This window comes from Lissotriton helveticus, chromosome 1_1 (genome assembly GCF_964261635.1).
Source record: "Lissotriton helveticus chromosome 1_1, aLisHel1.1, whole genome shotgun sequence".
NCBI lineage: Eukaryota > Metazoa > Chordata > Amphibia > Caudata > Salamandridae > Lissotriton > Lissotriton helveticus.
In genome coordinates this window covers 93,809,577-93,881,665 of record NC_136057.1, presented here as the reverse complement: position 1 = coordinate 93,881,665, position 72,089 = coordinate 93,809,577, and the positions used below count along the sequence as shown (strand labels likewise).

The 72,089-nt window shown below is 45.1% G+C and overlaps 2 protein-coding genes across 3 annotated transcripts; both read left to right on the top strand.

Moving 5' to 3' along the window:
• Positions 1-33,278: 33,278 nt before the first annotated feature.
• Positions 33,279-56,629, top strand: LOC144755688 (uncharacterized). 2 transcript variants are annotated; one of them, XM_078644901.1, is made up of 3 exons: positions 33,279-33,406; positions 45,926-47,215; positions 55,619-56,629. In XM_078644901.1, the coding sequence occupies exons 2-3, from the start codon at positions 45,958-45,960 to the stop codon at positions 56,620-56,622; spliced, it is 2,262 nt and encodes a 753-aa protein (XP_078501027.1). In that variant the 5' UTR covers positions 33,279-33,406; positions 45,926-45,957; the 3' UTR covers positions 56,623-56,629. The 2 variants fall into 2 exon arrangements, with proteins under 2 accessions (XP_078501027.1, XP_078501109.1); XM_078644983.1 differs by having other exon boundaries at positions 33,286-33,401.
• Positions 56,630-57,249: 620 nt separating this feature from the next.
• On the top strand, positions 57,250-71,596 carry LOC144755805 (uncharacterized). The gene is made up of 3 exons (XM_078645114.1): positions 57,250-57,377; positions 59,774-61,063; positions 68,889-71,596. Exons 2-3 carry the CDS (start codon positions 59,806-59,808, stop codon positions 69,890-69,892), a joined length of 2,262 nt encoding a protein of 753 aa, XP_078501240.1. The 5' UTR covers positions 57,250-57,377; positions 59,774-59,805; the 3' UTR covers positions 69,893-71,596.
• The last annotated feature ends 493 nt before the right edge of the window (positions 71,597-72,089 follow it).

Genomic DNA, 72,089 nt, shown 5'->3' with positions numbered 1-72,089 from the left:
GGGTCTTGATAAGAGTGCTATCGATTATCACTTAGAGGCTTTTAGCTGTGGGTTTAGGCTCCGGTAACAATCTCATTTTTGCTGGAGGGTAAAGTTGGCTCCAAACGTTGGTCTTATTCTTTCAAATTACAATCTCAGTTTGGTCAATATTCAGTTTTAGCTGATTGAACCTCACGAAGTAATCATCAAATTGCATCATATTTTGAGACTGCAGTGGTGAGGCTGACATTCCATTGATGAGAATTATCTGAGAGCTGGTGTATTCATAAAGCCTGGAACCTCTTGAAGATAGTTCTCTGACCAATGGTTTTTGCAGGTTAAGGGAGCAGAGGTATTGCCCTATAATTCTTTGTTATATCCGGGACTTCTCCCTGGTTTTTCAGTATCGTGAGCTCTACAACATTATTAAACGCGCTTGGAGCGACAGCTTCAGCTGCTGAATTGATGAAAACGCTCTGCAGGGGACTGCTCAAGGCCTCGCTTTTCGACGGAGACGCAGCACCCTCAGCGCCCAAATACCCTTGAGGTACGCTTTATAAATGCTGATTGATTGATTGATGTCAGAGATTCTATGACTGCTAGAGGGCAAGGGTCAGTTGGTGACCCGAATTTGACCTTGATCATAAATTCATGAAGCCTGTTTATTTCTTCAAACAAGGATAAGGAGAGTGGAGTTATTTTCAGACTCAACTTCAGAATTATTGCTGCTGTATTTGTTTATACTATCTTTAAAGAATGTTTTTGTTAAGTATTTAGATTGTCACAGAATGCCTCGATAGGAGTCAGGGAAGTTCCCATTTCATCTGGGGGCGACTAATCATTCAGGATATCAAAAAACAATTTTCATTTGCTGCTAAGATTTTTTTTGCCTATTAAGAGGACTTTGCATGGAACGGGTTTGCCTTTATATTCCTCAAGCTCAATTTAAAATGTGATTTTGCTCTCTTCATCATTCCTTTCCCGCCAGTGTCGACGCAATGCAGGTTTCGCCTCCTTTAACTCTGGCTTGTACCATGGAACTGGTCTGGTGCAGTTTATAACACGCTGTTGGATTTGAGGGGTGTAGGTCACTAGCATGTCTGAGCCACAGAGTGGATTATTGACTTTGGAGAGAATGTCTTCAATTGATGGAAAGAGGGGGGAGGGGTTTGAAAGTGTTGTTAACACTGGCTCTGTATTAATGTATTGCCATGTGTGTATGGTTTCACTTCTTGCTTGTGGATAAAGTTAGAAAAATCTACCGGAATACAACGCTGATCAAATACTGATTGGACCATATGCAAGGAAGGATTGTGGAAAAGTAAATCTTGCCATGTTATATGTGCCTACGTGTTCCCCATCCTATGCTATATGTGCATGATTGATATGCATGTATCCCCCTATGATCGATTAAAGACGCAATTATAGTTGTGTCCAACTCTAGTATGCCAGTTTCCAGTCCTCGTGAAAGCAACGAGTATTAGGCCTATGTTGCCACGTTTTACAGTGTGCACGTTAATTCATTGAATTGTCCCCGTTCCTAGGCCTCAAAAGGGCCCGGACACCAGATTCAAGCTCCAGTCTCCTGAAACCTCTCCGAGGAGCGATGCAGCCCCCACCTGCATCCCTGACCCTTCACTTACTTCCTACCGCGCAGTGCCCGGCCCGGCCTGGCTCTGCCTGCCTGTCTGCCAAGAGTATGTTATGCTTCTAGTTATCAGTCCAGCCCTCCTTCTCTGCATTCCTAAGCTACTGAATCGCATCAATAGTTTCAGCCATGGTCTAGCCTTTCTGTCTCCATGTAAGAGAAATACTGTATTAATATTCATAGAATATTCCTCGCACACGCAATACATGTAGAATAATGCATGCACCAGTCTTAGTGCCAAGTAGCCTTTGCCCTGATAACTTTTGGATTCTATCAACATGTACTCCAAACACCAGATACCAGATATGATATAGGTACATGTCGTCCTGACACCGCAGACTTTAGTCTCCTCTTCTAGCGCAGAAGTCATAGCCCCCAGTTCTCCCTGGTAACACGTCATTGCCCGTTTGCGCGCACCACTAGGTTAAAGGTCCCAGCTGCTCGAGTAGCCCCCTCCATGTTTCCGCCCCATTCATGACACTTCTGTGACGTTTATACCACATGTCTCAGTGCACGCCTTCTTTCTCCACCCATTCACTCTTATCTTACGTTTGTCATAAGTTACGCCTACTGTATGCAATGTAATGTAATGTATTACTATATATATGCTGCACTGTCGATGAAACATTGCAGCTGCCTTCCTTCTTATTTTATTTCAGGCGTTCCCGTTCCAGTCCCTTCCTTTTTGCCTGAATAAATCCTTTTGACTCAGACACATCGGATCCTGCCTCTTATTTTATTGAGCTATCTGTTATTGTTAATATAGTCAAAAATAGTCCCGGTATTATTTATTTATATATCACATAATGGCGCCCGAATAGGGACGAGCCCCTTCCTCACGCGCTGGCGATGCCACGCAGGCCCCCTGACCCTTTACAGCCGTGACGGAACTCTACTGCGCACCGGCAGATATTTCTGCTTCAAGTCTCCCTCAGGCCCACGGAGGAAACGGAGGCTGCGGTCCAACATCCAGACGAAGCGGTGTGGAATGCGGTTCGTCCCGACCAGAGCCCAAGCCAAGAGTGCAAGGTCCGAAGTATCTGGAGGCCCACCTGTAACCGAAGTTTCCGAAGTTCGTAGTCCGACGTTGTAGCAGTCCAGTCCAGTCCGAGGCCTTCCAGTTTCTGCTTTCCCGGTGAGTACCGTCGCAGGGGAAGTATCTAGACAGGAGCATTAGTTTGTTTCTGGTCCGATGGGTTTGGGTACGCAGATCCAGTACGAAGTATTCACCTAGGTGGGTACGGGTACTGACGTGTCTCTTTATGGGACCGGTATGTTCTGTACTGTTTTAGCAGTGCATCCAGTAATTCTAGTAAGTTTCGTTCTCGAGAAAATTCATGTGTTCTGTTTTCAGTGTATCAGGTAGTATTTCTGTTCGAACTGTTATTCATGTATTTTTTATGTCGTGGTATGAGTGTTTTGTTTGCTATATTATTACTGTGAATATTGTGTATTGTGTTATTGTGTATTAGTGAAATGCCTCTGTTCTCGAAGTTACGTCAGTTAAAGACCAGAAAAGGGTTACTCGAAGAAGCAGTTCCTGTCCCTCCTAGGGACAGTCCAGGACATTATATGTATCACAAGCATGGCTTAGATGCCATAATATATCTAGACTTATGGGCGGACTATACTAAGGAACTAGAAGAGAAATATAGATGGCCCGTATCAGGTACATGGGATGCCGAGTGCATCATGCGAGTAGAAGAAGCATTATGGAAAAAGAAAGCCAGACAGTCCCAGAAAGATGCCATCGAGTTATGGCGCAAAGAATCTCACAAAAGAACCGAAAAAGAATACAGAAAGACAGAATTAAGTAGGGGATCCGCAGAAAAAGCCCAAGAAAGGGAATTAATCGAAGAAGGTGAACGAGTTAGAGCAGAACAGTCAGACAGACAGAGAAATGCCCTTATGAAGGGTATGTATCCTCTTCCTGCCGAGGGCTTGCCAAAAGCAACCCCGGAAACACCCTGTAATTTCCCGCCGCCATTGGTCCCGATTAAGCTACGTCATAAACCGACCGCAGCTGATATTTTTCTTTCGTCCTATTTGGACGACACAGTCCCGGAATATGCAAATCCTGTTCCGCCTGCTCCCGTTAATAATGTAATTCCTGCTCCTCCAGCCACTGGTCCCGTGGGTCCCGTTAATGTTACAGCACCTGTCACAGCACCCCCGGCCCAGCCCACAGTACATGTACCCGCTTTACCAGTCACTTTACCAGCACGTACAGTATATACCGACGACTCTAGTTTAGGAGCCGCGGGGGGAGATTCTCCTCGTACCCCGCCTCAACCCAGACGTCTGACGCTACATGAACTAGCGTTACAGCGTACGCCAAAAACGACTACATACGTAGATATCCAGCGAGCACTTACTGAATGTCGTTATGATCCAGTTCCAGGCGATGGCCACATGGTCATATATTCATTACGTTTAAGAAGGGTTGTCGGCTTTTTGGACACCCTGCCCGATATGAGAGACCATCTAGACAGAATATATTGTTTTATCCGTACAGGAGTGAATCCAGAAAGTATTCACGAAGCCATGGTTCAAAGAAAAGTCGAGACTCAGCTCATGCTTTTAAAGTTTTTGATTAACTGTTTAATAAGAGAGCAAGATTGTCCAGAAAAAGATCAAGAAGAAATGAAAGTCCTGACCAGGTGGAGTGACAATATAGCCGAGGGAAGACACAAGACACAAAATTGCATAGAGAGTATGTACAAGAAAATCCGTAGGGAAATCATAAAGATACACGAGAAACGAGAAGCAAAACAAGCAACCGAGAAAGAAGATGACTCTTCTACTGAAGAGGTAGACAACGAGAATCCATCCAGAATAGCGTATGTAGGTAGAACTAGACTTTCCGACCGACGTTCACGCCTAGATTACAAGAAAACTGTTCCTCCTCCAGCACCAGAACAGTGTTCTCTTGAGCAAGTATTCCAAGCTACCGATCACATTCTGAAATCGCGAATAGGTTATAGCGAGCTCAGTACCATGCATGAACAAGAACTAGCCCGATCAGCAGTCCGGTGGACTACTGATTCTACCACTTTTCCAGACGAAATAGTGGCCCAAATGTTTCTGAAACTGCCCCCAGCCGAGCAGCGACTGGTGGGTATGTATATGATCCAGCATCTCATTACCCTGTATGAGGATCAACATTCTGATCCAGGTCCTCTACATGATGTATTGAACGAGTTACTCCAGTACAGATGGAAAGGTCTAGGTATCGATTTAATTAGTGTCATTCTAGAACAGCGCCACAAATACCGAACATTTCTGAATCCACATTTTGTTCACGTCTCACCCCCAGAAAGTAAGTCCTTCTACATAGACAGACAGAATCCGTTACGAGAAGTACATCCAGTCAAGAAAGAGGGTGGTGGTCTAGAACGAGTATTTGTTTACACCCCTATCACAAAGATGGAACTCTTAGAAATGAAGAAGTTAATTCCCTGTCACGATAAAGATCCAGCAGGGTTCCACCGTGAATTAAAGGACATGCTCCGTATGGGAGAATACACGTATCCTGATATCATTAAAATGTTAAAGGTCCTGTTGCCTGCGGGCATATATGAAAAACTCAAAGAAAAAGAATGGGAGGTGGGAGAGAAAAAGATAGATTGGACAGCTCTAGAAGCTGAAGATAATTCACGAGTACCAGGTACCGGTCTTGGGGATAAAGCTAAAGAATTGCCCGAGTTATCGATACAAGTTTTGCCAAGATTATTAGCCACGAAAAAGGAAGATTGGGATGCCATCTCAGCCTGTAAACAGAAACAAGACGAAGATACTAGTGATTTCTATTCTAGATTTGAAAAATGTTTTATTATTAATAGTGGTCTGAAAACAAGTAGTGAATCATACCCTCATCTTTTTGTTACTAAACTAGTCGAGAATTCAAGACCACAAGTTAAAAATCGAGTCTTGAAAGTCGAAAGCACCTGGCAAGCTAATTCTCCGTCACAGATGCTTAAAATGCTCCAGTATCACCAGAACAGAATCAGGGAAGAGCAGGAACACGAAAGGAGACGTACGAAAGACACGAAAATGAAAGTATTAGTTGCACAATCTGTTCCACAAGACAGTCAGAAGAGGGGTCCGAATCAAGCCAGTCATCCTGCAGTTCCCGTTAAAGGGACATGCAATTACTGTAAACAGCCAGGTCATTTTATAAACGAGTGTGCAGTTCTGAAACACAACATAGCTACTGGTAAAACCAAAGAAAGACCACGTCCGCCTAGACAAGAACAAGTTTCACAGACTTCCCAGCCACCACAGAATGCACAACAACAGACAGTTACAGCACCGCAGCCTATCGCTGCAACACAGCATGTTACACAGCAGATGTACCAGTACGCACAGTCAGAGTATCCAGATTACCAGCCATATTCATGAAACAGCCTAGAGAGGGAGGTAGGCTTGCCTCTCCTCGAGATACCTGTAGATCAAGAGGGTCCCTATGTACACAGTCAAGTATTAGGAAAAGACAGAAAGTTTCTGATTGATACAGGGGCAAGTAGGACTACCATCAGTCATGACGAGGTACCAGGGGCTCCACTCTCAGGCTCTAGAAATGTATCCCTTGGATTTTCAGGAAAGCCTATTGTTAATGAAATATCGAAACCAGTTACTCTAGAGGTTGGTCCATTGTCCCGAACTACAGATTTGTTACTCACGAAATCTTGTCCAGAAAATGTGTTAGGCATTAAAACTTTAAAAGAATTAGGAGCAGTCATATGCTGCTCCCCAGAAGGGGTCCGCCTGTTCCTCCGAGATTTCAAAGGTCATTATGTATTACGTGATTTTGATCCAAGATTATTGAATGTACCACAGCATTTATGGGCGCAAGGTCCAACTGATGTAGGTTGTATGCATATCACACCCCATCGTGTGACTCTGAAGCAAGGTGTTGTTTTACCACGGATCAGACAGTATAAATTGCCACCTGAGGCTGTAGCAGCCTTATCCAAAATTATTGACGAGCTTATTGTTCAAGGAGTAGTTGTAGAAACTGACTCCAATGTATGTAATTCTCCTATCATTCCAGTCCTGAAACGTACTGATCCAAATGCACCTCCAGTTTATCGATTAGTGATTGACCTTCGAGAACTTAATAAATGTATTATACCACAGTACCCAGTGGTTCCAGATATTTCTTCCCTCTTGACAGCCATTGATTCTGAAGCTACGTTTTTCACAGTTATCGATCTCAAGAACGCATTTTTCAGTGTCCCCATTCATCCAGACAGCCAGTTCCTTTTCGGATTCTGTTTAAATGGAAGAAGCTATAAATTCACACGAGCACCTCAAGGTTTCACAGAAAGTCCTAGCATTTACAGTCAAGCACTTAAGAGACAACTAGACAATATTCACATGCCAACTGACACTGCCCTGCTCCAGTATGTCGATGATCTACTGATCACAGCCCGTTCTGAACGTGACTGCGAACGTGCGTCACTTACAGTCCTGTATTTTCTGGCCGAGATGGGGCACAAGGTGTCCCCTTCCAAATTGCAATTCTGTGTCCAGCAAGTGGTCTACTTGGGACACTTACTGTCCAAGAGGGGTAGGCAGTTGACACCTGACCGTATCCAGTTAATAGCACGTCTTCCACAGCCCAAGACACAGAAGGAGGTACGAGCTTTTATCGGCCTCACTTCATACTGCAGACAATGGATTCCTCAGTATGCATTTCTAGCCAAGCCACTGATACAGTTAACGACACAGGAGGCAGCCGTATCGACTGTCCTCCCTTGGACCCAGGAACATACACTTGTTTTTAATGAGTTAAAGAAAGCCTTATGCCAAGCACCTGTTCTAGCAACACCGAACTACAGTAAGCCTTTTACACTTTTTGTCACAGAACGTGATGGTACTGCATTATCTGTTCTTACACAAGATCAAGCAGGACAATACAAGCCCTGTGCTTATTTTTCGAGCACATTAGATCCAGTGGCCCAGGCGCTGCCTGCGTGCCTCAAGTCAGTTGCAGCCACAGCTCTAGCTATCAGACAAAGTGATTCCATAGTGTTAGGACACTCCCTGACAGTCCAAGTTCCACACTCCGTGGAAGTTCTTTTAAACCGAACACAGACTCAGCACTTGACAATTGCACGTTTAACAGGTTATGAACTGACACTGTTTCAGCCACACATAGAAATCAGGCGCTGCAACATTTTAAATCCAGCTACACTGTTACCGTCAGTTACTTCAAATCCTGCCACACATGACTGTGTGGAAGTTGTTAACACCATGACAAAGCCAAGACAAGACTTGACAGACATTGCATTACCTGATCCCGACCTGACACTTTATGTGGATGGTTCATGTATGAGAACAAGTACAGGAGAACTAGTAGCCGCGTATGCAGTGACTACTGAAACCGAAGTTATAGAAACACATCGTATTGACACCCTGTCTGCTCAAGCAGCAGAGCTAGTCGCTCTGACCCAAGCCTGCATACGTGCCAAGAACCTGAAAGTAAATATATACACAGATTCACGTTATGCATTCGGAGTCGTACACGACTTTGGAGTGCTCTGGCAGGAACAAGGTTTCATGACTTCTCATGGAACCAAGATTCAGCATGGTCTCCTCATTCAAGCTCTGTTAGATGCAATACATTTACCGACAGCTATCGCTATCATGAAGTGCAAGGCACATACGAAAGTCACTGACATCATTTCCCAAGGTAACGATCTAGCAGATCGAAAAGCCAAGCTCACAGCTCAGACTCCAGACATTCCAGTTAACACGACACTGACACACATTCCAGAACAGACTACTTGTATGACAGTTAAGGACCCTACACAAGATGTCATAGACATACAGTCACATGCTACTCCCGAAGAAATCAAGAAATGGTCCGAACAAGGAGGGGTCCAGACAGATCAAGGATGGTTGACGAAGGGAAAAGCCACATGGTTTCTCCCCGACTCTATGGTTCAAATCATTATTAACACCGCACATAGTCCAGCACATCTAGGAGAAAAAGCCATGTTAGACAGTATCCAGAACCTTTGGTTCAACAAGCATTTACGAGCAGCCGCCAAGCAGAAAGTCCGTACCTGTATGATATGTTGTCAGTTCAATCCAGGTAAAAGTGTCCCGGTGGAACAAGGTGGATTCCAACCTCCTGACCACCCTTTTGAGGTCCTCCAGATGGATTATATTCAGATGGAGCGATGTCGAGGTTTCAAGTATGTCCTCGTAGTTGTATGCGCTTTGTCCAGGTGGACAGAAGCATATCCAGTCCCAGATTACACAGTTGCGACCACTGCCAGGCAGTTGGTTCGTGAGTTCTTTCCACGCTATGGATTACCTAGGGTCGTATATTCAGATAACGGCCAGCCATTCTCATCCGAGCTCATGAAACAAGTTTCCCTTCTGTTAGGGTACCAGTGGAAGTTCCATTGTGTACGCCATCCTGAAGCAGCCGGTCTCGTAGAGAGACATAACCAGACCCTGAAAATCCGCATTGCGAAAGTGTGTGCAGAGAAAGGTGTAGATTGGATAGTAGCACTGCCAGTTGCCCTTTTTTATATGAGAATGGTAGCTCACTCCCGTTCAGGTCTATCTCCCTACGAGATAGTATTTGGCCGCCCACCTAATATGTGGGGTACACCTAGACCCCGTAGCATTACCGATATTGACAGTAATATGTTGACAGATTACCTTGCCTCCTTGATGTCTGCACTACAATCTTGTCGTTCACAGGTTGCCGCTGCATTTCCAGACAACACCGAGGTGAAACCGCATGACGTCGTTCTGGGGGATTTCGTTTTGGTCCGTAATTTTGATCGTTCAAGTCCGCTGGAGCCCCGCTGGAAGGAGCCCCGTCTGGTCCTCCTCACCACCCGGACGGCTGTGAAGGTCGAGAATCGTAAAGGGTGGCTACATATGAGCCACGTTAAGAAATTTCATGGACTCAGAACTAAGACATTTCTCAAGGACTGCCCCGCTCTTAAGAACTGTCCAGACTATGAATCTAAAATTCCCCTGTTAGAGAAAGCTCCGCAGCAGGAGTATAAAGCAAAATTGCGGTCTAGTAAAGTAAGTCAGCCAGTTTAATTGTCTAAGTCCCTCTCGGGTGAAACGGTTAGACAGGTTCCTGACATGTATGAGACAGACCCACACAGTGAGAGAGTTAGTGAAAACTCTAAGAGATGTATTATAGTTCTATTCTTTTTATTGTTCCTAAGTCTTATGGTTACGTGCATAAGTTATGCTTTACATTTATGTTTTCCTATTTCACATGTACATATGTTTTCTAATGTTATAGTAGAGCACACATTTAGTGATCTGCCTCCTCACGAGTTATCTTATCGTCCTGCTATGCGTAACAACACTTTTATCCGAATGTTGCACTATTCACACCAGACCAGCAATGCCACTAATTGTTGGGTGTGTGGTCGACTCCCCCCTTTCCAGACACCGAAGGGAGTTCTGCCACTTTTTCCTTATCCGTTTTCACATAATGGTTCGTGTGGAGCATGGTCCACGTTAACGTCATCCTCGACTGATATGTCCCTTCTGAATCGAACATGTTTCCCAGACAAGCAAGGTCTTTCCCATAGAACAGGGTTAGATCTAGAAAATGAAGTATATGATTTAGGTAATTATTCCTCGAATTTCATGGTCTTGAATGTTCAGTCCGATATTACTCCAGATTTGCCTGCTATTTCAGTACTACCAGTCAAAGGCGAATTATGTGTCAGAAAGAATGGTTCCGCACATGTAGGACATAGTGATTGTACTACTGTGGTCGAGTATAGTGACAGTGGGAAATCTATTTTCAAAGCCTCACGTCATTCTTATTTTGTTTGTGGTCAGACCGCATATGTCCGTCTGCCCCTTGATTGGGATGGAACATGTTATATTGCCTTCCTACTGCCACCAGTTTTCCTAGCCCCATCTGATTATCACAGAAACACACATCTAGTACACGTTAGACATAGAAGGGAGACTGAGTCCCCAACTGTCGATCAAACTGAAACTGCTCTAGAACAATATCAAGACTTCAATAAAGGTTTCTTTTTCTTTATAGGACCTGTCCAGAATAGTAAGTTAATACGTAGGTTAACCAGAACCCTTGAAGCAGTAGTGAATGAGACTACTTCCGCTCTAGGTAACTTAACTGAAGAGCAATCTGCTATGCGTTTTGTCGTGCTCCAAAATCGTCTCGTTCTTGACGTCATACTGGCCGATAGAGGTGGAGCTTGTAGAGTCATCGGATCTAGTTGCTGCATTTTTATTCCTAATAACGCGCCGTCTGTTTATTCAGCTATAACCAGACTTCATAAAATTGCCCATCAGTTACACCAGAATCCAGGCACCTGGACATGGTCCGGTTGGCTCTGGAGTTTCATATCTGCCTGGGGATGGAAAGTATTGTCATTCCTAGGTATAGCAGTAATGATCATATTCAGTTGCTGCCTCTGTTTACAATGTGGCCCTGCGATTTGCGGCATGTGTGCTACCTCTTGTATTCCTAGTCCCGTTCCAAGACAATTCGAGACGAGCAAATGATGCTATATGAACAGATAGATGGTATCATGAATATTGATGTTTCCTGATGGAAACGTAGGGCACAAGGAGGGAATGTGGAAAAGTAAATTTTGCCATGTTATATGTGCCTACGTGTTCCCCATCCTATGCTATATGTGCATGATTGATATGCATGTATCCCCCTATGATCGATTAAAGACGCAATTATAGTTGTGTCCAACTCTAGTATGCCAGTTTCCAGTCCTCGTGAAAGCAACGAGTATTAGGCCTATGTTGCCACGTTTTACAGTGTGCACGTTAATTCATTGAATTGTCCCCGTTCCTAGGCCTCAAAAGGGCCCGGACACCAGATTCAAGCTCCAGTCTCCTGAAACCTCTCCGAGGAGCGATGCAGCCCCCACCTGCATCCCTGACCCTTCACTTACTTCCTACCGCGCAGTGCCCGGCCCGGCCTGGCTCTGCCTGCCTGTCTGCCAAGAGTATGTTATGCTTCTAGTTATCAGTCCAGCCCTCCTTCTCTGCATTCCTAAGCTACTGAATCGCATCAATAGTTTCAGCCATGGTCTAGCCTTTCTGTCTCCATGTAAGAGAAATACTGTATTAATATTCATAGAATATTCCTCGCACACGCAATACATGTAGAATAATGCATGCACCAGTCTTAGTGCCAAGTAGCCTTTGCCCTGATAACTTTTGGATTCTATCAACATGTACTCCAAACACCAGATACCAGATATGATATAGGTACATGTCGTCCTGACACCGCAGACTTTAGTCTCCTCTTCTAGCGCAGAAGTCATAGCCCCCAGTTCTCCCTGGTAACACGTCATTGCCCGTTTGCGCGCACCACTAGGTTAAAGGTCCCAGCTGCTCGAGTAGCCCCCTCCATGTTTCCGCCCCATTCATGACACTTCTGTGACGTTTATACCACATGTCTCAGTGCACGCCTTCTTTCTCCACCCATTCACTCTTATCTTACGTTTGTCATAAGTTACGCCTACTGTATGCAATGTAATGTAATGTATTACTATATATATGCTGCACTGTCGATGAAACATTGCAGCTGCCTTCCTTCTTATTTTATTTCAGGCTGTCCCGTTCCAGTCCCTTCCTTTTTGCCTGAATAAATCCTTTTGACTCGGACACATCGGATCCTGCCTCTTATTTTATTGAGCTATCTGTTATTGTTAATATAGTCAAAAATAGTCCCGGTATTATTTATTTATATACCACAGGATGATTATATTCAGTCAATTCGAATTACACGCCCAGATCAGATCTAAGGGATTTCATTTTTTGTGATGTGTTGGTGTAAATTCAACATCATTAATTCAGCATATTCATTAACTTTAGGGACCGAGTTGTCGTCATCAATGCGAAACTTGAAAAAGGAAAGCAGATCTACCCCCTCGGTTTGAGTAATTTGTAAAAGAGAAGTGTGAATCCACTGGTGAATAATTGCTGCTATCTCACTCCTTTCTCTGAGCTCATGCTCTTTTGGTCATCTTCGGGTATGGCTTCTGAAGATCTGGAGTAGATTCCTCTGACAACCAGGTTTCAGTTAAGAACAGGATATCCGGCTTCGGAGATTCTAATAATTTGAGTATTTCCACTGTATCTTTGCCTAGGGAGGGCGGGTTTAGTAAAGCCGCTTTTAACGACTCCTCAATCTGAGGATGTAGAAGAGTTTTATTGTTTGTTGGCCCGCAGTGAGTGATGTTGAGTGCCAGATTACCCTATATGTGTGGCTGGCATACATGCCATTTGCTTCTAAAGTTGAGACAAGCATGGGGGGGATACTAAAATCTGTGTACCTGAAAGACTTTAGATCTTATGAAGAATATGAGAAATATGGAGTATACTATGTCATTCCTGGTCCCAGCGAATGCAGCCAGGTGTGCCTGGCAGCAGACAGGCTTGTCTTTGGCAAAATGCTTGCAGCATACACGCAAAATGTTCTGCAACAAACACGCACACAAAATAAATTGCTCTTTAAAAAGTCCATTCAATTGTGTACTCACAGATGGGACACAAACTCCAACTCTCACTCGTACAGCCTCACACATCATTTATAAATGGATTAATGTAACAAACCAGATATCTCTTAACCACATCTTCAATGCTGCACAATTACACTGGCATTGTGCTCTGCTGTGCAGACACACACATTTGAAACACAATTGATCTCCAGGCACAAAGACCTACACACTGGAAAGAAGTAATCAGATGGATCAGTCGCTTACACGCTCATATATAATGTATCCACCCAAGACGACCAATCACATACACACTGTCTCGCACACACAAATCACTTTCACACATTTTGTAGTGAAAGGTTAGACTTCGTCCAAGCCATTCACGGGCATCACCTACTCCCAGAGACCTACACACAGGGTGGGAACAGATCTGCACAATCACATGTAACACCTCAAAAATCACGGCTCACTCTCGACCACAAAGTTCCTGCCGTCTCTTCAACAGAGCTGTGACATCCCAGAGTCTCTGAGGCAACACCCAATGTGGAATGCTGCTGAGGGAGTTGGAAGGTGTCAGTATCTGAGGAGGAAGCAGATCTGTGGATGGAGCATTCTGTAAGAAATAAACACCTCCTTTCTATCACCACCATGGACACGCGATACTTCATATATTAGCGACGCGTGGAAATATGGAAAAATGTACAAGGCTTCAATATCGCATTGTGAGAGCACTGAGGGTCTGTGAATTTTATGTTAAAAGAAACCTTGAATAAGGTGATAACACGGAGAAACTTTGTCCCTTCTTCAAACACTCCACACATTGCATGTGTGCTGCACTTTACAGCACAAACACAACCTGCCCTGCACTTCAGAGCACAAACACAACCTACCCTGCACTTCACAGCACAAACACAACCTGCCATGCACTTTACAGCACAAACACAACCTGCCCTGCACTTTACAGCACAAACCCAACCTGCCCTGCACTTTACAGCACAAACCCAACCTGCCCTGCACTTCACAACACACACACAATCTGCCCTGCACTTTACAGCACAAACACAACCTGCCCTGCACTTTACAGCACAAGCACAACCTGTGCAGCACTTAACAGCACAAACACAAACTCTGGGGTGTTCAAGGATTACTCCATGTATAGGATGTTATACTGTAATGGTGTGTTTCCAGTACGAATCCTATGCTAGACAGCACACACACCTTTGGTGTAAAGGTTTTGTGTGGCCCTAGGTAGATTGTGTACTAGTGCAGGGGTAGTGAGCAGCAGCGTGCTGTATTTCATATATTTGGCTCAGCGCAGCTCTCTCCCCCTCGCACATCACATCGCTGCACCTAACTGCTGAACTATGTTGCACTAAAAAATAATAAATCTGCTCCGTAGTGTCAATGCGTGGTCTGCCCAGCCTCAACCCTCACATTCTCTTGTGCATGCGTGGTCTGCCCAGATTTAACCCTCACATTCTCTTGTGCACGTGTGGTGTACCCAGATTTAACCCTCACATTCTCTTGTGCATGCGTGGTCTGCCCAGCCTCAACCCTCACATTCTCTTGTGCACAGGTGGTGTGCCCAGATTTAACCCTCACATTCTCTTGTGCATGCGTGGTCTGCACAGCCTCAACCCTCACATTCTCTGGTGCACGCGTGGTGTGCCCAGATTTAACCCTCACATTCTCTTGTGCACGCGTGGTGTGCCCAGATTTAACCCTCACATTCTCCTGTGCATGCTTGGTTCGGCCAGCCTCAACCCTCACACTGTCTTGTGGATGCTTGGTCGGCCCAGTCTCAACCCTCACATTGTCTTGTGCATGCTTGGTCTGCCCATCCTCAACCCTCACATTCTCTTGTGCATGCTTGGTCTGCCCATCCTTAACCCTCATATTCTACGGTGCATGCGTGGTCTACCCAGCCTCACCTCAGAGTTGAGTTCTGTGTGATTATAAGATAAACCACGTCATCTGTAATTCTACGCGCTTGGTCACCAGCACTAATGATTGAATGTGTTTTACACCAAGCGCGTAGAATTACAGATCACGTGGTTTATATTATAATCACAGTGAACTTTCGCCAGCACTTATTTGGTTGGAAATGACAAGGTGCCGCACATGACGATGCGGAATTAATGCTTTTCGCAAAAGCACGTAAAAAACTCAAGAACAATGTTTAGTTTAACAACAATGACCTAATGTTTAATTTACATACTGCATGGTGATTTTAATGCAATGTCTCACGATGTATCTGCCAACATTGACTAAACAAGTCTGTTTTCCCAGCTCCGAGGACGTTCAAACACCTTGAATCTATTGTCACTGTCTATTACCTAGAGGTGTGTCACATGATATTGTATAAACACTGTGATTTGCATTGCACTCGTACTCGTGAACAAGGAGGTTGCCTCCGAAACGCACCGAGTAACTTGGCTTAAAATAAAAACTCGCTGAAAAGGAATACTTGTGGCCCTGGCATCGTTTGTGGGAAACCGGCGAAAAGATTGTTGTTGAGATTTGGGGTTCGCGACACCGCCAAGGCCCGCCACTGAAAGCAGCTCGGGTTTCTGCATGAACATTTAGCTGTAGGTTTAAACATATACAGAAGTTGAAATGTACAGGGGAAGAGAAATAAAGAGAAAGTTATTCGATTTTCACAAATGCGATAGCGAAAATCCTGAGATCCACTTGATCCTGCACCGCGCTAGCCAGAACAACCTCCAGCAACAACCACCTCAAATGCATCCTGCTCAACACCCGCTCCGTCCACAAACACGCCGTCGAACTCGGGGACCTCCTGGACAAAACAGCACCGGACGTCGCCTTCCTCGCGGAAACCTGGATGAATGCCACCATTCGCATCACGACCAACACCCAAGACACACTCACTTCCGCAGAGCACCTTCACTTCCAGATACACACCGACCCCAAGACCACCCTCAGAGGGACCCTCATCTACAGACCCCCGGGACCACGCCCACATTTCAGCGAAGCCATCGCAGACTTCATCAGCCCGCTCGCCCTCGTCTCCCCCGACTACATCCTCCTAGGAGACCTCAACTTCCACCTGGAGAACGACAAGGACAACAACACCACCACCCTACTAGACAACCTCGCCAACCTCGGACTCAAGCAACTGGTGAACACTCCCACCCACTATGCCGGCCACACATTCGACCCCGTCTTCTCCTCCAGCAACCACATCTCCTTCAGCCACACCACCGAGCTCCACTGGACCGATCACAGCCGCGTACATTTCAACTTCAGAAAAACAACGACCCACCACCGCCCGCAACAAACTCCCCGAAGATACTGGAGCAAGATCACCACCGACCAACTCACCACCTCTTTGAACCAAAACCCGCCCTCCAACACCACGGACCCCAACGAAGCAGCCCGCAACCTCAGACAATGGATCACCGACTGCGCGGATGCCCTTGCTCCACTTAAGAACCCTCCGACAGCAAGAAAGTCGCATGGTTCACCAACGATCTCAAAGACTCCAAGAAATCCTGCCGTGCCCTCGAGAAAGCCTGGCGCCACAACCAGTCATCGGAAAACATGAAAGCCCTCAAGATCGCCACCCGCAAACACCACCAGCTGATCCGCACCACCAAAAGGACAGCATTCAGAGAACGACTGGACAACAACACCCACAACAGCAAGGAACTCTTCAACATCGTGAACGAGCTCTCCAACCCCAATGCCAGCAACAAGGACATCACGCCATCGCAAGACCTCTGCAACTCTCTCGCCACGTTTTTCCACCATAACATCATCGACATACACGACAGCTTTGGCGCCCAGAACCCTCACCCTGCCACCGAACCTACGCCCCCCACCACTACCCTTGGCGCCTGGACCCAGGTCAGCACGGAAGACACCACCCACTCGATGAACTCCATCCACTCGGGCTCCCCTACCGACCCCTGCCCACACCACATCTTCAACAAGGCCAACTCCATCATCGCACCCAAACTCTGGGACATCATCAACAACTCCTTCGCATCCGCCACCTTCCTGGAGAGCTGGAAGCATGCAGAGATCAGCGCCCTCCTGAAGAAACCCACCTCAGACCCCACAGACCTCAAGAACTTCCGCCACATCTCGCTTCTCCCCTTCCCTGCTAAAGTCATCGAGAAAACCATCAACACACAGCTGACAGCCTTCCTCAAGACGACCGGCTCCCTCGACCCTTCGGAATCCGGATTCCGAGCGAACCACAGCACCGAGACCGCCCTTATCGCAGCCACCGACGACATCAGGACCCTGCTTGACAACGGAGAAACTGCCGCCCTCATCCTCCTCGACCTCTCGGTTGCTTTCGACACGGTCTGCCACAGCACCCTAGCAACGCGCCTCCACCACGCCAGGATCCAAGGAAAGACCCTGGATTGGATCACCTCTTTCCTCACCGACAGAACCCAAAGAGTCCGTCTCCTGCCCTACCTCGCAGAAGCCACCAAGATCATCTGCGGCTTACCGCAAGGCTCCTCGCTCAGCCCCACCCTCTTCAATGTCTACATGAGCCCCCTTGCAGCCATCGCACGCAAGCACAACCTCAACATCATCTCCTACCTACGCCGATGATACCCAGCTGATCCTCTCCCTCACCAACGACCCCGCCTCCGCCAAAGCCAGCTTTCAGGACGGCATGAAAGACATCGTGGACTGGATGAAGCTCAACCGTCTGAAACTGTACTCAGACAAGACGGAAGTCCTCATCCTCGGCCCGTCCACCTCTGCCTGGGACGACTCCTGGGGGCCCCCTGCCCTGGGCTCCCCACCGAAGCCCACGAACCACGCACGCAACCTCGGCTTCATCCTTGACTCCTCCCTCATGATGGCCAGACAAGTCAACGCTGTTACCTCCTTCTGCTTCAACACCCTCCGCATGCTCCGTAAGATCTTCCGCTGGATCCCCACTGGAACCAGGAAAACGGTCACCCAGGCCCTCGTCACCAGCCATCTGTACTACGGCAACGCCCTCTACGCTGGAACCACGGCCAAACTTCAGAAAAGACTCCAGCGCATCCAGAACGCTTCAGCTCGACTCGTCCTGGACATCCCCCGACACAGCCACATCTCCGCCCACCTGAGGGACCGGCACTGGCTCCGAGTCTGCAAGAGGATCACGTTCAGACTCCTCACCCACGCACACAAGGCTCTTCGCGACTTAGGCCCCGAGTACCTCAACAAACGCCTCACGTTCAACACGCCAACAGGCCAGCTCCGCTCCGCCAGCCTCGCACTCGCCACCGTCCCACGGATCCGCAGAGCCACCACCGGAGGAAGATCCTTCTCCTACTGTTCGGCAAAGACTTGGAATACCCCACCCACCTGCGACTCACCCAGGACCATCTCTCCTTCAGGAAGCTCCTCAAGACCTAGCTTTTCAAGCAGTAGCGCCCCCCCCTCCGATCCCCTTGAGACCCTAGTGGGTGAGTAGCGTGCCTTATAAATGTGATTGATTGATTGATTGATTGAGATCAGTGCTTGGAATTTCGCTGCTGCAGCAGGAATGTCCATGGTGAAAGGGGATTTATTTGTAATTACAAATATTCAGCAACTAAAGGTACACTTTCAAGTGGTTTATGTATAAGTCTTTTTATTGTAATGTTATGCACTAGTCCACTAAACTTAGAACACATAACCCATAATAGGATTTCCTGCAATGGGAGTAACAAGCTGACTGGACAGCCACATAAAACCTTTTTGCAAGAAAAAATATAGACTCAAACGCAAAAAGAAATATCTTTATTAATGTCTGTTCAAGCTTCTTTGATAGTACTTGGCTGGTGGACTCTAGTCAGCTTGGGCTTTTAGATGCTTTTGCCGGCCCCGGGTTCTGAAGGCTTAACACGATTAAATATTTTTGGGGTATCACACGGACTTCAATGACCCTAAAAGCTGTAATAAATTCAAATGTATTCCAAATAGGGAGCCCCAAATATGTGTTGCCCGGGCCCCACAAATTATTAGTATATCAATGAACTAGAAGTCAGCTTCATATGCTAGTTATGAATAAAACAACCACCTTACTTTATGGAACAAAGTCCGGATATCAAAGGGTTCAACGTACAGTACTGTGGACAAAGGTGCTTAATAAAGACATGCATTCTGAGAGAGAAACTAATACTGTTCTGTAAAAATATGCTTTTGTTTCCTCCTAGCATACCTCTTAATCCATTGCAGAGACAACCTCCCACTGAGTAAAAACATCAAAAAACAAGGTCTGAGCAGGTATTCATGAAAATGAGTAACAACTCCACACGGACCCATTCTGGACGAATGTATGACGTTACAACGCATACATTTACAACGCATGCACTTACAACTCAGTTTTTACATCACAACATCCACTACAACGTATTCCATTAGATCGCATGAAACTACATCGCATTTTAAAAAACTACCTTTACAATGCATTCCATTATATCGCATACTACCTTTACAACGCAAACCATTACAACGCATACCATTACATTGCATTTAAGGTAAGTATTGGATAGTATGGGGATACAAATTACTATTCTAACTCCAGGGGGTGCAACAGTAGGGTAAGTGTTGGACAGTGTAGTGGTAAACATTACTATTCTAACTCCGGGGGGGGGGGGGTGCAACAGTAGAGTAAGTGTTGGATAGTGTAGTGGTAAAAATATTATTCTAACTCCAATGGCATGCGTTGTAATGGTATGCGTTGTAATGCCTGCGTAATAGTGAATTGCGATGTAGTATCATGCGTTGTAATGCCTGCATAGTAGTGAATTGCGATGTAGTATCATGCGTTGTAATGCCTGCGTTGTAAGTGTAGTGCGATGTAATGGTTGCGTTGTAAAGGTTGTTTCCCATTGTGGATATAAAGGAGTTAAGACCACACACTGAGGCCACACTAAATCTTTGATGTATTATAACAAGGTCACAAAGTGACCCCCTTGTACAGTACACCTCAAGTCCTGAATTTCAGCAAGGATACATAGCATTCTGGGACATATAGCTTGGATCTAAACACTGTTAATATGGGTGTTTAAATATCATAATGCAATGTTCTTTAAAGAGCCATGGCTAAATGAAGGGATCATAGCTGTCAAGGTTTCAGATTGCTATGAGTGACGTTTTCATAATTTTAGTGAAATTTCAACGACAATGAGTGATACTTTTTCGGAAGCAAAATAATAATGCAATGAGGACTGGAAAGTCATGCATATCAGCAGTTACACAAAATCTGAGCAACAAGATACTCTAAGAACACCTCAAAACTGATGGAAAGCACCAGAACCTGAAGCACCTACCACCCTCCTAAACTCATTGTACTGTTAAAAATAAAAAAACAGACTCATATCTGCACCCCTCTCATTGACAGTGCACGCTGCACCACTACAAACAAAAGAACGTTTCTGTAAATTTCAGCAGTCAGTTATTGTAGTAGGGTGAGATTACCTGTTTTGAAAACCAGCGCAGTGTGCCTGCCACTTTTTCACCTCGAGTAAAGAAAATAAAATGACTGCAACGTTGGGGAAGGGGCGGGGGGCTCACTTGAGAGCACACATCATTCGCTGGGGTACTGAATATAAACGAGGTGCAGACTCCATTTACCCTATTTTTGTGTTCCGCTTTAGTTTCTTCTGCTGAGACAAACGGAAACAAAAGCTTTACCTAATTAATGGCTTTCTTGACTGCTCTCTGCCGCTTCCGAGGTGACCTCGGAGATGCCGCAGTGGTGCGAGAGGCAGCATGCTCGTCACCTCAACTACCCCGGCCGGACCTCTTGTTACAATCATCTGCTCCTGCAGTGCCTCTGCCATGACTAGGGCCACAAGACCGTCAGGTGTCATTTCTCTCCGTCGGCTGCCGTAATATTGAATAAAGCTGGGGAGAACTTGTATTAACTACAGTGATGAGAGGCGGTTGCCCGAGCCGGGGCGTGCTGTTGAAAAAGGGCTTTGAGCACTCCGGCAGGAGCCATGACTATTATATGCACCGCAAACTGCCCTTTAGCTCGCGAAATAAACTCCCCGCGCGCGCTCTGGCAGCAGGATGTGACGTCTCCTCCTAATGGCGTCATGCTGGTAGTGAGAGCCGCACGGATTGGAAGCACACGATACATTATAGCAGTTGAGTAAGCGCTGTCAGCAAACATAGCTCTACTGCGAGCCCAAGCCTGCTGCAGCAAGGGGAAGCCACGGGTGGCGTGCTGCCACAGACACAGTTTTATCAGCGATTTTAGTGACAGTCGACACAATTTTAGTTAGAGCTGACACACAGTGATATGCGTGACAATGCATTTCAGTGCGGTAATGCGGATTACCACCCCAAAATGCGCTAGTGTCACGCCTGATGCGTGACACTTGGCAGGCCTGAGGGATTCATATATAACAGTGGGCCATGTCGTCTCACAATTAAACATTACACATACACCTGCAGGCTGCATCCCCTGATGATGGTGTTGTTATATAGCTCCTATATATCCTTATATCGTGTTAAGTTAGCATAGGTACATTTGAGATTTAAACGCCATTTTTCCTTTCTTGCAACTTCTGCACACGACCCTTAATTGTTGACTTAGCTTTCAACCTAGTGGTTTGCCGTGGTGTATGTGAGAATAATATGTTATTGCTCTGATATCAGCTTTGTTTAATAAACCATGTCTGCACGGAGAGTGCTGAAGTTTCAGGAGCAACACGATATGGAATTGTTATGAGGTCTGATCTCCACGCCTTCATAGTCATAACACAAGTGCAGCCTTTGCCAACTTGGGCTTGAGGTGGGATTGATATTGCTTTGCACGAGAATTGTTAACACACTTGATGCGGTGCACATGCAGAGAGAGCTGGTGTATGCTGATGTGATCCCTTCATGCTAGGACACTAAGGTATGGGCCCGCCCTAAAACAACCCAAAGAGACCTTCTTAGCTAATAATATAATATATGTGTTAGGGAGGGTGAGATATAAGTGTTGTTAACTCTTATTCATTACAGCATGTTAACATGCTGTCACCATTCGCTTTTTATGTCTTAGTAACTATGCTGATAATTTTGCTACTGATAATAAGTATACTTGTATTATCTAAGATACTGCGCCTGAGAAGACGGCATTAGTAAATAAACATTTCAAATGCACATGTGTCTTCTTTACTCCATGTTCTGGTTTGTAATGATAATATAACGAAAGAGTGTTCATGAGTTCCACGTACCCTGAGGTACTGTAAGTTCATGTTCTGGTTTGTCTAAACATTGGGAGTTTGATATGTCCAATGAGACACTGTAGCTAGCTTGGTAAGGGGTGAGTTGGTTGCTAAGGTAAGTTTTGGGACACCCTAATTTGCCGAGGTTCCACTCCTCTGTGCACAGTTCTGTGTGAGTACAGAAACCCTGCGACATGGCGCCCAACGGTTTCGGTGGTCTTATTTCATGACACTCGAGTAGTTTATCGTTCATGCCTTAACCCCTTCACATCCGTTTCCGGAAAACGGGGTGTCGGTGAAACCTACCTATTTTTTGAAATAGGTCTTTATTCAAGCTTGATTAATTCTTAAACGGTTTCTTTGAATTACTACCCAGTTGTGCTACAAAGTATTCTTTGTGTTTTCTTGTTTCCAGTACTGTCATGGCGGCGGTGGCTATTGCGCAGCATAGTCGCGTAGCGGTACGCAATCATCTTCAGACGTACCAGGTCCCAGTAGATGGGATGGCTGTGATTTTCGTGGTATGTGCAGATCCGGCGTTTCCTTACGAGTTGTTTTACTCTTGGGTTACGTTTCCGGCTGTGGACGCTAATTCTGGTTTGTTCCACTCCTACACCGCCTCGGATGTCCCGGCTGAGTATACGCCGTACAGGGCATTGGAAATACCTATTGATCATTGGCAGCATCGAGTTTGGTTTGATGGCGCCCTCCCCCACTCTTTGTCCGCAGCGAGGTTAGGTCCACTCTCAATTCCAGGTACAAATTGGCCTGCGTTGGGTGGCTTTACCCCGCACCCGAATCACGGGGCTTGTACCCTTGCAGAAATTCGCAGGCTACATGTTGTTTCCATATCCGTGATTCGTGCTTTAGTGCAATACATCGGTCGCCACCTGCCTGGTGGTCCCCAGGGGGGTGCGGCCGTTCCCTTGGATCGAGGCGGAATGCGTCTCAATCCAGTGATGGTTAATTCGGTTTTTGGTGCGCGTCCTGTTGACAACGATGACTTCCCATTCTGGCTAGCAGAGAAGTTTGATCAACTGGAGGCGGTTTTTCCGAATTCTACTCCTGCTGATAAACATAGAATGTTAACGATTACTCTACCTAAGGATTTAACTCCTGAACTTGTTGACTGTGATAGCTGGGGAAAAACATTTGCGGCGGTTTATACTAGGTGCTTCGGCACCCCGTCTATGACCGCCCTGCCTGACATCATTAGACGTGTTCAGAATGATCACGGTCCAGAGGCAGCGGTTGAATTGGGTATGCGCCTGTGTGGTTCATTTGAGATTGTATGTGATCTCATAATCTCCAATGTTAAAGGAGATGCAGTTAACTTTCAGGTGTCGAATGCTTTGGCTGCTCTGCCCGATGCCGACAAACCCCGCCAGTTAGCAAAGATTGTAGTGGCCGCTTATAAGACAATTGGCCGCACAAGTAAAGGTCTGAAATATTTTCCAGTGAAGGAGAAAAAACAACCTCAGGGACAATCTGCAGTGACAGATGTCCAGCCCAAGTCCAAAAAACAGAATTGGCCTAAGAAACAGACACAGGGGAAGCAGACTAAGCAGACTCAGGATTCTTTTCCTGCAATACAGGCTCCTGCGCCAACCGAAAAAGTTTATGATTTGCGCGATCGCGCGATGATTAAATCACCTGATCGTTTTCAGGGTTCTGACCAACGCTCTCCTCGTTCCTTTCAGGAAACATCGGCCCCGAAGACCGGTGGAGGAGGAGTGGGTGGACGAGGACGTGGTGGCCAACAAGGACGTGGTCAGTCCCGCCAGAGGGACGGCGCAGTGAAGCAGGAGGATTCTACGCCTAAGCGTCCGCAGTTTGCGAAGAAGAAAGTCGCAGCCTTAACAGCGCATAGATATGCCACAGATAGTGAGAACGCGGCTTCGGAATCTGACGTGGGCTCTGACCTTGCTGGACAGCCCGGCGGAGATTACCATAGTCAGAGAGGCGCTCCGTCCACTACTGAGGGTGACAGCGACTGAAGTGTTCGTTGTGATAGAAACAGCCGATACGAGATTAGCTCCCCCTGAAAGACTTTTTGAAATTGTCCTGTTAATTGAAGGTGACATACAACGTACTGTCAGAGGGGTGTTTTGGGAGAACCTTTCGTCTACTTATGATATTTTGCTTTCGGAGGCTGACTGGCCCCCGCCTTTTGTGCTCGCAGCGCCGCGAGGGGAGGAGGTAATCCTGCCCAGTTTCGCGCACACAGTCTCGACTGAGCATGCGCAGCATTTTGCAGAAGAGTGGGCTCGGGCTCTTGCGCCGGCTCTGTACCGCAACCAATGTGGATGGGATAAATTGTCACCATGCCACGAAATTCCTTTGCGGTCTGAGCCACAGCCACAGCCTCAATATCCCATACGGCGTGAAGCTAAAGCAGCCGTCGCAGAAATCCTTGAACAATTGGAATATCAGGGAGTTATTGAAACGTGTGTGTCACCGATGAATAATCCCCTTTTTACTGTGACCAAACCTGACGGATCATATCGTTTGGTATTGGATTACCGGCATTTGAACTCGCATTGCCGTAACTGTGCAGTACAGAATACTCACGGCTCTGCCCTAGTGGATAGTCTAGTGCGTAAGCGTTTTAAGACAACGCTTGACATTTCCAATGGTTTTTATGCCCACAGACTGGATGAATTCAGCTCCCAATGGACAAGTTTTACGTCCGCTGGGGTGCAGAAACGCTTCCTGCGACTCCCAATGGGCTATAAAAATAGTCCAGGAGTCTTCACCTCCAGAATAGTAACACTATTGGAGGCTATCGATCCAGATGCATGTTCTTATGTGGATGACATTTATCTCACAGACGACGAGATTTGGATGCATCTGTGTCGAGTGAATTCCATAATTTGTACCTTTGCTGATATGGGTTACAAATTTAATTTTGCAAAATCGCACATTGCAGAACACACAGTGTTGTTCCTCGGCTATGAGCTGAACAATGAAGGTAGAGATTTGGCTCCTCACTTCTTGGAGAAATGCGCACAATTGCGCGCTCCTACAACACTGAAAAAATTACAGTCTTTGCTGGGCTTCTTGAATTTCGGCAGAACTTACATTCCGGAATATGCCCAGCGTATCAAGCCTTTGTATGCTTTGATACAACCAACTTTCTCAAAATCATGCTGGCTGCCTGAGCATTCAGCCATTTTGCAATCCTTGCAGGCTGATCTGCTCGCTTCTAAATATTTACTGACTCGTGATAACCGCACCAACCTGGTAATAAGAATAATTCCTGGGACGGTGGGTTTCACATACCTCACTTTTAATGAAGGTGACACAGTTCCTATTGCTTACAAGTCACACTTGTACACTTCGGCTGAATTGCGGTTTCCCACTGTGGAAAAGGTTTTAACTGCTGTACAGATGGCGATTCTTAAAGAACGAGCACTGTCGCAGGGGAAACGCATGTTAGTGGTAACACCCTGTCCTCATTTGGAGGCAGTCACGAAAGCCAGTGTACCAAATTCAAAAGCTTTGCACCCTCGGTGGATTCAGTGGGCTGCGTCATTGTCATCCACGGATGTCATGTTTATTTTTGACGCCTCCTTACGGTCGCAAGAGTACTTGCAGTATGAATTCGTTCATCCTGCTCCTCTGGCTATGCGACCTTTGGAGGAATTCCATTGCATCATTTACACTGATGGGTCGGCGCAGGTTGCGCATGGCTCTAAACATGCCTACGTTTCCGCATGCGCCATTGTGGTCGGTGCTATGTTGGATGATGAGTTCATTTCCAGGGAAGTACACACGTTGCCCCTGGGTGATTGCACCGCACAATTGGCAGAGCTTCGTGCTCTATTACTAGCGTTAGAGTACGCGGATCCTAGTGTTACTACTTTGATTGTAAGTGATTCTTACTACTGTGTCCAGTCTTACAATGAAAACTTGTTCTTTTGGATCCAAAATGATTTTCATGATTCAAAGGGTAGCACAATAAAACATAAAATGATCTGGGTTCGAGTGGCAGAGCTTAAGGCTAATTTGCCTCTCGTTTATGTAATTCATACTCTCGGTCATCAGCGCGTAGGAGTTCACGCTGTTGGCAACTCGCTTGCAGATGAAGCAGCGAAATCAGCAGTATCTACATACTTAGTTGCAGCAGTTACTAGGTCTAAAACCAAGATTGATAGCGACATCTTGGCAGCGATTGCTGCCTCTGAGAAGGGAAGTAAACATCCTGCGGGATTTCCTTCGAAGTATAAATACCACTTAAGTCCCGAAAAGGTTCCTTTTGTGACAATTCCTGATGTTGGGGAACGGCTGATTCCCAACTCGGATCGCAGAGCAGATTTGATTACAGCGGCTCATGAAGGTGTGGCGTCTGCGCATGCGGGCGTCTCGGCCACTGTAACTCAATTACAACAACGTTTCTGGTGGCGGGGACTGTACAAACAGACACGTGATTATGTCCTTCTTTGCGACATTTGCCAGCAGATTAAACCTTCAACTGCTACGCGTCCGCCACAGACTCAGTTGTACATTTCTAATAAACCGCTAGGTTGTGTTTATTTAGATCACTGCGGTCCTTTTTCATCTGATACTGCGTATAAGTACATCTTAGTAGCAGTTGACTCATGCACACGCTTTGTGTGGGTATGGCCACATCGCAGCGCTGATTCACGGACTGTCATTAGAGATTTGCGTATCTTTATAGGGATTTTTGCCTGTGGTACCTTCCATTCGGATCAGGGTCCGGCTTTCGCCTCTAAGGCGTATAAGGATGCCATGACTTCGATGGGGGTCCAAGTCAAGTTTTCGTCACCCTACAGACCTGAGGGTAATAGTGTAGTTGAGCGAATGAACCGTGATTTAAAGCAATCTTTGACAGCCCGGGTTATAGGCACTGGCAGAAACTGGCTGGCTCACCTCTATGGCGTGCAGCGTGCTCTTAATAATCTCCCTAGAAGGTCTCTGGGTGGGCGGACCCCATACGAAATGCTCTTTGGCATCAAGATGTACGTCCCTGACCTTGACGGTCTAGACTCGGTGGTTCGCGCCACTTCCTTTGACGCAGATGAACATTGCAATGTTTTACAGAATCTACAAAAGACCAGAGACAGTCTTGCAAAGGAACATTTGCCCTCCACATCGGATGATGCGTTGCAGATCCCGGTAGTTGGCTGGCTACCCCAGATTGGAGAACTGGTTCGAGAGAAGATCGACAACAAGAAAGAGTTTGGACCCTCCTATCGAGCTCCAGTGCCAGTGCTTGGTGTGAAGGGCACAAGAACAGTCATTTTACCACCACTTCCAGGTCGTAAGGAAAACAGGTTTATTTCTATTGACAATGTCAAGATACACAGAGTGGCCGATTCTTCTTAGCATGACACCAGCTGTTTCCTGTCCTTCCATTGTGAGAAATTCAGTTGTGCCCACTGCTTCTATTATTGAACCTGAAGTGGCCATCGAATTACCTGCTGTTTCCAGTCCTTTATTAACTAATTTACCAGGAACTAACATTGATGAGACAGACTATGCCTATCCCACTGATTTGTCCATACCTGACCTGCAAACACGTTTAGCCACAGAATCCAGATTTTCCTTTGACTCTGTTTCTCTGACCTCAACGAAACCCTCTCGTGTTGCGGTTTATGCAAGCCTGTTCAAAAAACATTTTTTGATACCACCTTGGACTTACATTTGGCTAGTCCTTATTTCGATTTACCTTTTTATGTCAATTGGTTTTGTGTTTTATTTTTTTCGAATCATCAATGGACATTATGTCGAGGAAAGAACATGCATCACACATTTAAATGGAACTTTGGCCCCTCTTTCCTCTTCACATTCTGCACACAGATTAAAAAGAGACTTGACTTTGGTTAACATCACAGCATGGCCTGTCCTGGATGGAATCGTGTGGGATGCAGTTCGTTTTCAGATTCATGGCCCAACGGAAGTCGTTAATGTTCCAAATGTACTTAGAGTAAATATGGGGGATGTAGTGAAACAAAACATTCGTTCTGATGATTGGGATGTTACTGCTGTGGAAAGTTTGTTTTCTGATTTAAAATACTATGCTGCTTTTGATGCTGAAGATTTATATTTGGAATCTGCTAATTATGGTGAATTGTTCTGTTACCAACATTATGGCAATCACTTCTTACACAAAACGTCATCCCGAAGGGAAACTGTTAATTTCACTCAGTGGGAACATTTCCCAGCACCTACACAAGGGAGTTCAGAGACGTTTCTGAAAAAATATACTTATTTCACTGACTTTAATCAGTCCAATCCCGAGTCCTTTTATTTTAAATTTCACAAACAGCCAATGTCCAAGGTTAGACTTACCGATACTAAATTGTTGTATTCGAAGGCCTTTCTAGATCAATTAGTTTCTGGAGGCTATGAGCTATGGAAGCAAACAATCGACCTTAAATCGGTTTGGGGTTCGAAGGCCTGGCAGGTACAAGGCATTGAGGCTTTGCACCGTGCATGTCTCATCCCGAATCATATGTTGTTTTTAAATGAAACGATTTCCCAGACCACATGCTTTGGATTGGCTACTTCTAAAAGATTGAACACTCCATCTTTCCCGGAGTTAGAGGAATATGAAGGTTGGGGTAATTTTACTCAATTGTCCATTAAAGAATTACAGGCTCTGCTTCTTAATTCCTCCTTTAACATTTCCAGTATGAATCCTAAGGGTTGGCTACTTTGGCACCGTAGTGCTGATTCTTGCCAAAAAAGATTTTTAAATATAACTGACGGTTTTAGGACTGTTAGATCTGATCCCCGGTTTGACTTCAGTCATACTGTCACCTCTTACTCTGTAGGAAAGTTATGTCAAGCTTGGCTGAAGCATTCAACTTTACCTGCGGTTAAGTATCACCTTTCCAAACTAAATGCAGACGTGGATTTGAATGATTTCATTAAAGGCCCAGCTAGTGGCAGGTCGAAAAGATGGTTATATGGGGTTTACAATGAAATTTGGAAACTATCACAGATTGAGGCTGCTACACGCCTTAGGGCTATTGATCAGGCGAATCTTGAGAAAGTGCTTGCAGTTGTCGACAATAGCATTAACGTGCTTTCCTCTAGAATTTACACATTGGATAATATTGTGTCGTCTGTTGTTGATATTGTGCATGATGAAGTTTCAGTATTGTACCATGGTCAAAATCAATTACGGTCAATCATGCAGTTTGCATGGACCCTTCAAACTCTGAAAATGGGTAAAGTTCCCTGGGGATACATGAACGTTTCCACTTTATTTGCACCGTTTAATTTGACTGACAAACAACGCTTGCTTTCAATGCGTGATGCTTCCTTTTCTATGTTACATATTGAAAGGTTAGAATCTTTACCTTTTTCTGTGGCAGAAGCCACTGCTGCAACGTGGCTTATCCACGGTTTAATAACGCTGCCTTTTGCTTTATATAAGTTTTCTAATTGTATGAAATATGTGCCCATAGGTAGGTATGAGCCTTTAGGTAGCGGTTTTCTTCATGAAGTCTGGTCACTCCCATACACATACAGATGTTTCAAGGATGAACAGGAGGTTTATCTAACAGGGGAGGAGTGTACTCAGACGCCAGATCATTCTTTAATGTGCAGACACATACAGTTACACGGTTCATGCAACAAGGACCGTCCGAATATGGCTTGCATTTTACAGGGCACACCAGTTCCTGCTATCATCCCCACGTTTAAATTGTTAGAGAATGGTAGTTATTTAATGCTCAATAATGAAAACTGTTGTGGGTTAATTAAAGGTATAGCTTTCATAGTAACAGTAAGTGAGCGAGTTATTTGCTGCAGAAATGTTCTTTATCCTCCCACACATGAACATAGGGAGTCTTCCATTTGGCCACAGATACCGACCTTGGGAGCAGAATTCAGCGGCATGGCTAGAATAAGAGCTCTTTTGTCCCAGAAAGAGGTGGCCTTGAGCTCGGCCCGTGAAACTTTCGTGCTTCACATTGCCAACACCCGTACGGAGGTTCAGGCTCTATTAAATACTGATTTGCCTTTGCATTTCGGAGCTATGGTTCATTCTATCTTTAACGCATCCTCCACAACGGGCCTAGCACATTTTTTTAAAGTTGTTAGCAGTGGTCTCGTGACTTCCTTTGAGAAGATTTTTGGAGTCATCCCTGCCTTCTTCCATTCTATTTTTTCATCCTTGTTTGGAGGGTTCCCGTTTTTTCTTGCATTAGCGGCTGGCGCTTTGGTGGTTTTCTGCCTTTTTAAATATGGATGCCCTTCCTGTGCAAGACCACGCGCAGCTGCTACTGACGCGGTTTCGCAACCGCATGCTTGATTATTATGGCACACTGCCGTTGGCGACTCTAAGCACGGCGTTTGGATTATCTTTTCGGTTCTCCTATTTCACCTGTGTCCAGCCTGTATTTCGCTGCCTGACCTGTGATTTCCTTTGGGCCATTGATTTGTGTCTCTGCGGACCGATTTCTTCTGACGTCGATTTTAATCAGCTGATGAGTCCTATCATTGCTCACGAGTTGGTTTGTTCCGACGAGAGGATTATGGCCTTAGCAGTGACGCATGGACTAATGGGTCCATGGGATGTATTGTCGGCAGCGCAGAATTTCTTGGAACGGAGTTTTCTTGAAAACCCACCGAGCTGTCCTCTGATGGTTATAGAGGATCCGGTGCTGGGAGATCACGTATGTTCCTTTCATCTTTTAAATTGGATAGCTGAACTGTTTTCGGATGATGACAGTGACTTCCTCCTGGAGGCCGTTGCGGCTTACTTTTCTTATACAGTTTTATCATAAACATTGCCTCGAATTGACATGCTGATTAATAGCATTTCATTGATTCTATTGACTTTTGGTCAAGACATTTTATTTTTTGATTGCCTATTGGCTTGAGCCACATTATACTTTTGGGCTATTTTTTAGCATTACTTTTTAAAGTTGATTTTTATTCATGCTCGTTTATTATTGAGTTCTGCTCTCATGTGATGGCACTTCTGTTATCTTATTTGGTCCGTTCTCGGATCATGGGGGGGTGTTATATAGCTCCTATATATCCTTATATCGTGTTAAGTTAGCATAGGTACATTTGAGATTTAAACGCCATTTTTCCTTTCTTGCAACTTCTGCACACGACCCTTAATTGTTGACTTAGCTTTCAACCTAGTGGTTTGCCGTGGTGTATGTGAGAATAATATGTTATTGCTCTGATATCAGCTTTGTTTAATAAACCATGTCTGCACGGAGAGTGCTGAAGTTTCAGGAGCAACACGATATGGAATTGTTATGAGGTCTGATCTCCACGCCTTCATAGTCATAACACAAGTGCAGCCTTTGCCAACTTGGGCTTGAGGTGGGATTGATATTGCTTTGCACGAGAATTGTTAACACACTTGATGCGGTGCACATGCAGAGAGAGCTGGTGTATGCTGATGTGATTCCTTCATGCTAGGACACTAAGGTATGGGCCCGCCCTAAAACAACCCAAAGAGACCTTCTTAGCTAATAATATAATATATGTGTTAGGGAGGGTGAGATATAAGTGTTGTTAACTCTTATTCATTACAGCATGTTAACATGCTGTCACCATTCGCTTTTTATGTCTTAGTAACTATGCTGATAATTTTGCTACTGATAATAAGTATACTTGTATTATCTAAGATACTGCGCCTGAGAAGACGGCATTAGTAAATAAACATTTCAAATGCACATGTGTCTTCTTTACTCCATGTTCTGGTTTGTAATGATAATATAACGAAAGAGTGTTCATGAGTTCCACGTACCCTGAGGTACTGTAAGTTCATGTTCTGGTTTGTCTAAACATTGGGAGTTTGATATGTCCAATGAGACACTGTAGCTAGCTTGGTAAGGGGTGAGTTGGTTGCTAAGGTAAGTTTTGGGACACCCTAATTTGCCGAGGTTCCACTCCTCTGTGCACAGTTCTGTGTGAGTACAGAAACCCTGCGACAGTGTGAGGTCAGTACACCAGCCCCCTGCACCCCCTGATGATGGTGTGAGGTCAGTACACCTGCCCCCTGCGCCCCTTGATGATGGTGTGAGGTCAGTACACCTACCCCCTGATGATGGTGTGAGGTCAGTACACCTGCCCCCTGCACTCCTGATGATGGTGTGAGGTCAGTACTCCCCAGGCTGCACTCCTGATGATGGTGTGAGGTCAGTACACCTCCCCCCCCCCTGATGATGGTGTGAGGTCAGTACACCTGCCCCCTGCACTCCTGATGATGTTGTGAGGTCAGTACGCCTTCCCCCTGCACTCCTGATGATGGTGTGAGGTCAGTACACCTGCCCCCTGCACCCCTGATGATGGTGTGAGGTCAGTACACCTGCACCCCTCCCCCTGATGATGGTGTGAGGTGAGTACACCTGCTCCCTGCACCCCTGATGATGGTGTGAGGTCAGTACACCTTCCCCCTGCACCCCTGATGATGGTGTGAGGTCAGTACACCTTCCCCCCTCCCCCCTGATGATGGTGTGAGGTCAGTACTCCCCCGGGCTGTATTCACACCTCTTAGGTTGCCGATGGTTGTGAGAGGCTCACATACCCCTGATGTGTCTACGATTGAAACTGAAGGTAACTGCAGCCAGGATCCTCCTTCCACTGGACAGACAGACCCTCAGGGCTCCTCCTTCCACTGGACAGACAGACAGACCCTCAGGGCTCCTCCTTCCACTGGACAGACAGACAGAGAGACCCTCAGGCTCCTCCTTCCCCTAGACAGACCCTCAGGGCTCCTCCTTCCTCTGGACAGACAGACAGACCCTCAGGGCTCCTCTCATCTGCAGGAGACTGGGGCTCGCTGCTGCTGCTGACTCTGCCCCCCGTGACCCGGACATTATCACACTCGCAGGCCTGAGGAGAGCTCGTCAACATCCGGTACTGACACTGACTCTGCCGCCGCTAACCCGGAAGCAGACATTACTGAGAGGGAGGGGGCGGGGCTTATGGTATCTTGAGAGGAGGCTTCATTCCGCCTCCGCTGCTGACGCTGCCCCCGTGACCCGGACACTTTTCCCCCCTCAGGCCTGGGGAGAGTCCATCGGCTCCGCTGCTTCTGCCCCGGGTGACCCGGAAGAGAAACTGATCGTGAGTTTCCCACAGTGAAGGAGATGAAAAGTAAGGTAAATTCAACTGACAATACGGCAAAACATATTTAGAATTATCGTTGTTTTTACCTATTTGTTTAAAAGATGCATTATTTTCGAAAAAAATAAATATTTACAAGCATTTATTTCAAGGTAATATCTTTTAGTCCTAATGCTTTGGGTATGTAATTTTACTTTGGCTCCTTACAACTGCACTCTGTTTCCACTGTAGTGGTGCCTCTGCAGATGTATAAGAAAGGCCAGGCTCTCTTTTCTGTCATAACAAATACATACTACACAAACCCTCCTAATGAGGTGACATTTGTGTCAGAAGATGGCTTTCTTTGAGTTTCACTTGGTACAGGAGGTGAATACACTCTTTGAGTTGTTTGGTGCTTGGGCTTCTCAGCACAGTTTGATCAGTTCATACAGAGGTGTCATTTCCGATATATATATATATATATATATATATATATATATATATATATATATATATATATATATATATATATATATATATATATATATATATATATATATATATATATATATATATATATATATATATATATATATATATATATATATATATATATATATGTTTCCCTTGTCTTCATTGCTTGATTTTGCTTGTGAGAAAGTGTCACTCATAGCCATTGAAATGTCACTCGTAATTAGACTGAAATTATCAAAATGTCACACATAGCAATCTGAAACCTTGACAGCTATGGGTTTGTGGGAAAGGTGATGGTGTGACCATGTATTATACGGGATAAAGTACCACCTAGTGCATATAATAAGATTATTGCAAGTCACCTCAGAGTTCCCTAACCTTATAAAGGAACTCTGCCTTCCTCGTTCCTCTACATGGTTATGGAACACCTTGTTGACTTGCAATATACTTAGAAGGTGCAGCAGGGGGTACTTTATATCTAATATATTTCCACTGAATATGGTTAGAGTGAAGTTATAGTTGGCTCTGTTAAAACACCTGAATGAGTCTTTAAAAAAAATCAGACATTCACTTAAAAACAAGGGTAAAATGTATATATGGTTAAGACTTAAAGCCGAACAAAGTCCTGAAATTTGCAAGTTATGGTTAGAACCACAATCCGTCAGTCACACTACGGGTGTGCAAACCCCAACTCAGTATGTTACGTGTGATGATGCGATGACATTTTACACAGTTAGTTTATATTTTATTTACTTATTTTATTTAATGCATTTTTATAAAGCGCGGACTTTACCCGAAGGTGCTGCTGTAGGGAGATCATGGCTACTTTTGTCTACCCATAATACAATTAACTATCTTTACTGAGCTAGAGGTTGGGAGGTTGAACTCACAAGTGACACATAACCAATCACTTTGTGTATCTATCTACCATGAGGTGGTGTGCACTCCTGGAGAACCCTGCAGTGGCAACAACATCCCTGGTCGGCCCTACTATTGAGGCTGAATTCAGACTAGGATTTTTCTATCAGAAACTGGAGATGACTGCATCTTACCCAATGTAACTGTGCAACTGGAAACACAGTTCCTCTCTGGACTGCACATGTCTTCTATTCTCAATGAACACCACATCACTTGCATTGACTATTACGTGTGATTCCTGCCAGTAATTCCTACCATGAATAGCGCTATTTCCAGTTCCTCAGCCAGGAATAGCGACGAACAAGGAAGGACGGGAGCTACTGGCCTCCTTGTCTCATGCAGAGTCCCATAACCAGGCCTGTTTCTGCACAGGAAGGATGCAGTCCTGTGTGGAAACAGAGAAGAGTGCAGGGATACATCTAAAAACTATTTTTATTATTTGCCTATTAAAAGAGCTTTGCATGTGCAGTTTTGCCTTTTATATTCTGCAAGTTCAGTAAACCTGCCCCCGGCACCCCCTGATGATGGTGTGAGGTCAGTACACCTGCACCCCCTGATGATGGTGTGAGGTCAGTACACCTGCACCCCCTGATGATGGTGTGAGGTCAGTACACCTTCCCCCTGCACCCCCTGATGATGGTGTGAGGTTAGTACACCTGCACCCCCTGATGATGGTGTGAGGTCAGTACACCTTCCCCCTGCACCCCCTGATGATGGTGTGAGGTCAGTACACCTGCATCCCCTGATGATGGTGTGAGGTCAGTACACCTTTCCCCTGCACCCTCTGATGATGGTGTGAGGTCAGTACACCCCAAGCTGCATTCACACTCCTTAGGTTGCAGATGGTTGTGAGAGGCTCACTTACCTCGGCTGAAAGCGAGGGTGCCTGCAGCCAGGGCTCACAGGAAGAGAGGGGGCGAGGCTGGGCTCCACTGCTGGTGATGACTCTACCCCCGCTGACCCGGACACTGTTCTACCTGCAGGCCTGAGGAGCTCAGCAGGATCCGGCACTAGAGGAGACTCTGCCACCGCTGACCCGGAAGCAGACATTGTGAGAGGGAGGGGGCGGGGTAATGTTGTCCTGAGACTAATGCTCCCTCCGGCTTCCGCTGCTGGTGCTGACTCTGCCGCGATTGACCCGGAAGAAGGACTGTGTCGGTGTAATGTTACTTTCAGAAAACAAAGAGGCTTTAAACATCCTCCGCGCGGAGCTGCCTCCGGTCACCTGGAAGTGAATCTATTCAAGAGTTACAGATAGTGTTGCCAGATTGGGCGACATTTTTTCCAATTTTGCGGGTAAACCCCATGCCTGGCGGGGGGCACATTTTTGGGCTGCTATTAAGCTTGTGTGCTCTTTTTTCTGGCTTGGACGTGCGCCGACCACGATGAGGACGTGGTGTGCGCCTATCACAGTGGCCAGACAGTCCGGTGACAAATGAGCACGCTGACATCAGAGCAGCACAATGCTAATCATTGGGGGAGGACCCAAGACCACACCCACACTCGCGTACATTGTGAAGTGCTGTACAGCCAAGACACACCTTGTCTAGTATCAATGTGAGTCCCCAGGGACACAGTTAAAAGTTCAGTTATGGTTCTGGCTCTAATGCGTTAAACCCATCAGGGGTAACAAGTGCTATATGAATGCAAACCTTTCTTCCCCTCACTCCAAATAACTGACTAATATCCACCACTCAGATTACTTTCACATTTCACCATATTAATTCACCACTAGTCCTTTATGGGCTTCCGGAGTAGCGTGCTTCAACACCCCATCAGGGGTAACAAGAACTATATAAACACAAACCTTTTTTCCTCCTCTATCCTTCTACTATCCTTCCGAATCCAGATAACTGACTAACATATCCACCACTTAAAAAATGTACTTGCATGTTTAACTATAGATGGGACATGAGTCCAGGGGTGTAGAGGGGAGGTGAGTCCAGGGGGGGAGGTGAGTACGGGGGTGTAGAGGGGAAGTGAGTCCAGGGTTGTAGAGAAGAGGTCAGTCCAGGGTTGTAGAGAAGAGGTGAGTCCAGGGGTGTAGAGAGGAGGTGAGTCCAAGGGTGTAGAGGGGAGGAGAGTCCAGGGGTGTAGAGGGGAGGTGAGTCCAGGGGGAGAGGGGAGGTGAGTTCAGGGATGTAGAGCGGAGGTGACTCCAGGGGTGTAGAGGGGAGGTGAGTCCGGGGGTGTAGAGGGGAAGTGAGTCCAGGGTTGTAGAGAAGAGGTCAGTCCAGGGTTGTAGAGAAGAGGTGAGTCCAGGGGTGTAGAGGGGAGGTGAGTCCAGGGGTGTGGAGGGGAGGTGAGTCCAGGGGTGTAGAGAGCAGGTGAGTCCAGGGGTGTAGAGAGGAGGTGAGTCCAGGGGTGTAGAGAGAAGGTGAGTCCAGGGGTGTAGAGAGGAGGTGAGTCCGGCGGTGTAGAGAGGAGGTGAGTCCGGGGGTGTAGAGGGGAGGTGAGTCCAGGGTTGTAGAGAAGAGGTGAGTCCAGGGGTGTAGATGGGAGGTGAGTCCAGGGGTGTAGAGAGGAGGTGAGTCCAGGGGTGTAGAGAGGAGGTGAGTCCAGGGGTAAAGAGAGGAGGTGAGTCCAGGGGTGTAGAGGGGAGGTGAGTCCTGGGGGCGAGGGGAGGTGAGTCCAGGGGTGAAGAGGGGAGGTGAGTCCAGGGGTAAAGATGGGAGGTGAGTCCAGGGGGGGGTGAGTACAGGGGGGAGGTGGAGGTGAGTCCAGGGGTGTAGAGAGGAGGTGAGCCCAGGGGCATAGAGGGGAGGTGAGTCCAGGGGGGAGAGAGGAGGTGAGTCCAGGGGTGTAGAGGGGAGGTGAGTCCAGGGGTGTAGAGGGGAGGTGAGTCCAGGGGTATAGAGAGGAGGTGAGTCCAGGGGGGAGGGGGAGGTGAGTCCAGGGGTGTAGCGAGGAGGTGAGTCCAGGGGGTGGAAAGGGGAGGAGAGTCCAGGAGTGTAGAGAGGAGGTGAGTCCAGGGGTGAAGAGAGGAGGTAAGTCCAGGGATGTAGAGAGGAGGTGAGTCAAGGGGGGGAGGGGAGGTGAGTCCAGGGGTGAAGAGGGGAGGTGAGTCCAGGGGTGAAGAGGGGAGGTGAGTCCAGGGGTGAAGAGGGGAGGTGAGTCCAGGGGTGAAAGGGGAGGTGAGTCCAGGGGTGTAGAGGGGAGGTGAGTCCAGGGGGGAGGGGAGGGGGTGAGTACAGGGGGGAGGGGGAGGGGAGTCCAGGGGTGTAGAGAGGAGGTGAGTCCAGGGGTGTAGAGAGGAGGTGAGTCCAGGGAGGGAGGGGAGGTGATAAGCAGCTGTCTCCAAACGTTCATAGTGTCATAGCCTCGTCATTCCCAAGCCTTTTAATCTCTGGTCGAGGATTGTATGCAACATTTCTCTAACATGTTTACTTGTCTTCCTCTGCTTTGCGCATATATACTCCTCGATCCTGATATTATTCCTTCAGGACCTCTTCTCTAAGTCCTCCTCCTTTACTGAAATATTATATTTATTTTCCCCAACTAAGTTATATGGCGGGGTTATTGCTCTAGCTCAGAGAATCTGTTTGTTTGTCACCTCCTACAATGATTTCATCTAGTTTTCCAACTCATCTGTGTCCCTTTGTATGTCTGTATGGGGGGTTGTTTTCAACGGTTCTGCTAACTTCACGGCCGGGCTCAGCGCCGCCGCAGCACCAGCAGAAAGGGCCGGGCCTTGCTCCGCCTGTTTCCCGGCCGGGCTTGACTCCGCCGGGCCCCTCCCACCACCAGCTGACGCCCTCAACAGCGCCAGGAGGCGCATAAAGGCAGCGCCAGTCCCTCATCCCGCGGGACGCGCGCGCGCGACGCCGGGCTGAGCCCGGGCAGAGGTCTGTGGCCGTCCGGGGACGATCCGGGACAGGACGGGCCCCCCCTTGGCTTGGACTTTCTGTGACTTTCTGTGACAGGTACTGTTTATTTGGGACTTGGACTGGCCGCTGGGCTGTAAGACATTAATTGATCCTGTGTTATCTTGCTGTCGCTCTAGTAAGAGGGGGGTTAGGGGTCCAACTTATATAGATATAGAGAGTACCGAGACATCTAGCCATTTAATAGAAGGACCCTTGGTCAGTTTCTCGGGGTGGAGAAGAGGAGAAGACTTAGCCCACAATATCATACATTATGGCTAATCACCCTAAAACACGCTCGGCTATGAGCAAAGTTCTCCAAGCTGAAACCCCTAAACGAACTCAGGTTAAATCAAATGATCTAGCCCCGAATAAAGTGAAAAAACCGACTGTAATCAACTTGAAGTTGAAGAAGGTCTCTGGGGAAATAGACCGCATGGAGAGAAGCCGATCTGCTTCACCCAACCCTATAGTAGATACGCCAATAGTGTCCCAAGATCTCACCCTAGCTGACAGCCTAAATATGACTGGGAATGTCGCTTCACCGAATAACCTAACAGAGGCTGTTCCCTGTGCCCAACCCCCTCTTTCCTCGGGGCTAGAAACCTCAGGGCATAGCGAACCAACTCCCCAGAGAAAATCAAAACGACGGGGGAGGACTAAGGGACAACAGGGACAAAATAAGCCACCCACAGGAATTGGCCGAGCTAAAAATAACCAAGAGGTCATCCTGATAGATGAGAGGGTGCATACATCTACAAATCCACCAGGATGGATTGAGGAAGTTTTGGGAGACTTTAAAAGACACTTGGAAACTTTTATAATTGCTCAATTGAAACCTATCATAAGTATGGTGGACAAAATAGCGAGTGAACTGACCAAACAAAGTAAGACATTAGAACTTACATCAACTCACCAATGTGGCCACTAACAATAATACATTGACAAATAACAACTGTGTCAGTAACATCCAACACGCGATCGCCCAGATACATGACGCCCCAAAAGCTTCTCAAGAGCAGAGAGGGGGTTCCAATCTAGAGCAGAGAGGGGGATCAAACTACAAGACGAGCACTATGAACATTGAGAAAATCCCCCTACAACCGCTAATACATAGGGGTCAGGAAGACCATCATTCAAGAAATGGTCCCCTTAGCTCATCCTACTTGGATTTTGATCCTTTCTATCTCGCAGATAGTCCCCCCCCGCCCATAAATCTACCCACAGAAGCAAGCCCTTTTGTAATAGTATTCGCGGGGGTTCCAGAACTCCGGGCCTCTGACAAAGAATCGCTTCCCCAATTACATGCGGAAATCTCCAAGTGGCTGAACATACATAGACCATTAAATAATGATAATGGGGAAAGGGGGGAGATACTCCATGTAAGGAGAGTTAATTGGCTTGGAGAGAGGCAAAAGGATATAAGGGGGGATTGCATTATAGCAAATTTCAGAGACACCAGACTGGTGAATTACATCCTGAAGAATTCTAACCACAGAGGGAAGGAAAGCTAATAGTGCAGGACTAGCCTTTCTGTCTTGGAATGTAGCACGCCTGGGGGGTAAATTTAATAATAAGGAGTGGAAAGAATACATAAGGGGCTTTCATATTATAGCCTTACAAGAAACCTGGGCGCGAGATTCTGATCTCTGCCAACTGGATGGCTATAAATGTTTTTTCAGACCAGCCCAAGAAGTTAGATCTGGGAGGGCGAAAGGAGGTCTAGTAATTTATGTGGATTTAGACCTAAAGGGCACTTGGTTACAACTAGACTGGGCGTCAGATAATATTCAAGCAGTGACATTCCAGGGTCAAGGGCAGAGATTTTTAATTTTAAATTTCTATAACCCAGGCCCAACTGATGGAAACTTCCCTATACTACTAGAGCTTGAGAGTAGGCTAAATGAGGAAACTGACCAAAGGCAGTGGGGGTCTGAACCGATTGATCTACTAATGGGGGATTTTAACTGTCATTTGTGTTCAAAGTTATCCCCTATTTCTCCTGACTGGTCTTCTTGCCCTGTAGAAAAGGGACCTCATTTTGATCATAAGAGAGAGGGGACTTTGCTGATGAAGCTGTTAGATAGCTTTGCCCTTACCCACACAGTGGACCTGTCCCCAACGAAAGCAGTGGAGACTCTCACACCCACATTCAAGGGAAGAGGCTGTGCGTCTATAATAGACTTTATAGTAATCTCTGCCTTTGCCAAAGAGCAGATTTTAAATGTAAGTACGGAGTGGAGCCCCTTTAGCGACCACAATCCCCTTTGTCTTGAAATTAAATACAATGACCTGCCAGAAAAAAATCCAAGGGGGGATATTGTAATCCAACCAACGGACCAAGGGAGGCGCTTAAGATGGGCAATGATCAACCCACAAGATTTCTATAGTTCCTTAGTGGGCAGCGGGAAAGTTTTTATAGAGAGTTGCTTAGACCTGGCAACAGAGGGCAGAGAAGTGGTTCAGGCATTTGAATCCTTAACCAAAATAGTGGACGATTTATTAAAAACGAAGAGGCCTACTAAAGAAATATCTTCCCCAAGATGGTTCGATTCGAATTGCTCACGGGCATTGAGACTATTAAAGCAGTGCTTAAAGAAGTCCCCAAGAAATAGGAATAAAATCATCCAATGCAGAAAGAATTATAAAATGCAGGTTAAGAGAAGGAAGAATACACTCCAAAAGGAAGTCTGGGCAGACCTCAGAGAAGCAGGAGAAAATAGGGACTATGCCCAATTTTGGAGAATTATAAACAGACCCTGCTTTCAAGACTCAAGTTCCCCAGTTATTAGTACTAACATACTCCCAGATCAATGGACTAATCATTTCAAAAGTCTATATAATCAACTGGAGGTAGTTAGCGGGGTTGGAACCTGGGAGGGCCCCAGAGCAACTGAGTTAGAATTCGCTCTGCCGGAAGTCTTAAAGGCAGTGCTAGGGCTGACGCGGAACAAGGCGCCAGGCCCGGACGGCACACCCCCAGATCTATTTTTGAGTAACACCGACTTATGGGCACCGATTATGACCAGAGTACTTAATGCTGCGATCAGATCTGGTCTTCCACGATCTTGGTCAACTGCAGTGATTGTTCCCATATATAAGAAAGGCTGTAGGGACAATCCACAGTGTTACAGGCCAATCTCGCTGATTTATGTTTCAGCTAAACTTTTAGGCAAGGTAATTCTTAACCGTCTGATAGATTGGACTGAAGCACACAATACCCTGGCGGATACCCAGTATGGGTTCCGAACAGGCAAGTCAACTAGTGACCAATGTTTAAATTTATACCTTCTAGTGGCCAAATACACTAAAGCAGATAAAGGGGCAGCCGAGCGCTATATAAATCCCAATTACATTAACAATAACATTAACAATGTATATGGGTTTCATGGACCTCGCAGCAGCATTCGATAATGTTAATATAACTAAACTCTGGGCACTTATGTTTAGACTAGGAATTGACCCAGACCTGATTAATATACTTAAGGAACTTCACTGGAACACCACTGCCAAGGTCCGCTATAGCTCGGGGGGGGGGTGAGTACAGATCCCTTCCCGTGCACTAGCAGGGTGAGGCAGGGGTGTATCCTGGCTCCATTCCTTTTTTCTCTTTACATAAATGACCTGGGGAATGCGCTGCTGAAACTGGGGACTGACTGCCCGAGGGTGGGATCGCGTCATATACCGGTAGTCTTGTACGCGGATGACGCGGTCCTTCTCACTCGAACAGCAGTGGGTCTCCAGCAGCTAATCAGTGGCTTTGCGAGGTTCATGAAGGATCTAGATCTCTCTGTTACCATGACCAAGTCTTTTATTATGCTGGCAGGGAATAAACCTCGCAAGAGATTTGCGTTCAAAATAGGAACTTACGCCTTGGACACTGTAAATACTTTCCCATATTTGGGTCTCTTGTTCGATGGAAAGATTAGGTTTGCCACGTTGCTTGAGGAAAGGGCCAGGAAACTTGTTTCAGCGAACGGTGCCTTATTAAACTTTGCGAGAAGGATGGGTCGCTGGTCCCCTGAGCAAGTAATGACATTGTATAGAGCGGTCAGTACCTCTAAAGCTATTTATGGGGCGGAGGTGTGGGGTTTCAGGGATGCACATCAGATACAAGTAGAGGAGGATACATTTTTAAAGAAACTTTTAAGGTTACCTCAGAGCATCCCGGCTGCAATTACACACAAGGAGCTTGGCATCCCATATATTTCGGACCTCATCAAAGTGAGACCAATTCTGACCTGGTTTCGAATTTGGCTAAATCCAAACGCTGAATTATCCAGACAGATTATTGCTGATTGTCTTCTGAGAGACAGATGGCAGCAAATCCCTTGGTTAAAATACATCAAAGACACCCTAGAGTCTATTGATCAGAAAATGTTGTTTACCGACCCCTCAAATATTGACAGCTCTTGTAAAAATCGTGTCCGGAAGCAGTTATTGGAAAAATATGAGGTCAGGAGGAATCAATTTGACTCTAATAAATCATCTGTAGTAGCACACTCACTTGTGAGTAATGAAATAGGCATGGAACCGTATCTCTTTTTAATGTACAGTCAACATGAGAGGTTTTTAATGACTCCTTTTAGGCTCAATCTGTTACATAACTTATTAGCTTACCCGTCTGGTTTTACGTTAACAGTTGAGCAGAAGGGTGCCTGCGGCTGCGACAATAGGTCTCCACAGGACACCCTTCATTTTGTATTATTATGTTCTTTTTATGAAATTCCGCGTCGAAGGTTTTTGGTGGACATTTTAAAGGAGCAAAAAATTTCCATGCTAAAACTGCCTTACTATTCTTGCAAAGAGAAACCGAGATGCGCACTCTGTGTTCTATTTTGAGTTTTTTTTAAATTATGGTCAGATTAAGAAATACCAGGGGCTAATGTAGGATGAAATGAACTAGCAGCTCCCTTCTCCCGTTTAATGTTTGCAAACAAGGACATTTTTTAACATATGTTTTTAATACTATAATGTTCAGAGTGTTAATGCAAAATTATCATATGTGAATTTGTAATGCATTATGTATTTTTTTTATGATGGTTTTTAACCACCGATATAAATAAGAACTGAACTGAACTGAACTGTATGTCGGCTTCACAGAAACTTTCAATTTATAATTCACTCTCACACTGTTGCACCAACTGTGCGACACAACAAAATTAAAACCTTAATGGGGAGATTGATTCACGTACCTTTCCCTGGTAGAGACCACTTCAGCACCTAGTATTATTTGACACAGGGAGCTCTCCACTTTATACCCTGAGACTTCGGCAACTTCCTTTTGGGGTGGCTAGATCTGGTTAGCTGAACAACGTCAATCCTGTAACAAATTTCAAACATCTGAATCTCTCAGTTGGACCAGTACCTCTGCCATTACTCCCCACTTAGTTGTTAATGGTATGGTTCCTGCCGCTCTTAAAGACACCACAGCGAATCCCTTGTTCTGGAAGCCAGGAAAAGATTCCTTGGTTTAAAAAAAGTTATTACCAATATCGTTACTTTCTTTTGCTCTTAGCTGGTGTAAAGGTTTGTAGCAAAACCACTTTCTCAAGGACACTAGGGCATGATTTTGGCCATCACACAATACAAAGACAGTGCCTCTACCGATTATGGATGAGTTGAAATGGGAGCAGGAGCCAATGCTTTGTTCTCATTAGATCTCTCTGCTGTCGTCCCACAGTTGAGTACTCCATCTTGGTGAATCATGTTGAGGCTTTGGGCATCGGGTGCTAGGCCCTAAAGAGGTTCATATCATTCTTTACAGGCTGAACATGTATCGCCAGATTGGGCAACTTTTCGTCCAACACATTGCATGCAATTTCAGAGTGACTCGTGGGTCCTCAATCTCGGTCCATTTGTTCACCAGTTATGTAATCCCACTTGCTGAAGCTTTACTTGAGAAAGGTGTTAGAGCATTTATGTATTCTGACGACACCCAGATCTGGCTGTGTTTAGACAGTTAACTCTCCCCTCTCCTCACATTCCACCAAACCTTGCCTGTCCTATGTCAGTTGCTGGGTTGCAATAAATTAAAGTGAAACGCTGAGAAGACAAACGTTCTGCTTATTAATTGTCATAATGACTAATGGCTTGATGCCTACTAGCCTTCGGAGATGGGCACTCTTCCACTCTTTGCTCAAAATGTGTAGAGCTTGAAAGTAAAAATCAACAGTGCTTTCTCAGTCTGGCAAGGTCTGTGAGTTGTCATTGTGCATGCATCATATTAAACGCCAGAAAGAGATTGCCTCTTATTTGACACTAGAAAGCAGGCGCCATGTAGCAGCAGCATAGATTGGGTCCAGTTTGGACTGGTCGAACATCCTCTACTTACAGTTTCCTATACTCCACAAGAATGTTTATTTTGAGAGCCGAAAACATGGCCAAGGCCTTCTTCTCAGTAGTGGAATGTCTACATTCAGCCTCCGGCAAAGCCCTAGATGCAAAGGCAATAATGACTTTCTTTCCGATCATGCCGCTGTTTCAGTTCCACTCCTGGGCCCTTGTCTCTGGCGCCGTAACAACGCAATGGGGCAAAACTATGCAGACTGTGAGCATTCACAAGACTCTCCTTAACATCTTCAAATTCTTCTCGTATTCCCTACTCCACACGTAGTCTGCACCCTTCCTCAGCAGGTCTCACATGGCACAAGAAAATTAGGTACAAACTGAGAATAGAATGTTTCTCACCAAAAACGTGAGTGCCTCTTCTTTCTTAATGGGTCTAGGTATTTCCTGTGTCGCTTTAATTGATTCATCTTTGGGGCAGACCCCATTAGCAGAGAATACGTGGCCTAGGTAGCTTCTGACCAGCACATTTGTATTTTTATCTGGGACTTAAAATCTATTATTCCTCAATGCTCAATTTCATAGAGAATATCTGTTATGGTAATGCTTGCCAAATTTTAATTAAAAAAAATAAAGAATTACAAAAACATAATAAGTCCGTTAAATTATAGGGTTAGGTTTGATGAGGTCATACTGATACATTTTGAAGCTTAACAGATCAACTCTGGATAGGGAGTCCTCTCTGGCAGGGCAGAGCGGACCTGCATGAAATCTCACCATATCACGTAAGGACAGCACTGAGCGGGGTTTAGATGAGTAGCAGGGTAACTCCTGATGTCCTTGAGGACAGCCTGACCTTGAGCAGAGTAGATTCTCTCCAGCTCTTGAGACAATTTAGTTCTTTCGATCCATTAGCTGGACTGAATAATTTTTTTTTAAAGCTTAAACAACGTGTGGTGAGACAGGAAGGAGTATTTTGACCTAATTGTCCTGTGAAAATGTGTTGTCTTTTCTATTTTCTTCCCTTCACAGACACTTGAGGACGTGAACATCAGAATTCCAGAATGGAGAAAAGGCAGGTTCCAAGACGAAAAGGAGAAGTGCAGTGTTCACCTGAAGCCGTAAAATCCACACTCCCATCTTCTCCTATCCATAATGTGCCTTCTTCAAGATCCCAAACTGATGCTCAGAGGGACTGTGAGATGGAACCGCTATCGAGGAACGTACCTAACATGATCCTTTTATCTATGTTGGAGCAGTTGGAAGCCAAACTGGATAACTTGCAGAATACCCTAGAGGACATGCCGTCAAGAGTCGCTGGGCTCATGGAGCAAATCTGGATAGCAAAGGGTCTGGATTACCTTGTAAATGGGGCAGTGTCTTTGGAGATGGTCAGTCCGGTGGTGGTTAGAGATTATCCTCTCAGCAGGACCCCTCCGATTAATCTTTCAGTCAGGGCCAAGGAGGTGAGCCCATGCCTTCAATCGACATCTTCACCTGGTCGTGATCCACAGCCGAATCAGTGTCTTCAACCTACGTCTCCTCATGGGCATGAACCACAGCAGAGCCAGTGCCCCCAACCTCTGTCTCCGGCTGGCCCTGGACCACGGCAGGACGGTACTGTCTCCAGGTACCCTCCTCCAGATGTTCAAGTCATCCCAGGTGAGCCAAGCCTTCGTCTTCCACCAGTGTTTGATGATGGGCAGGAACCACAGCGGGACCAGTGCATACAACTAGTTTTCCCAGTTGAACAGTTGAAGAAAGAACCATTGTATGTAGATAGTTGGGGCGCACAACAGAACGTCTGCCTGCAGCCACTGCTTCATGAGGGACTTGAGCCACATCAAAACCACTGCAGCCAAACAGTGCTCCCAGATGGGGAGGGAATAAGTGAACTCCTAAAGCAAGAGTTGTTGTGGTTTGAGGGTCAACAGCACAACATCTGCAGACAACCAGCATTTCAAGAAGACCAGAGTCTGCAGCTCAACACATGTCTGCAGGTGCTCTCTGAAGCACATGAACCACATCAGAACTTAAAGACCGAACCAATGCACCTTGAGGCACTCAGTCCAGATCGCGGCTATAAGCTAGAACCACTGAGTGCTGAGGACTACGATCAGAACTACAAGCAAGAACCACTGGGCCCTGAGAACCAAGATGAGAAGTCTGACCTACAACCAACATGTGCAGATGCGCAGGGCCCATCTGAATCCTCATCCTTCCTGCCACAGAATGCTGCTGATACTGATGGAGCTATCGCTAGAGACCCACTGGAGAGAGGAAATACAGACGCAGATGGATTGCTGCCCAAAGCCATCCCAGGTATTTTGTTCGTACTGAATGAACATGCAGAATGTCGAGTAACTTGTACAGTTCTGAGGGAATGTAGCATAAAATATTTCCAAAGTTGATGTTTCAATATTTTTAGTAAGACCTGCAGGGGGCCTAATCTGAGTTTTGTGGAGTGGCATCTTTGTGGGGGCCTTGAGTACACCAGAAGCGGTCATGTACCTAGTATCTCCTTTATTTTCGCAAAGGAGTTTCTCCTTCCCGTTATGTGATAGGCTAAGAATTGGGACTCTGCACATGAAAAATGACCTGAATTCTGGTCTGTGCATGATACGCCCCATTCCGGGCTCAGGAATTATGTGGCAGAATCTGTGATTTCAATCCAAGCACCGCAATACTCCTCTTCCCCTGAGTGTGAGATGAAAGTGAGGTGTTATTCACAGAGTGTAACATTGCCCTTTTTTGTTGCTAGTGCAAACTAAAGCACTTTAGAGATGGGGCTGGGTCTTTGTGATGTTCGAGTGCACAGAATATAAGAGGATTTCTGGTTCAGTCAGGGTCTGACGCTTAGAAGGGAAGGAAGGCAGCGTGAAGAGGACAAGTGATCTGTAATTCAGGTCTGTAGTGGTGGAATGGGTAGGGTAAGACCCGCGGCACCCAGAGCCTTCGATAAGAAGTGGTCTTTTTTCTGAAGTGTGTAGGTACACGCACATAGAACTGGGGGGCCTGCAGGTCAGAGAGGGCCAGTTGTATTATAACATACTACATCATGTAGAACAACGTACAAGGTCAAGGGAGTTTCAAGATTAAGTGTGGTCTGTAGGGTTAGGTGCACAGTACAAGGGGTTCTGAATATCAAGCTGGGTTAGTTGTATTACCGTATACAGGATTGGGAGATATATTTTCTTATGTTTATTTTATCTAATATGGGCTCCATTATAAGTCCTCAACTGTGTCTCCATAATGTTTCCTATTACATTTCCTTCACTTTTTCCTCCCTTTAAGTCCGCAATATCAGCGATTAAAGAAACTCTGCTGGAGGGTGGGTGAAGTAAATGGTGATTTCTCTGAGATATGTGGAATTACTGTGGAGATTTGGCATCTGATTCCCTCAGTAATTCCAGAGTACTATGATTGCATAAGATTATTGGTTCTGTGATAATGTTTGTGCGAATAATAGCTTTACAATATCACATGTATCTTTTGAAGCCCAATTTATCTTTCTTCCTTCTTTATATAGCTATTGTGTCTCAGCCCCTCTTTAGACATTTCAGTGCACATTACAAGGACCAAATCATGCAAATGTCCGCCTCTCTGCACAAAATGGTGCAGTGCAGTGTCGATAAGCTGAAAGCATAGCCCTTGCAGCATCTTCCACTTTGAAAAGGGCCATGAAAAAACCCTGATTGACCAATCTGTTCATCCTCTCTGCTTGGCCATTACTCTGTGGGTGATGACGACTAGCACATTTATCTTAATACCAGTTCCATCCAAATACTGCTTCATCTCGAACAAGACAAACTGTACACCATTATCCGATACCAATTCACACAGAAAACCCTCACTTCCATGTACAAACCATACTTTCAACCAATTTGACATGTACCCCACAAGCACAATGGCAAATTTCTGATGCACAGCAAGCATCTGAAACAGACCTAAAAAATCATTGCATTCATTGGCTCGCACTCTGTCAGGAAAACCCACTTCTGTCTTAAGCAGAACACTGTATATCATCCTTTTATCATTTTACAAACAGCTGGTAACTCTCTAATGGATTTTTCCACATCCCTGTCCATGGCAGGCGACCAGTATTGCATTGTCAGTCGTTTGTTGTTGGATATCACACCTAAATGTCCTTCATGGCTCTCCTCTGACAGTATGAACTTGGCCATGGGTCTGCAGTTCACACAACAAATCGCTTTTCTTTTGGCTATTCTTTCCTCATGAAATGAATCACTTTCAATAAAATAGAATCTTCATCCAATGTCTTTTGCCCACAAACACACACACACACACTCTTTACCCGGCCAACAAATACTTGCTGCAATACATTCCACATCTTCGCAGTCATTCTCTTTTTTCTCATGTTCCACATCTTCCTGCCCTCAGGGCAGTCGAGGCAAGCAATCAGTATTTTTGATCCTCTCGCCTGCAGTGTGTTCATTCTCAAAATGATGTTTCAAACTTAACCTCACCAACCTGGCAGTAGCCTGCTGGTGTTCACATTATTACCATTCAAAAGAGTTTGATCATCAGTTCATATTCTGAACTTGGTCCCACATAAGGATGACTTAGCCAGGTAATTTATAGATTTATTTCTGATCTAATGAGTGAATTTTCGGTTGAGATCAGTTTTTGTCTGTCTCTGTATATATCGTTTAGACATTTCCCTACTTCCGTCCCACAGCAGGGAAAGGTCATCTGTATCCCCGATCCAAATCAGCGCATGGTTTGTCATGTTTTCATTTCGTGATGTCCAGACCACCCGTTATGTGCCCGGGTTAGGCCCGTGTAGCGAAGTGGCACATTTCATATATCGTCCTATTTTTTACAGTAACATTTCTGCTGTGACCTTTTGCACATATTTGCATGCACGACAATGTTGGATTTGTTTCTCTAAAACTACTTTGTTTACACATCTAGCTTCGCACAACATTATCACGATGCCTCGAACACCATGTACAAGGCCTCTTGACGCACTATGTACAAATGTCATCTCTATCTTCATTCACGGAGTGACAGGGCTATCTACATATCTAGAACATTGTCTAATCTATACGTACATCACAAGATGCTTTCTATTATAAATAATGAGCATCCCAATAGATTAGTAGAGGTGGCGCTACAGCTGACACCGAGGGTCTGTGCAGGCTGAGACTTCACTATGCAGCGGTTTGGCATCTCCATGGGGGGTGTTCAGTTTGTAACCAATTTGTGGCCTGCATTCTCTCCTGTCATGTCCCTTAGTGGGGATTCTTGGCTGCACACCCACACACACTCTAGGTACACGCAGAGTAGGGAGTGCGTAGTAGGAGTACGCCGTGGCTAGGGCGACTGCCTCCGGAATCTGGGGATCACTGTTCGATCCCAGGGACCAGCGGCAGATTAGCCCAGCACCATGTGACTCTGGTTAATAGCTTGCTTAATCTTCCCGACAGCCCCCAGCGCCTAGAGACCCTTACGGGTGATTGTGCGCTTTACAAATGTGGATTATATTATTTTGCTGCCTTGCTCATATGTCTGCATATATACACTGTTTTAGCACCATGGTAGAACTATATCTACTATTTACGTGCTTGTAATCACTTTCAGCTGCTTCGGTCTACAGATTATTGCAGCTTATGTATTCTATACAAGAATAACGTTGGTTCAGTAAATATATTGAAAACGTCCCACTGTGTATTCTCTGTATATTTCTCTGAGAGCAAGTAAGCTTGAGTGACTGAGCGAAAGGTTCTGTTCTGTTTCCAAGATCCCTGAGGGGTCAGGGTTGTCACGTTCAGTGGTTGCCAGAAACCATTGGCTTCCTGGTAAGGTTAGGGAGTCTTATGGTGGCACTGTGAGCTAGCTGGTCTCTAGGCCAACTCATCCTGCGGAGGTGCCCGGACCCAGTCTAGGCACTAATCCAAAGTTTATGTTGTCCAACAAACGTGCTGGTCCTACGGATTAGTGGGAACTACACAGCACACCTGTTCCTTCCACTAGACCACAAATACATTTGCATAGTTGAGAGAACAGGCGCCCATTTGCTGTCCCTGAGATTTGTCTGTAATATCTATCTTTAAATATGAAAATATTATTATTTTGGCAAAAGTCATGGTCCCAAGCATCCATCTCTGAGAGAACGCAGGCCGTCACTCTTGGCCCTTACCAATCTGCCAAGCTGTCACAACCGTGTGGGGTACCTCAAGGCTCATCCCTGAGTCCGACACTTTTTAATATTTATGTGTCGGACCTGGCCAATGTCATCAAAGCACATGGGATGAGCCTAACTTCCTACGCGGATGACACTCAATTGGTGATGGCAATAAGAGGTGATGGAGAAGAAGTAGCTAAAAGATTCCAGAGAGGTTTGACGGAAATAGGCGAGTGGATGGCAGTGAACTGCCTAAAACTTAACTCGGAAAAAACCGAGGTAATGATTTTCGGACAACTTTCACCAGAATGGCCTGCCTCGTGGTGGCCCCAATCTTTTGGTGCCCCCCCCAATCCAGTTACAAAAGTAAGAAACTTAGGAATACTTTTTGATGACCATCTAAATTTCATGGATCATGCTAACAAAGTGGCCTCAATAGCCCACTATAAACTACGCATGATCCGTAAAATAAGTCCTTATCTTCCTACCACTGCCATCAAAACTCTGGTGAGCTCATTAGTCTTGACATCCCTTGACTATTGCAATGGGCTTTTTATTAATTCCCAAGTTAGAGTGATAAAAAAACTACAGACCATACAGAATGCGGCAGCACGTCTTGTTCTGGGAATTCCTAAGTTTGCCCCTCTCTCTGATGCCATTTCAAAACTACACTGGCTGACGATTCAAAATAGAGCCAGATTCAAATCACAGTGCATTGTTTACAAAGCACTAAATAAACAGGGCCCGCAGTTCCTTCAAGACCATCTATGTCCTTACCAACCTATACGCCAGTTGCGTTCAACTAACAGCAACCAACTAACGATACCTCGCACTAGAACAGTGTTGTGGGGAGACCGACGGTTTGTGGTAGCAGCTTCCAAGCTCTGGAATACTTTACCCCAGGAAATCAGAGCATGTCCCACACTGCTCCAATTCCGTAAAAAACTAAAAACCTGGCTGTTTAATAAATAAGATCACGGTATAGAATAGAGGTTCTGAGCATGGCAGCTTACTTGTCATCAAGCTAGCAAATTTATCAGCGCCAAGACACCCCAGGGTATATGCTGCGCTTTATAAATGCTAATAAATAAATAAAATAAAATAAATAAATAAATATGAGATATTGGTCTATTGCAAAAAGCGTGTTCGTAGGCTCTAAGACCTTGCGTGTGTTGTATGCATAATTAGCAAGATCACATCCTAGGTAATTGTCAAATATGATTGTCTCCTGTGTATATCCTGTGTATATCTTATATATTATATATTATATCTTATATATTCTCTCTATCTATACAATGTGATGGGAGGCTCTCCACAAGAATCCACAAGAATCAGCATTAAATGGTTTTAGTTTATTGCTGTGTTTTCCAGTGAGCTATTGTTGGAGGGCACTATACGCCCCCCTTGTTCTTGCATACATTTGTTACAAGGTAAAAGCATGGTAGAGTAGAGGGTAGTGTTTTACACAAATGAAAATGTTACCATTCCCATTTCACAACAATCCGTATTTAATAATTACTGAAAAGCCTTTTGTTCATAATTGGAAACAATCATTAAAACCGCATTCTTGCCCCTTTTCGTATGACATTGGTACTTATGTTGTCATTACGGAATGTGTTAATGGCCTCCCTTTGTCCATTACTCAAGTCGGATCTGATTCTTCCCTTCTTGCCTTGACTGGTGAACAATTTATTTGAACAAGTCTTTGGCGACCAAGTCACTAAGGACATCCAGATTATCATGAGCAAAGGAGGAGTTATATGTAGCTTGCTTTTTGAAGCGAGTTAGGCTTCCCTGATCTATCTGTGCCCTCTTTCCAAGCAACGCTTCCCGCTCTTTCGTTGCACATATATTTCCATTATCCAGACCATCCAATGTCATGAAGTATCAGCGTCTCTTGAACACAAGTCATGTTTTCTGTATTGGGCCCCCTATTCTCATGTTCATTGGCTCGGATCTGATTTTATGTTGATATCTTAGAAACGGAAATATGTCAATTCTACATGAACTGTAATCTAAGTCCCTCCTGGGGCAGAAATATAAGCCACGGTTCTGGATATTTAGTTCATCCATTGTCAGTTAATGTTGGGATGATTTAATAATCATATCTCGCCTTGCTCTATCACCTTTCTCTTCCTATGGGGTGTTATCTTTTTGTCTTCCATTTGCTCTTTCCTGTCTTTCTCTTCCTCTGTTTGTGCCTCTTGCTTTTGTTTTTCCTTTTTTATGATATTCCATTGTCCGTCCTTGTCTGGCAAGTAGGTTTTTTTCTAGGTAGTTGCTAGCAGAGTCATCTGAGTCACCTTCTGATCTTGATTCCTCTGTCAGAAGTTCATGTCGTCTTTGTGTCAATCAAATTTTGACTGCTCTCCTTACTTATTCGTATCATCTTACAAAGTTTAAGACTCTTCCAGGACAGTAGTCTTGCTTTTCCCTTTAAAATGTCCTCTTTTGTAGCTATTACCTCTTTCTTATCACTGGTTCATCATTCTCGTTGTCCTTAAGTTCAGCTCTTATTTTCAAGTGCAACAAATGTGAGGTTGGAGAACTCCATCGGACTGCAGACTTAGAACTGTAACAAAAAAAACAAGTTAGCAGGCCTTTTCCATCTATGAACTCATGATCTGGAACAACATCCCTGCATCCATCAAGACCGCCCAACATTGCTCCCGTTTAGGAAAGAGTTGAGGACTCCACTCTTTGAAAATAATTTATGTTCATCTTTGTCCCTAGCTTTAGGCTAGGTTTGCAGTATAGAAATAACATATGCATACATACATAAAGAAGCTGGCCTAGCCTACACTAACACTTGAATACTTTTGAAAAAACTCTTGTGAAAATGTTCATGGGAGAGTTGAGAATGGTTATCCCACCAGAGCACCCCTGGCATCCAGTTAAGATTTTAATGTTGTCTTATCAAGAGTAACAAGTCCACCTTTTAAGCCACTACGTCACTGCAAACCTTAATGTGGATAGTTGTCTACCTAGTAGCAGTCACTTCCTCAACCAGTTAGCAAACTACATGCCCCATAAGTAGATGAACAGTTCCTGCAAGTTTACAAAGACAAAGTTAAATATGCATCCAGTCTTAAACATGCACTCATGCTCTACATTATCAGAATTGAAAATGTATGAAAAATAAGACTGTTTTTTGCACCGGCACAGTTTAGCATATGGTTGTCTACACGAGCGGAGACTAGGGGTGGGCGGAATTTGCGTAGTCGTGTTACGCAAAGCTCTGCGTAAAAAATCTCAGTGAGCGCGCAGATTTCTGCGAACACGTGGAATTGCTTCTTCCGCCTGTTCACAATGCTTTTTCCCTGTTCCCGAACGCTGTTTCCATGCTCGGGGGGAGAATATCTTGCAAACACACATTTTGAAAGCGTGAACAAGCAAACAATTCTGCGAAGCCGCGGATCTCGGAAGTTTTGGCAATTCCACTTTCTCCGAGGAATGCGAAATTACCCAAATTCCACAAATGCCGCAAGTGGAATTGAATTTACCGCCCAGGCCTAGCGGAGACTCCACATAGAAATACTACAGGCTGAGTCCACGTGTGATAAAGATGCAACCATGGCTTTTCTACCCAACATACCTCTAGTAGATATTTGTAAAGTAGAAACATGTGGTTCTGTGCATCCTTCTCAAGGCGCTGGGAGGTGGAGGGAGCAGCTCTGGGTCAGTCGAAAAGCCAGGTCTTGAGGTCCTTCCTGAATATGTGGAGGGTCGGGGAGCGTCTGATGTTGACCGAGAGCTCGTTCCAGGATTTAGCTGCGATGTAGGAGAAGGCTCTCCTGCCGGTTCTGTTTCTGTGGATGCAGGAGACCACTGCCAGGGCGAGGTCTGTGGAGCAGAGGTTCCTCTTAGGTACGTGGACATCATACTCGGTCATTGAGGTATGTAGGTACGATGTTGTTGAGGGGTTTGTAGGTGTGGGTGAGGAGTTTGAAGGTGATCCTCTTCTAGACGGGGAGCAAGTGGAGGCTTCATAGGTGTTGGGTCATATGTTTGTGGCGTGGTATCCCTAGAATGAGACTGGCCGCGGCGTTCTGGAACTTACCGATTCTTTTAAGTTATGGCACAACCTGTGATGTGCCACAGCTTGCTGCAAATGGAAAATGTTACTCTCTTGCAAATACTGTCAGCTTGTCATGTTGCAGGCTCACATGCATCACCCACTTGCTGTATGGTTGGAAAGTATATAGGTTGCTCAGATTAAGCTGTTTATTTTTTTCATTTTACAATGTAAGCAGTTGTACTCCGATGGAGAAAACAACACAATGATTTTAATTGGAGTCTGCGCGCTGATGCATTATGCCTTTCTGGTATGGGATTATGAGTCGTTCTCCAGATCAAAACTCAATCTTAAATTAATTATTTTTAGTAGTCAGAACCCAACCCATGAGAGATCACCACATGTGAACGGTAGACCTACAAGCAGCAAATGATTGTTTACAGGTAGTAACATTTTCCTTCCTTCCTAGATATTACTGTCCACCTTTCTCATATTATAACTGTGCATTTCTTTCAAGAAATATTGCCCATGTATAATTCTCAGTGTTCATTTCATTCTGCAGCACAGCAGTCGCAGACAGAAAGTATGAATGGGAAAGAGAAACGTAAAGCTTCTGGAGGAAGGAAGAATTTTGCTTATAAAATGACTGAAAGAAAACACCAAGGAATACAGAGGAGGGAGAATTTTAACAATAAAACACTACTTGCAAGGCAGAAAAGAATAGGCACCGGCCTAAGAGCTTATGCCTGTGCCGAGTGTAAGAAGACATTTACTGGAAAGGCGCGTCTTTTACTGCACGAGCAAACACACACAGATCGGTATCCCTACACTGAGAATGAAATGAGGTTTGCTGATAAGGCAACACATGAAAAAACTCACAAAGGAGAGCGGCCCTTTCACTGCAATATCTGTGAGAAAAGTTTTACTCAGAAGGGAAATCTTCTACAACATCAAAGCGTACACACAGGAGAGAAGCCTTATCACTGCACTGTGTGTTCCAAACCCTTTTCTCATAAGGTGACCCTTGTACGGCATCAAAGAACTCACACAGGAGAGAGGCCTTATCACTGCACTGTGTGTTCCAAACCCTTTTCTCGGAAGGCACACCTTGTACTGCATCAAAGAACTCACACAGGAGAGAGGCCTTATCACTGCACTGTGTGTTCCAAACCCTTTTCTCAGAAGACAAACCTTGTACTACATCAAAGAACTCACACAGGAGAGAGGCCTTTTCACTGCACTGTGTGTTCCAAAAGGTTTTCTCGGAAGGCGTACCTTGTACAGCATCAAAGCGTACACACAGGAGAGAGGCCTTATCACTGCAACGTGTGTTCCAAGGGCTTTACTCTTAAGACAGCCCTTGTACGCCATCAAAGCATACACACAGGAGAGAGGCCTTATCACTGCACTGTGTGTGAGAAGAGGTTTTCTCGGAAGGAGACCCTTGTACGGCATCAAAGCATACACACAGGACAGAGGCTTTATCACTGCACTGTGTGTAGCAAGAGCTTTAATCTTAAGGCAAGCCTGGTACGCCATCAAAGAACACACAGGCGAGGGCCATGACGCTGTACAGGATATGGAAACTGCTGTAAACAAAAGGTGGTGCTCAGCAGCATCAAATAACACATACAAGATGGAAGCCTTCTCAAAGCACTGCCAAAAAACCTTCATTTAAAAAAAGAAATGTAATATTTTACATCATCTTAGAATCTACAGCTGAAGTTAGACCTCCTATGACATCTAACGATCCTTCCGGGGCGAGATCCTCCCTTTCCTCTGAACGTCAGAAGAGCTTTGAGTTAAAGGACAAACTCTAACGTTCGCAGCGTCTCCAAACAGAATGTAGCTTCTTCAACGTCACTAACGTCCCTTCACCAAGCAACGAACTTCACAGCGGCTGCTTCACTGCGAATTAAACCTGTCCGACTCTCATGAAATGTGTGCAGTGTTGAGGACATGTTACCAAGTGTGATCATAAACTATCCTGAGAGACATAACTTCTAGGATTCAACAAAAAATTATTGAAAGACCTGAGCACATGGGAAAAAGAAACTAGGAGAAGAAATACGAATCAAAAACCACTTGAGGATAAAAAATATAAACTCCTTTCATCACTATAGCAGGAACATCAACTCCCTATCAGTATCTTCAGACCGGCTGTGTAAATATTCTGTACAACCCATCCAGGCTGAGAGAACAGAAGAGGATTCATGGCTGTCCAGATTGTAACAACTTACAAAGGTGGCACCAACCATATAATTCTGCAGTTTCAACTGCCGAGACGTTACACAATTCATGTTTTGAGATGGTTTATTCTGGTGAGATTTTTTTTTTGTAATCAATTTTATTATCATTTTGAAAAACAAACAAAAAGACAGCATATATCTTACACAGTAAAGCCAATTCCATCTTTAACAGACAGTAAAAAAAAAAACACTGTGTGGGTAGGAGTATTTATGCAAGCCACCCGAGCTGGAAGCAGCACCCCGTTACATGGGAGAGCCATAGCTGGCAATTTAAAACAGTAGGTTCAGCCATTTGCTCCAAACCCTATGGAACCTCGCGGGTCAACCGTGTGTCTTAAAGAGGGGTTCCTCCTGGGCCGCGCACCAATCCACTCCCCGGCGCCACTTTCGCAGGGTAGTGGGGTTGGGCTGGGCCCAGGCCGCTGCAATGTCTCGTTTAGCCACAGCGACCACCGTTCCCAGAAAATGTTTGTCCGCTCTAGAGCCGTCCAAACCATCAAATACACCCAGGAAAAGACGTAAGGGATCGTGAAGAACCTGCCAACCCAAAGTCTGTGTGAGCTCAGATTCCACCTCGGACCAGAATGGGTCATGGCCTGGGCAAAGCAAACCATATGGCAGAAGTCGGCCGGAGTTTGGCCGCTATTCTGGTGAAAATTAAATACCCAAAAACTAACTTTCACATACAATACAAAACAAAGCAGATTGTCTGATAAAGACACTGTAAGGCGTATTTCATCGCATGCTGTGATGTGTTTTGTGAGGTCAGTTGTGTCCTGTTCTAGTGTGAGGGGTGAAATTGACAACTAAACAAAGGACACTGTTGCAGGGAGCTGTTTGCCAAGAATGACTTATTTTATGCAATAAACCTTTGCTAATAAACTAATCTGCTGGTTCATATCATTCTTTACAGGCTGAACATGTATCGCCAGATTGGGCAACTTTTCGTCCAACACATTGCATGCAATTTCAGAGTGACTCGTGGGTCCTCAATCTCGGTCCATTTGTTCACCAGTTATGTAATCCCACTTGCTGAAGCTTTACTTGAGAAAGGTGTTAGAGCATTTATGTATTCTGACGACACCCAGATCTGGCTGTGTTTAGACAGTTAACTCTCCCCTCTCCTCACATTCCACCAAACCTTGCCTGTCCTATGTCAGTTGCTGGGTTGCAATAAATTAAAGTGAAACGCTGAGAAGACAAACGTTCTGCTTATTAATTGTCATAATGACTAATGGCTTGATGCCTAATAGTCTTCAGAGATGGGCACTCTTCCACTCTTTGCTCAAAATGTGTAGAGCTTGAAAGTAAAAATCAACAGTGCTTTCTCAGTCTGGCAAGGTCTGTGAGTTGTCATTGTGCATGCATCATATTAAACGCCAGAAAGAGATTGCCTCTTATTTGACACTAGAAAGCAGGCGCCATGTAGCAGCAGCATAGATTGGGTCCAGTTTGGACTGGTCGAACATCCTCTACTTACAGTTTCCTATACTCCACAAGAATGTTTATTTTGAGAGCCGAAAACATGGCCAAGGCCTTCTTCTCAGTAGTGGAATGTCTACATTCAGCCTCCGGCAAAGCCCTAGATGCAAAGGCAATAATGACTTTCTTTCCGATCATGCCGCTGTTTCAGTTCCACTCCTGGGCCCTTGTCTCTGGCGTCCGTAACAACGCAATGGGGCAAAACTATGCAGACTGTGAGCATTCACAAGACTCTCCTTAACATCTTCAAATTCTTCTCGTATTCCCTACTCCACACGTAGTCTGCACCCTTCCTCAGCAGGTCTCACATGGCACAAGAAAATTAGGTACAAACTGAGAATAGAATGTTTCTCACCAAAAACGTGAGTGCCTCTTCTTTCTTAATGGGTCTAGGTATTTCCTGTGTCGCTTTAATTGATTCATCTTTGGGGCAGACCCCATTAGCAGAGAATACGTGGCCTAGGTAGCTTCTGACCAGCACATTTGTATTTTTATCTGGGACTTTAAATCTATTATTCCTCAATGCTCAATTTCATAGAGAATATCTGTTATGGTAATGCTTGCCAAATTTTAATTAAAAAAAAATAAAGAATTACAAAAACATAATAAGTCCGTTAAATTATAGGGTTAGGTTTGATGAGGTCATACTGATACATTTTGAAGCTTAACAGATCAACTCTGGATAGGGAGTCCTCTCTGGCAGGGCAGAGCGGACCTGCATGAAATCTCACCATATCACGTAAGGGCAGCACTGAGCGGGGTTTAGATGAGTAGCAGGGTAACTCCTGATGTCCTTGAGGACAGCCTGACCTTGAGCAGAGTAGATTCTCTCCAGCTCTTGAGACAATTTAGTTCTTTTGATCCATTAGCTGGACTGAATAATTTTTTTTTAAAGCTTAAACAACGTGTGGTGAGACAGGAAGGAGTATTTTGACCTAATTGTCCTGTGAAAATGTGTTGTCTTTTCTATTTTCTTCCCTTCACAGACACTTGAGGACGTGAACATCAGAATTCCAGAATGGAGAAAAGGCAGGTTCCAAGACGAAAAGGAGAAGTGCAGTGTTCACCTGAAGCCGTAAAATCCACACTCCCATCTTCTCCTATCCATAATGTGCCTTCTTCAAGATCCCAAACTGATGCTCAGAGGGACTGTGAGATGGAACCGCTATCGAGGAACGTACCTAACATGATCCTTTTATCTATGTTGGAGCAGTTGGAAGCCAAACTGGATAACTTGCAGAATACCCTAGAGGACATGCCGTCAAGAGTCGCTGGGCTCATGGAGCAAATCTGGATAGCAAAGGGTCTGGATTACCTTGTAAATGGGGCAGTGTCTTTGGAGATGGTCAGTCCGGTGGTGGTTAGAGATTATCCTCTCAGCAGGACCCCTCCGATTAATCTTTCAGTCAGGGCCAAGGAGGTGAGCCCATGCCTTCAATCGACATCTTCACCTGGTCGTGATCCACAGCCGAATCAGTGTCTTCAACCTACGTCTCCTCATGGGCATGAACCACAGCAGAGCCAGTGCCCCCAACCTCTGTCTCCGGCTGGCCCTGGACCACGGCAGGACGGTACTGTCTCCAGGTACCCTCCTCCAGATGTTCAAGTCATCCCAGGTGAGCCAAGCCTTCGTCTTCCACCAGTGTTTGATGATGGGCAGGAACCACAGCGGGACCAGTGCATACAACTAGTTTTCCCAGTTGAACAGTTGAAGAAAGAACCATTGTATGTAGATAGTTGGGGCGCACAACAGAACGTCTGCCTGCAGCCACTGCTTCATGAGGGACTTGAGCCACATCAAAACCACTGCAGCCAAACAGTGCTCCCAGATGGGGAGGGAACAAGTGAACTCCTAAAGCAAGAGTTGTTGTGGTTTGAGGGTCAACAGCACAACATCTGCAGACAACCAGCATTTCAAGAAGACCAGAGTCTGCAGCTCAACACATGTCTGCAGGTGCTCTCTGAAGCACATGAACCACATCAGAACTTAAAGACCGAACCAATGCACCTTGAGGCACTCAGTCCAGATCGCGGCTATAAGCTAGAACCACTGAGTGCTGAGGACTACGATCAGAACTACAAGCAAGAACCACTGGGCCCTGAGAACCAAGATGAGAAGTCTGACCTACAACCAACATGTGCAGATGCGCAGGGCCCATCTGAATCCTCATCCTTCCTGCCACAGAATGCTGCTGATACTGATGGAGCTATCGCTAGAGACCCACTGGAGAGAGGAAATACAGACGCAGATGAATTGCTGCCCAAAGCCATCCCAGGTATTTTGTTCGTACTGAATGAACATGCAGAATGTCGAGTAACTTGTACAGTTCTGAGGGAATGTAGCATAAAATATTTCCAAAGTTGATGTTTCAATATTTTTAGTAAGACCTGCAGGGGGCCTAATCTGAGTTTTGTGGAGTGGCATCTTTGTGGGGGCCTTGAGTACACCAGAAGCGGTCATGTACCTAGTATCTCCTTTATTTTCGCAAAGGAGTTTCTCCTTCCCGTTATGTGATAGGCTAAGAATTGGGACTCTGCACATGAAAAATGACCTGAATTCTGGTCTGTGCATGATACGCCCCATTCCGGGCTCAGGAATTATGTGGCAGAATCTGTGATTTCAATCCAAGCACCGCAATACTCCTCTTCCCCTGAGTGTGAGATGAAAGTGAGGTGTTATTCACAGAGTGTAACATTGCCCTTTTTTGTTGCTAGTGCAAACTAAAGCACTTTAGAGATGGGGCTGGGTCTTTGTGATGTTCGAGTGCACCGAATATAAGAGGATTTCTGGGTCAGTCAGGGTCTGACGCTTAGAAGGGAAGGACGGCAGCGTGAAGAGGACAAGTGATCTGTAATTCAGGTCTGTAGTGGTGGAATGGGTAGGGTAAGACCCGCGGCACCCAGAGCCTTCGATAAGAAGTGGTCTTTTTTCTGAAGTGTGTAGGTACACGCACATAGAACTGGGGGGCCTGCAGGTCAGAGAGGGCCAGTTGTATTATAACATACTACATCATGTAGAACAACGTACAAGGTCAAGGGAGTTTCAAGATTAAGTGTGGTCTGTAGGGTTAGGTGCACAGTACAAGGGGTTCTGAATATCAAGCTGGGTTAGTTGTATTACCGTATACAGGATTGGGAGATATATTTTCTTATGTTTATTTTATCTAATATGGGCTCCATTATAAGTCCTCAACTGTGTCTCCATAATGTTTCCTATTACATTTCCTTCACTTTTTCCTCCCTTTAAGTCAGCAATATCAGCGATTAAAGAAACTCTGCTGGAGGGTGGGTGATGTAAATGGTGATTTCTCTGAGATATGTGGAATTACTGTGGAGATTTGGCATCTGATTCCCTCAGTAATTCCAGAGTACTATGATTGCATAAGATTATTGGTTCTGTGATAATGTTTGTGCGAATAATAGCTTTACAATATCACATGTATCTTTTGAAGCCCAATTTATCTTTCTTCCTTCTTTATATAGCTATTGTGTCTCAGCCCCTCTTTAGACATTTCAGTGCACATTACAAGGACCAAATCATGCAAATGTCCGCCTCTCTGCACAAAATGGTGCAGTGCAGTGTCGATAAGCTGAAAGCATAGCCCTTGCAGCATCTTCCACTTTGAAAAGGGCCATGAAAAAACCCTGATTGACCAATCTGTTCATCCTCTCTGCTTGGCCATTACTCTGTGGGTGATGACGACTAGCACATTTATCTTAATACCAGTTCCATCCAAATACTGCTTCATCTCGAACAAGACAAACTGTACACCATTATCCGATACCAATTCACACAGAAAACCCTCACTTCCATGTACAAACCATACTTTCAACCAATTTGACATGTACCCCACAAGCACAATGGCAAATTTCTGATGCACAGCAAGCATCTGAAACAGACCTAAAAGATCATTGCATTCATTGGCTCGCACTCTGTCAGGAAAACCCACTTCTGTCATAAGCAGAACACTGTATATCATCCTTTTATCATTTTACAAACAGCTGGTAACTCTCTAATGGATTTTTCCACATCCCTGTCCATGGCAGGCGACCAGTATTGCATTGTCAGTCGTTTGTTGTTGGATATCACACCTAAATGTCCTTCATGGCTCTCCTCTGACAGTATGAACTTGGCCATCGGTCTGCAGTTCACACAACAAATCGCTTTTCTTTTGGCTATTCTTTCCTCATGAAATGAATCACTTTCAATAAAATAGAATCTTCATCCAATGTCTTTTGCCCACAAACACACACACACACACTCTTTACCCGGCCAACAAATACTTGCTGCAATACATTCCACATCTTCGCAGTCATTCTCTTTTTTCTCATGTTCCACATCTTCCTGCCCTCAGGGCAGTCGAGGCAAGCAATCAGTATTTTTGATCCTCTCGCCTGCAGTGTGTTCATTCTCAAAATGATGTTTCAAACTTAACCTCACCAACCTGGCAGTAGCCTGCTGGTGTTCACATTATTACCATTCAAAAGAGTTTGATCATCAGTTCATATTCTGAACTTGGTCCCACATAAGGATGACTTAGCCAGGTAATTTATAGATTTATTTCTGATCTAATGAGTGAATTTTCGGTTGAGATCAGTTTTTGTCTGTCTCTGTATATATCGTTTAGACATTTCCCTACTTCCGTCCCACAGCAGGGAAAGGTCATCTGTATCCCCGATCCAAATCAGCGCATGGTTTGTCATGTTTTCATTTCGTGATGTCCAGACCACCCGTTATGTGCCCGGGTTAGGCCCGTGTAGCGAAGTGGCACATTTCATATATCGTCCTATTTTTTACAGTAACATTTCTGCTGTGACCTTTTGCACATATTTGCATGCACGACAATGTTGGATTTGTTTCTCTAAAACTACTTTGTTTACACATCTAGCTTCGCACAACATTATCACGATGCCTCGAACACCATGTACAAGGCCTCTTGACGCACTATGTACAAATGTCATCTCTATCTTCATTCACGGAGTGACAGGGCTATCTACATATCTAGAACATTGTCTAATCTATACGTACATCACAAGATGCTTTCTATTATAAATAATGAGCATCCCAATAGATTAGTAGAGGTGGCGCTACAGCTGACACCGAGGGTCTGTGCAGGCTGAGACTTCACTATGCAGCGGTTTGGCATCTCCATGGGGGGTGTTCAGTTTGTAACCAATTTGTGGCCTGCATTCTCTCCTGTCATGTCCCTTAGTGGGGATTCTTGGCTGCACACCCACACACACTCTAGGTACACGCAGAGTAGGGAGTGCGTAGTAGGAGTACGCCGTGGCTAGGGCGACTGCCTCCGGAATCTGGGGATCACGGTTCGATCCCAGGGACCAGCGGCAGATTAGCCCAGCACCATGTGACTCTGGTTAATAGCTTGCTTAATCTTCCCGACAGCCCCCAGCGCCTAGAGACCCTTACGGGTGATTGTGCGCTTTACAAATGTGGATTATATTATTTTGCTGCCTTGCTCATATGTCTGCATATATACACTGTTTTAGCACCATGGTAGAACTATATCTACTATTTACGTGCTTGTAATCACTTTCAGCTTCTTCGGTCTACAGATTATTGCAGCTTATGTATTCTATACAAGAATAACGTTGGTTCAGTAAATATATTGAAAACGTCCCACTGTGTATTCTCTGTATATTTCTCTGAGAGCAAGTAAGCTTGAGTGACTGAGCGAAAGGTTCTGTTCTGTTTCCAAGATCCCTGAGGGGTCAGGGTTGTCACGTTCAGTGGTTGCCAGAAACCATTGGCTTCCTGGTAAGGTTAGGGAGTCTTATGGTGGCACTGTGAGCTAGCTGGTCTCTAGGCCAACTCATCCTGCGGAGGTGCCCGGAGCCAGTCTAGGCACTAATCCAAAGTTTATGTTGTCCAACAAACGTGCTGGTCCTACGGATTAGTGGGAACTACACAGCACACCTGTTCCTTCCACTAGACCACAAATACATTTGCATAGTTGAGAGAACAGGCGCCCATTTGCTGTCCCTGAGATTTGTCTGTAATATCTATCTTTAAATATGAAAATATTATTATCACTGCCATCAAAACTCTGGTGAGCTCATTAGTCTTGACATCCCTTGACTATTGCAATGGGCTTTTTATTAATTCCCAAGTTAGAGTGATAAAAAAACTACAGACCATACAGAATGCGGCAGCACGTCTTGTTCTGGGAATTCCTAAGTTTGCCCCTCTCTCTGATGCCATTTCAAAACTACACTGGCTGACGATTCAAAATAGAGCCAGATTCAAATCACAGTGCATTGTTTACAAAGCACTAAATAAACAGGGCCCGCAGTTCCTTCAAGACCATCTATGTCCTTACCAACCTATACGCCAGTTGCGTTCAACTAACAGCAACCAACTAACGATACCTCGCACTAGAACAGTGTTGTGGGGAGACCGACGGTTTGTGGTAGCAGCTTCCAAGCTCTGGAATACTTTACCCCAGGAAATCAGAGCATGTCCCACACTGCTCCAATTCCGTAAAAAACTAAAAACCTGGCTGTTTAATAAATAAGATCACGGTATAGAATAGAGGTTCTGAGCATGGCAGCTTACTTGTCATCAAGCTAGCAAATTTATCAGCGCCAAGACACCCCAGGGTATATGCTGCGCTTTATAAATGCTAATAAATAAATAAAATAAAATAAATAAATAAATATGAGATATTGGTCTATTGCAAAAAGCGTGTTCGTAGGCTCTAAGACCTTGCGTGTGTTGTATGCATAATTAGCAAGATCACATCCTAGGTAATTGTCAAATATGATTGTCTCCTGTGTATATCTTTTGTAAAAAATTCTCTCTATCTATACAATGTGATGGGAGGCTCTCCACAAGAATCAGCATTAAATGGTTTTAGTTTATTGCTGTGTTTTCCAGTGAGATATTGTTGGAGGGCACTATACGCCCCCCTTGTTCTTGCATACATTTGTTACAAGGTAAAAGCATGGTAGAGTAGAGGGTAGTGTTTTACACAAATGAAAATGTTACCATTCCCATTTCACAACAATCCGTATTTAATAATTACTGAAAAGCCTTTTGTTCATAATTGGAAACAATCATTAAAACCGCATTCTTGCCCCTTTTCGTATGACATTGGTACTTATGTTGTCATTACGGAATGTGTTAATGGCCTCCCTTTGTCCATTACTCAAGTCGGATCTGATTCTTCCCTTCTTGCCTTGACTGGTGAACAATTTATTTGAACAAGTCTTTGGCGACCAAGTCACTAAGGACATCCAGATTATCATGAGCAAAGGAGGAGTTATATGTAGCTTGCTTTTTGAAGCGAGTTAGGCTTCCCTGATCTATCTGTGCCCTCTTTCCAAGCAACGCTTCCCGCTCTTTCGTTGCACATATATTTCCATTATCCAGACCATCCAATGTCATGAAGTATCAGCGTCTCTTGAACACAAGTCATGTTTTCTGTATTGGGCCCCCTATTCTCATGTTCATTGGCTCGGATCTGATTTTATGTTGATATCTTAGAAACGGAAATATGTCAATTCTACATGAACTGTAATCTAAGTCCCTCCTGGGGCAGAAATATAAGCCACGGTTCTGGATATTTAGTTCATCCATTGTCAGTTAATGTTGGGATGATTTAATAATCATATCTCGCCTTGCTCTATCACCTTTCTCTTCCTATGGGGTGTTATCTTTTTGTCTTCCATTTGCTCTTTCCTGTCTTTCTCTTCCTCTGTTTGTGCCTCTTGCTTTTGTTTTTCCTTTTTTATGATATTCCATTGTCCGTCCTTGTCTGGCAAGTAGGTTTTTTTCTAGGTAGTTGCTAGCAGAGTCATCTGAGTCACCTTCTGATCTTGATTCCTCTGTCAGAAGTTCATGTCGTCTTTGTGTCAATCAAATTTTGACTGCTCTCCTTACTTATTCGTATCATCTTACAAAGTTTAAGACTCTTCCAGGACAGTAGTCTTGCTTTTCCCTTTAAAATGTCCTCTTTTGTAGCTATTACCTCTTTCTTATCACTGGTTCATCATTCTCGTTGTCCTTAAGTTCAGCTCTTATTTTCAAGTGCAACAAATGTGAGGTTGGAGAACTCCATCGGACTGCAGACTTAGAACTGTAACAAAAAAAACAAGTTAGCAGGCCTTTTCCATCTATGAACTCATGATCTGGAACAACATCCCTGCATCCATCAAGACCGCCCAACATTGCTCCCGTTTAGGAAAGAGTTGAGGACTCCACTCTTTGAAAATAATTTATGTTCATCTTTGTCCCTAGCTTTAGGCTAGGTTTGCAGTATAGAAATAACATATGCATACATACATAAAGAAGCTGGCCTAGCCTACACTAACACTTGAATACTTTTGAAAAAACTCTTGTGAAAATGTTCATGGGAGAGTTGAGAATGGTTATCCCACCAGAGCACCCCTGGCATCCAGTTAAGATTTTAATGTTGTCTTATCAAGAGTAACAAGTCCACCTTTTAAGCCACTACGTCACTGCAAACCTTAATGTGGATAGTTGTCTACCTAGTAGCAGTCACTTCCTCAACCAGTTAGCAAACTACATGCCCCATAAGTAGATGAACAGTTCCTGCAAGTTTACAAAGACAAAGTTAAATATGCATCCAGTCTTAAACATGCACTCATGCTCTACATTATCAGAATTGAAAATGTATGAAAAATAAGACTGTTTTTTGCACCGGCACAATTTAGCATATGGTTGTCTACACGAGCGGAGACTAGGGGTGGGCGGAATTTGCGTAGTCGTGTTACGCAAAGCTCTGCGTAAAAAATCTCAGTGAGCGCGCAGATTTCTGCGAACACGTGGAATTGCTTCTTCCGCCTGTTCACAATGCTTTTTCCCTGTTCCCGAACGCTGTTTCCATGCTCGGGGGGAGAATATCTTGCAAACACACATTTTGAAAGCGTGAACAAGCAAACAATTCTGCGAAGCCGCGGATCTCGGAAGTTTTGGCAATTCCACTTTCTCCGAGGAATGCGAAATTACCCAAATTCCACAAATGCCGCAAGTGGAATTGAATTTACCGCCCAGGCCTAGCGGAGACTCCACATAGAAATACTACAGGCTGAGTCCACGTGTGATAAAGATGCAACCATGGCTTTTCTACCCAACATACCTCTAGTAGATATTTGTAAAGTAGAAACATGTGGTTCTGTGCATCCTTCTCAAGGCGCTGGGAGGTGGAGGGAGCAGCTCTGGGTCAGTCGAAAAGCCAGGTCTTGAGGTCCTTCCTGAATATGTGGAGGGTCGGGGAGCGTCTGATGTTGACCGAGAGCTCGTTCCAGGATTTAGCTGCGATGTAGGAGAAGGCTCTCCTGCCGGTTCTGTTTCTGTGGATGCAGGAGACCACTGCCAGGGCGAGGTCTGTGGAGCAGAGGTTCCTCTTAGGTACGTGGACATCATACTCGGTCATTGAGGTATGTAGGTACGATGTTGTTGAGGGGTTTGTAGGTGTGGGTGAGGAGTTTGAAGGTGATCCTCTTCTAGACGGGGAGCAAGTGGAGGCTTCATAGGTGTTGGGTCATATGTTTGTGGCGTGGTATCCCTAGAATGAGACTGGCCGCGGCGTTCTGGAACTTACCGATTCTTTTAAGTTATGGCACAACCTGTGATGTGCCACAGCTTGCTGCAAATGGAAAATGTTACTCTCTTGCAAATACTGTCAGCTTGTCATGTTGCAGGCTCACATGCATCACCCACTTGCTGTATGGTTGGAAAGTATATAGGTTGCTCAGATTAAGCTGTTTATTTTTTTTATTTTACAATGTAAGCAGTTGTACTCCGATGGAGAAAACAACACAATGATTTTAATTGGAGTCTGCGCGCTGATGCATTATGCCTTTCTGGTATGGGATTATGAGTCGTTCTCCAGATCAAAACTCAATCTTAAATTAATTATTTTTAGTAGTCAGAACCCAACCCATGAGAGATCACCACATGTGAACGGTAGACCTACAAGCAGCAAATGATTGTTTACAGGTAGTAACATTTTCCTTCCTTCCTAGATATTACTGTCCACCTTTCTCATATTATAACTGTGCATTTCTTTCAAGAAATATTGCCCATGTATAATTCTCAGTGTTCATTTCATTCTGCAGCACAGCAGTCGCAGACAGAAAGTATGAATGGGAAAGAGAAACGTAAAGCTTCTGGAGGAAGGAAGAATTTTGCTTATAAAATGACTGAAAGAAAACACCAAGGAATACAGAGGAGGGAGAATTTTAACAATAAAACACTACTTGCAAGGCAGAAAAGAATAGGCACCAGCCTAAGAGCTTATGCCTGTGCCGAGTGTAAGAAGACATTTACTGGAAAGGCGCGTCTTTTACTGCACGAGCAAACACACACAGATCGGTATCCCTACACTGAGAATGAAATGAGGTTTGCTGATAAGGCAACACATGAAAAAACTCACAAAGGAGAGCGGCCCTTTCACTGCAATATCTGTGAGAAAAGTTTTACTCAGAAGGGAAATCTTCTACAACATCAAAGCGTACACACAGGAGAGAAGCCTTATCACTGCACTGTGTGTTCCAAACCCTTTTCTCATAAGGTGACCCTTGTACGGCATCAAAGAACTCACACAGGAGAGAGGCCTTATCACTGCACTGTGTGTTCCAAACCCTTTTCTCGGAAGGCACACCTTGTACTGCATCAAAGAACTCACACAGGAGAGAGGCCTTATCACTGCACTGTGTGTTCCAAACCCTTTTCTCAGAAGACAAACCTTGTACTACATCAAAGAACTCACACAGGAGAGAGGCCTTTTCACTGCACTGTGTGTTCCAAAAGGTTTTCTCGGAAGGCGTACCTTGTACAGCATCAAAGCGTACACACAGGAGAGAGGCCTTATCACTGCAACGTGTGTTCCAAGGGCTTTACTCTTAAGACAGCCCTTGTACGCCATCAAAGCATACACACAGGAGAGAGGCCTTATCACTGCACTGTGTGTGAGAAGAGGTTTTCTCGGAAGGAGACCCTTGTACGGCATCAAAGCATACACACAGGACAGAGGCTTTATCACTGCACTGTGTGTAGCAAGAGCTTTAATCTTAAGGCAAGCCTGGTACGCCATCAAAGAACACACAGGCGAGGGCCATGACGCTGTACAGGATATGGAAACTGCTGTAAACAAAAGGTGGTGCTCAGCAGCATCAAATAACACATACAAGATGGAAGCCTTCTCAAAGCACTGCCAAAAAACCTTCATTTAAAAAAAGAAATGTGATATTTTACATCATCTTAGAATCTACAGCTGAAGTTAGACCTCCTATGACATCTAACGATCCTTCCGGGGCGAGATCCTCCCTTTCCTCTGAACGTCAGAAGAGCTTTGAGTTAAAGGACAAACTCTAACGTTCGCAGCGTCTCCAAACAGAATGTAGCTTCTTCAACGTCACTAACGTCCCTTCACCAAGCAACGAACTTCACAGCGGCTGCTTCACTGCGAATTAAACCTGTCCGACTCTCATGAAATGTGTGCAGTGTTGAGGACATGTTACCAAGTGTGATCATAAACTATCCTGAGAGACATAACTTCTAGGATTCAACAAAAAATTATTGAAAGACCTGAGCACATGGGAAAAAGAAACTAGGAGAAGAAATACGAATCAAAAACCACTTGAGGATAAAAAATATAAACTCCTTTCATCACTAAAGCAGGAACATCTACTCCCTATCAGTATCTTCAGACCGGCTGTGTAAATATTCTGTACAACCCATCCAGGCTGAGAGAACAGAAGAGGATTCATGGCTGTCCAGATTGTAACAACTTACAAAGGTGGCACCAACCATATAATTCTGCAGTTTCAACTGCCGAGACGTTACACAATTCATGTTTTGAGATGGTTTATTCTGGTGAGATTTTTTTTTTGTAATCAATTTTATTATCATTTTGAAAAACAAACAAAAAGACAGCATATATCTTACACAGTAAAGCCAATTCCATCTTTAACAGACAGTAAAAAAAAAAACACTGTGTGGGTAGGAGTATTTATGCAAGCCACCCGAGCTGGAAGCAGCACCCCGTTACATGGGAGAGCCATAGCTGGCAATTTAAAACAGTAGGTTCAGCCATTTGCTCCAAACCCTATGGAACCTCGCGGGTCAACCATGTGTCTTAAAGAGGGGTTCCTCCTGGGCCGCGCACCAATCCACTCCCCGGCGCCACTTTCGCAGGGTAGTGGGGTTGGGCTGGGCCCAGGCCGCTGCAATGTCTCGTTTAGCCACAGCGACCACCGTTCCCAGAAAATGTTTGTCCGCTCTAGAGCCGTCCAAACCATCAAATACACCCAGGAAAAGACGTAAGGGATCGTGAAGAACCTGCCAACCCAAAGTCTGTGTGAGCTCAGATTCCACCTCGGACCAGAATGGGTCATGGCCTGGGCAAAGCAAACCATATGGCAGAAATCGGCCGGAGTTTGGCCGCTATTCTGGTGAAAATTAAATACCCAAAAACTAACTTTCACATACAATACAAAACAAAGCAGATTGTCTGATAAAGACACTGTAAGGCGTATTTCATCGCATGCTGTGATGTGTTTTGTGAGGTCAGTTGTGTCCTGTTCTAGTGTGAGGGGTGAAATTGACAACTAAACAAAGGACACTGTTGCAGGGAGCTGTTTGCCAAGAATGACTTATTTTATGCAATAAACCTTTGCTAATAAACTAATCTGCCTGCCTGTTTCATGTGGCGATGAGACAGGAGATACTTCAAACTCATCAGGGCGTTCAGAGTGTCTGTTTTCTATCTTGGTGATTACTCTGTCCCAGAAGAGGGTGGGCAGGAACTTACGCTTCCCCGCAGCCCTCCCACCACCAGCCCCTCAGATTTGAGCCATTCCAGTGTGTAGTTCGCTCCATCACTGTGTTTATTAGAGTAGTGCAAGCGTTACAAGTACAATTTGCACTGTTGATGTTTCAGAAGACAACTTTTGACGTTTAATAGTGTAATTGCTTTGGGAACACCTTTCTTTGTCTCTTGGACCTTTACCTTCGCTGACCGTATTGATTGCCTTGAAATAGTCTGATTACTCTGGACTCTGTGCCATCTGTGAGCGCACAAGGCTTGCCTCTAAACCATTATATCGAAGCAACAGCTCTAGTGTATGGAGTCATGAAGCCTCCTGGTGAACGCTCTGTCCCCCACAAGATCCACCCGTGGTCATCAGTGACCATGTGTGATGAGTTCCCTTTAGGGCCCACTGAGCTCTCCCTCATTTTGGCCACACTGCATGTGACCATGCAGCAAGAGACAGACTGATGCCTGGTGCTAGGCTTTGTGCGGGGCTGCTCTGGGG

Coding starts and splice junctions, on each gene's coding strand:
- LOC144755688 (XM_078644901.1), top strand. CDS start 45,958: ATGGAGAAAAGGCAGGTTCCAAGACGAAAAGGAGAAGTGCAGTGTTCA. Junction 47,216..55,618: donor GCTGCCCAAAGCCATCCCAG/GTATTTTGTTCG, acceptor TTCATTCTGCAG/CACAGCAGTCGCAGACAGAA.
- LOC144755805 (XM_078645114.1), top strand. CDS start 59,806: ATGGAGAAAAGGCAGGTTCCAAGACGAAAAGGAGAAGTGCAGTGTTCA. Junction 61,064..68,888: donor GCTGCCCAAAGCCATCCCAG/GTATTTTGTTCG, acceptor TTCATTCTGCAG/CACAGCAGTCGCAGACAGAA.